We start from the raw sequence: 57,269 nt of genomic DNA, 5'->3' as shown, positions 1-57,269 counted from the left end.
AGTTGAAGTGTAGTAGTGGTACAGTTCTTGGGTTGAAACAGATAAGTCAAATGTGATGCCAATTGTGATTTCGCCATGTCCGCCGTAAATGTTTGAAAATGGTTGTGAAGCATATCTTGCTTATGTGTTGAATACAAAAGTGTCTCAAACAAAGATCGAATCGATGCAGTGGTATGTGAATATTTAGATGTGTTCCCGGAAGAGTTGCGTGTTTGCCTCCGATTAGAGAAGTAGAGTTTGGTATTGAAGTAATGCAGTCTCGCTCCAATATCGATTGCTCCTTCATGAATGGCACCAACTGAATTAAAAGAATTAAAAGTGCAATTGCAAGAGTTGACGGATAAAGGATTCGCTGGACCAAGTTATTCTCCGTGGGTGCTCCGTGCTATTTGTGAAGAAAAAGGATGGGACATTGAGATTGTGTATTGATTATCGTCAACTTAATAAAGTGACAGTAAAGAATAAATATCCATTGCCCCGAATAGATGACTTGTTTGATCAGTTAAAGGATGCCACAGTGTTTTCCAAAATTGATTTGAGATCCGGATATTACCAATTGAGGGTTAAAGAGTCAGATGTGCCAAAGACTGCTTTCAGAACCCGGTATGGTCACTATGAGTTTCTTGTAATGCCTTTTGGTCTGACTAATGCTCCAGCTATTTTTATGGATTTGATGAATCGAATTTTCCGGCCCTATTTGGATAAATTTGTTGTGGTGTTTATAGATGATATTCTTATTTATTCCCGAAGTGAAGTCGAGCATGCTGAACATTTAAGAATTGTGCTACAAACGCTGCGAGAAAAGAAATTGTTTGCTAAATTTAGCAAAAGTGAATTTTGGCTTAGTGAAGTTGGATTTTTGGGACATGTTGTCTCGGGAGATGGCATTCGAGTGGATCCGAATAAGATATCGGCAATAGTTGAATGGAAGCCTCCAAGAAATGTATCTGAAGTTAGGAGTTTTCTGGGCTTAGCCGGATATTATCGTCGATTTGTAGAAGGTTTTTCGATGATAGCTTCACCGATGACAAAATTGTTGCAAAAAGATGTTAAGTTCGAATGGACCGAGGAGTGTCAACAAAGTTTTGAGAAATTAAAGAAGTGTTTAAGCGAGGCACCGGTGTTAGTGCAACTTTGAGTCGGAAAGGAATTTGTTGTTTATAGTGACGCGTCATTAAATGGGCTTGGATGTGTATTGATGCAAGAAGGAAAAGTGATAGCGTATGCTTCTCGACAATTGAAACCGCATGAACGAAATTATCCTACCCATGATTTAGAGTTGGCTGCTATTGTCTTTGCTTTGAAGATTTGGCGTCATTATTTATATGGTGAGAAATGTCATGTTTTTACAGATCATAAAAGTTTGAAATATGTTATGACACAAAAAGATCTGAATTTGCGGCAGCGAAGATGGTTGGAATTGATGAAAGATTATGAACTTGTAATAGATTATCATCCGGGAAAAGCCAATATAGTTGCTGATGCTTTGAGCAGAAAGTCTCTCTTTGCTTTGAGAGCTTTGAATACAAGATTAACATTGACTGAAGATGGATCATTGCTTGCAGAGTTAAAAGCTAGTCCATTGTTTCTTCAAGAAATTTATGAGGCTCAGAAAGTGGATAATGAATTACAAAGAAAAAGACTCGATTAATGCAGCAAAGGCGATAATTCGATTTTGGATTGATTCGGATGGATGTTTAATGTTTCATGACGTAATATGTGTTCAAAATGTTGATTTAATTCGAAAATTTTGCGGAAGCACATGATAGTCGCTAGCGATTCACCCGGTAGTGTAAAATGTACAATGATTTAAAGAAATTATATTGGTGGTAGGGTATGAAACGGGATATCTCGAGTATGTGACAAAGTGTTTTGTGTGCCAACAAGTAAAAGTTGGACACCAAGTACCTTGTGGTTACTTCAACCTATTATGGTGCCCGAGTGGAAGTGGGATAGAATTACTATGGATTTTGTTTCCGGATTGCCATTGTCACCGAAAAAGAAAGACTCAATTTGGGTAATAGTTGATCGATTGACTAAGTCACTCATTTCATTCTGCATTGAATGAGTTTTCACTTGACAAGTTAGTGAATTGTATATTCTTTGAGATAGTTCGATTACATGGTGTGCTGCGTCTATTATATCGATAGAGATTCACGGTTTACTTCAAGGTTTTGGAAGAAATTACAAGAGGCATTGGGTACTAAATTGAATTTTAGTACAAGATTTTACCCCAAACCGATGGACGATTCGAAAGAGTAATTCAAGTGCTCAAGATATGTTGAGATGTTGTGTATTGGAATTTGAAGGTAATTGGGAAAGATATCTACCTTTGGCGGAGTTTGCATATAATAATAGTTATCAATCCAGCATAAAAATGGCACCTTATGAAGCGTTGTATGGACGAAAGTGTCGGACTCCATTATATTGGACTGAACTTAATGAAAATCAGTTACATGGAGTCGATTTGGTAAAAGAAACTTAAGAAAAAGTGAAGATAATCCGTGATTGTTTGAAAGTCGATCGGATCGATGAAGTCGATGCGGATTTGAAAAGAAAAGAGATTGAGTTTCAAGTGGGTGATAAAGTATTTCGAAAGTGTCTCCATGGAAGAAAATTCTGAGATTTGGCCGTAAAGGTAAATTAAGTCCAAGATTTATTGGTCCGTATGAAGTGATAGAAAGAATTGGTCCAGTGGCTTATCGATTGTCTTTACCCCCGGAATTGGAAAGAATTCATAATGTGTTTCATGTTTCTATGTTGAGGCGATATCGATCGGACCCATCACATGTGATTTCACCGACTGAAGTGGAAATTCGATCGGATATGACATACGAAGAAGAACCGATTCGAATCTTGGCACGAGAAGTGAAACAGTTGAGAAACAAAGAAATTGCTTTAGTGAAAGTGTTATGGCAACGGCATGGGATGGAAGAGGCAACATGGGAAACCGAGGAGGCTATGAGGAAACAGATCCCAACTTATTCATTTGGTAAGATTTTCGGGGACGAAAATCCCTAAGGGGGAGAATTGTGATAGCAGAAATAGGCCTAATCGAATAGTGGTTTCGTAACCACAAACCAAGTGAAATAGTTTAATTTTATAAATTTTATTAGTTACTGATTGATTGAAATATTGTGTGAAAATATGGATAGGAAATTTTAATGCTTTAGTGCTTAATTGAATTTTTAGGACTAAATTGAAAAAATGCAAAGTGTGTCTAATTAGTGATTAAATGACTTAATTGAATTATTGCATGAAATTGGAAGTGTTTATGTGGCAATTAGACCATAAATTAGTGTTATGGACACAAAAGGGTATTTCTAGAAAAATATCTAAGTAATGGGTCAAGGGCATTTTGTCCAAATTGAATAAAGACAAAATAAAGATGAAAACAAGTGTTCATCTTCTTAAAATCAGACGTTTGCTGCCAAAAAAATTCATGTCACCATAGCTAGGGTTCTTGAACTTCCTAAGCTCAATTGTAAGTGATTTCTTGCCCGCTTTTAATTATTTTCGTATTTTATGCTTATTGAAGCTTGAATTTCATGTTTCTACTATTTAATTTAAATGAAATTAAAGTTTGAAAATTTACCCATTCATGATATAATTATAAATTGATTAGTGATGTTAGATAATGAATGTTTGAAGTGTTAATTACAAGTTTTACTAGATGAATTTTGATGAAAATGTTGAAAAGGGCTAAATTGTGAAAGATGGTAAAGTGTGCATAAAGTTGTGATTTTGTGAAATTGAGGGCTGTTATGAGCATGAAATATGATTTAGTGAAGTTTGAAATTTAAAAATTTAGTGAATTTTATTTTTACGAGCTTAGGGACAAAAGTGGAATTTTTGAAAAGTTTCGGGGAAAAATGTAAATTTGCCAAAATGTTGTGTATGAATTGTATTTGAATGAAATGTTGATAAAATGTATTAAATTGTGTTAATATAGATCAAGAAAGAAGAAATAGTGGAAGTGATCGGGGAAAAGAGAAAGTTATCGACTAAATTACAAAAAATAGTCGTTTTGCATCCGAGGTAAGTTATATGTAAATAATAGTTATATTTGTATAAATTGTGAATTATATTTGATATGTGAATTAATATTGAATGTGGAAGGAAAATTGTTCATGAATTATTCAAGTAATAAAGTGTTAAGTGTAAATTCCCGGTTGAACTTAGGAATAGAATTGGATACAAGTGACATGTCACTAGAGACCAGTGTTACAAGTTGTTACAAATGTTACAGTGAGTCCCGGTCTGGGTGATCTAGCATGTGTTGCGACACTGACGACTTGTGTGAGCAGGCCCGTGGACATTTCCAGTGTTATTGATCGCTGGTAGCTTGGCTACATTTCGATGGTAGCCGGCTACATATCGCTGGTAGCCGGCTACATATCGATTGTGGCACTTATGTGCTAAATCTCTACGTATCCGTGTATATTCCAACTGCTCAACGGGATTAATAATGAATTAAAGTGAATATGAAATGTTAAGTGTGAAAATGTATATGCAAGTGAATTGGTAAGATTGTGCATGTGTAAGTGATTGAAATTGCTAAGAAATGTTTTGATTAGTTATATGTTAAAAGTGTTAATTATTAAATGAGTAATTATTGTTTACATGTAACTTACTAAGCTATTTATAGCTTACACATCTCTTTCTTTCCTTTGTTTTATAGTGATTTGAACTTGATCGAATAGTGGACCGTCGGAGCTCAGATCACACTATCATAGCCATCTCGGTATTATGTGCTTTTCAAAATGTTTGAACTATGGCATGTATAGAGTCTTAATCATTTTGAGCATGTTCAAATGATATGGCTAAGATTAGCTATTGAAATGGCTAGTAAAGATTATGTTTTGGTATTATGTATGTGTAAATGGTAACTAATTCAAAGAAGCAGTTTCTTTGACAGCAGCAGTGACGTGAATGTAAAATTCACCATAAATAGTAGAAATGGAATTAGAGAGTGAATTATATATGGAATTAAAGCTTATCAAGTCTATTTTTATATGAAAGAAACGATGTAGGAAAAGGAATTCTGTATTTTGAGATATTTGAATTTTAGTGAGACAGGATCAGAATGGTTTTTGAAGTCCCCTGTTCTGACTTTAGAAAATCATTATAAATTGTACAGAAAGAATTATGGGTCATAATTTATATGTGTAGATTTCTTAGTGAGTCTATTTTCAAAATAAAAAAACGATAACCTTATATGTATTCTGTACAAAGAGATAATTGATTTTTAGTGCCGAGAGGTCAGATCTGTCGAGCTGTGAAATAGGGGATACTTTAATGAATAAACTGTACTAATTGGCCAAGTCAAAAATTCTGAAAATTTTATGGTAAGTAGTAATATGAGTCTAGTTTCAGGGAAAATTTACGGATTTAAATTTTGAGTTCTGTAACTCGAGTTATAATTAAATTAGTGAAAGTCACGCAGGTAGATAGTTTTGTTGTGAACAGTGAATTTAATTTTAAAAGCAATTTTTTTTATGCTCCGAATTGGTAAGTTAAATTGGATAACATCTCGTACTAGATTCCGGTGACGGTCTCGGGTAAGGGGTGTTACAACATCATTATTATTTTTATACTCAACCTGTCCCTCTTCACCTGCCCCACCATTGCCTTTCTCCTTGGCCTTGAAAAGTTCAAACTTGTCTTTCCTTAGAACAAGCTCGATTAAGGACTCTACTATGATCATGGCTTTGGAAAGTTCTTGGAGCCCTTAATGTTCCAATTCCTACTTAACCCATGATTACAACCTATTCATGAAAAAGAAGAATGTCTCATTCTCACTCAAATAGGTGGTTTGGAGCATCAGGTCATTGAATCCATTCACATACTCCCTAATTATGCCTTGTTGCGAGAATCAATGTAACTTAGCCCAAGCCTTCTTCTGACATATTATGGGTAAAATTGCTACTTGAACTCTTTCTGGAACTTCTCCCAAGTCCCAATTTCGGTCCCACCTCACTTTTTATTTTGGACCTACGATGCCACCAATAAAAGAGCGACATTAGTAAAATACATAGAAGTAGTATTTACCTTAGCATCATCATCATCCTTGATACTCACGGAACGGAAGTATTGCTCTATTTCCCAGAAAAAGTTGTCCACGAGGGATGTGGATCTTGCCCTATTAAATTTCTTTGGTTAAGGGACATCAATCTTATGGCTCAGTTGTAACACCCCAAACACGGTCTACACGTTATGGTCGAATTCGGGAGAGTTACGATGTAGGGTTTTGAAACTGACAATACTTCGATAAAATTATGTTTAGTTATTTGATAAATCGTCCAGGTATTATAAATTATTCATTTATACATATACATTACTAAAACTGATTTAAGTTGTTCTTTAAAATTAACCGTTTATTTCGTAGCGAAAGTTTAGAAATTGTTTTAAACAAAACCAAGTTCATTTTTCCAAAAACCATTTGTTAAAACTATTTGTTTGCGTAATGTTTTTGTCAACGTTGCGGAAAAGAATACAAAACGGAATCCAAATCTAAAAGTTAAAATCATACAGTTTAGAGAGTCCTAAAAATTAAAAAATCTCAAGAAAACTAGATTTTAAAATAAAACCATTATTACTAAACAAAAATAGTCGCACCGACCCACCTAAGTCTGTGGGTTACCGAATGTAATGCAGAAAGCAGATGTGAGTTTTCAGAACTCGATGTGTAACCCACGACGAAATAGTCATGCAACATACACAGAATTTCATATACAGCCAGATACATATTCAGACCTAAGTCCATGACAAATATAGATAGCAGAATCATATAAGCAGAACAAATATACAGAATCCTACCCCTATCCTCTACACACTATCTCCCGCCATTTCATCATACCATGTGGGGTTAAAAATACTCACCTATCCCTGCACACCATATAGTCTCGATGCGACACATAACAAAATAAGAAAAAAAAGAAAGAAGAAACTTTTGATGGGGAATAGACACAGAAATAACGTTAGAAAGTAATGGAAGGAGAGAGAAAACTATTTTTTTAAAAACCCCAAAAATAAAAAAATCAGATAAATCCCATCTTCCCACTAACAACTCAATCTCAACTACCCACTCATTCAGACTTTCAATCCCATCTAAACTCTCTCTTAGTTAACCGAAACAAAAATATCACCCAAGCTCACGCTGGGATTCGAACACCAGACCTCCAGCAAGCTAACTCCTTACAACCGAAACTAATAGGCTCATTTTGATATGAGTTTACAAACAATGTTACAAAAGTCTACCCAGCAGGGATGAGGCTAGGATTAAAAGTAACAGAATTTGCTAAAAGTGGGACTTGAACCCAAGACCTCTCAAACACACCCAAAACACTTAACCACTGAAGCAAATACACGTTTATGTCAAGATTTCATAAAAACAGACTTAAATTATTCAGAGCGTTACAACTCTACCCCCTAAAAGAAATTTTGACCTCAAAATTTACCCAATCTGAACAGATGAGGATATTACTGACGCATCGAGTCCTCAGGTTCCCACATGGCTTCCTCAAAACCATGATTTTGCCACATAACCTTAACCAACAGAATGGACTACCTCCTCATAACGTTAATATATTGATCTAAAATCTGAACTGTATCCTCCTAAAAAGTCAAGTCCGGTCTAACCTCGATCTTCTCAACAGTGACAACGTGAGATAGGTCAGACCGATATTGCCTCAACATCGAGATGTGAAACATATCATGGATACGGTCTAAATCTGGAGGTAACTCTAATTGATAAGTAACCGATCTAATGCGTCTCAGAATCTGATACGGCCCAATGAACCTAAGGCTTAACTTGCCCTTACGATCGAACCTCAGAACTTTCTTCCATGGAGATACCTTAAGAAATACGAAGTCACCCACAAAATACTCGATACCTCTCCTTTTCAGATCCACATGAGACTTCTATCTATCAGAAGCCACCTTCAAATGATCTCGAATCAGTCTAACATTTTCTTCAATCTCGGAAACCAACTCAAAACCTAAAATTTGTTTCTCACTCAACACAGTCTAACATAGCGGAGTATGACACTTACGACCATACAAAGCCTCATAAGGTGTTATCTAGATGCTAGACTGAAAATTGTTATTGTAGGCGAACTCAGCTAACGGCAGAAAATCCTTCCAACTACCTCAGAAATCAATCACACAGTTTCAAAGCATATCCTCCAGTATCTGAATCACCCTTTCAGATTAACCATCGGTCTGAGGATGGAACGCAGTACTAAGTCCAATCTCGAACCCAGAGCTTCGTTAAGTTTCTTCCAAAACCGAGAATTGAAGCGAGGATCCCTATTAGAAATTATCGAAACTAGAACCCCATACAATTTTACAATCTCAGAGATGTGGAGCTTCGCTAACTTCTACAGAGAATAGTCCATCCAGACCGGAATGAAATGGACGAACTTGGTCAATCGATCCATAATAACCCAAACAAAATCCTTCTTAATGGGTGTTAAAGGTAACCCACTAATGAAGTCTATCGTCACTCGTTCCCATTTCTATAAGGGAATTTTAACAGGTTGTAACGAACCCGAAGGTAACTGGTGCTCAACTTTAACTTGCTAGGACGTCAGAAAATGAGTAGCAAAATTCGTTACCTCTCGTTTCAAACCCGAACACCAATACAACTCACAAAGATTCAATACATCTTATTACCACCGAAATGCATTGCATAAAGGCTACTATGTGCCTTCCTCAGAATCAACTACCTCAAATCAAAATCATTTGGTACATAAACCCAACCTCGAAAACACAGAATACCATATTTATTCAGTCTAAAATTAGATGTACTGTCACTCTTAACCTGACGGAATCGCAAAACCAGAGAATCATCCCCTAACAACTTTTCTCGAATTTGCCCAATCCAAGTTGGCTTAACTTGTAACTTGGCTAATATACCCCCATCATCGAATAGACTAATACGAGCGAATATCGCTCTCAAATCAGTCATCGTTCTACAACTGAGAGCATCAGCCACCATATTGGCCTTACCAAGATGATACTCTATCGTACAGTCATAGTTCTTGAGCAGCTCAATCCAGCGACGCTGTCTAAGATTCAACTCCTTTTGAGTAAGGAGGTACTTGAGGCTCTTGTGATCGGTGTAGATGATACACCTCTCACTATACAAATAGTGCCTCCAAATATTTAAAGCGAACACCACAGCAGCTAACTCGAGATCGTGCGTCGAATAATTCCCCTTGTGTGACTTAAGCTGATGAGACGCATAAGCCACAACCTTACCATCTTGCATTAGTACACATCCCAAATCGACATGCGATGCATCACTGTACACCACAAACTTCCTACCAGATTCAGGCTATATCAAAACAGGAGCCTGAGTCAGAACAGACTTGAGTTTCTCGAAACTCGATTTTTACGAATCAGACCAGACAAAAGGAACATTCTTGCGTAGAAGCTTAGTCGGATGAGCTGCAATCAGGGAAACCCCTAAACAAACCGTCGATAATAACCCACAAGACCCAGAAAACTGTGGATCTAAGAAACATTCTTAGCCTGTTTTTAATTAAGCACAACCTCAATCTTTCTAGGATCAACTTAGATTCCCTCAGCAGAAGCCACGTACCCTAGAAAAGTTACCTCTCACAACTAGAACTCACACTTGCTCAACTTAGCGTAGAGCTGTTTCTCTCGAAGTATTTGAAGTACTACTCTAAGATGCTCATCATGCTCATCCTCAGTCTTCGAGTACACTAGAATAACGTCAATGAAGACTACGACGAACTATTCCAGATACGGCTAAAAAACTCAGTTTATTAGATCCATAAATACAGTCAGAGTATTCGTTAAACCAAAGGGCATAACTAGGAACTTATAGTGCCCGTAACGAGTCCTAAATGCTGTCTTGTGAATATCAACTTCCCTAACTCTAAGCTGATGATACCCAGAACGAAGATCTATTTTCAAGAATATCGTAACACCACGAAATTGATCAAACAGATCGTCGATCCTCAGAAGTGGGTACTTATTCTTCACACTCATTTTATTCAACTGCTGGTTGTCAATGCACATCCTCATGGTACCATCCTTTTTCTTCTCAAACAGAACCGGTGTCCCCTACGAAGACACACTAGGATGGATGACACCACGATCCATAAGCTCTTGAAGTTGAACCTTAAGCTTTGTACGCTCATTTGGTACCATCCGATATGAAGCGATGGATATCGAAGCTGTACCCTGTAAAAGCTCAATGCCAAACTCAACTTCCCGATTCGGAGGTAAACCTGGTAACTCCTCAGAAAAAACATTCAGAAATTCTCTCACTGTTCTGGTATCCCCAACAGAAGAGTCCCTAGAAACTGAAACACTAACGTAGGCTAAATACGCCCCACACCCTTTTCGAACCAATTTCTTAGTTACTAGTGTGGAGATTACATTAGACAAGTCATCTCGACGCTCACTAATCACAACCACCTCCTTATCATCTTCGATCCTCAAACTGACCCTCTTAGTCGCACAGTCTAAACTAACTCTGTGCTCAACTAACCAGTTCATGCCCAATATTAAGTCAAACTCCCTAAATGGTAGCTCTACCAGATTTGCCGGAAACACAACCCCTTGTACTTCCAATGAAACATTCTTATAACGTCTATTTACCCGAATAGACTGTCTCAACGGACTCAGTATAATAATCTCACTAGAAGTACACTCAACAAAAATCCCTAAGTTCTCAGAAACCGAACTTGTTACATAGGAGTGTGTAGAACCTATGTGTATAAAAGCAGTATATGAAGTATCAAAAATTAAAAACGTACTCGTGATCACATTAAGGGCGTATCTTTCCTCTCGACGTCGAGTAGCATAAACTAGTGCAGACTACCCCACCTCAGTCTGATTAGCACCTCTGCCTGATGCTCTCTGTCCTCGGCCCATACAGTTACCATCCATTGCTAGTCCACGACCCCTAAGTGGCTGTTGTACTGCCCTCTTAGGCTGAACGAAACCAGGTTTCGAAGCTTACATCTGATCAGCACAATGTGAACACTCTCTAATCCGATACTCTAAAGACCCGCACTGCAGACAAGCCCGTAATCTCCTTCAACACTCGCCTGGATGGCGCATACCACAGTCACCATAAGGCTGAATCCCAGTAGAAGCAACAGGAACTCCCACTTTAACAGCCCCATCAGGTTTGGCCCATTTCTTAGGCCTCTGAGCAGAACCAGAGGGCTCCGAATCCCTCTTATTCTTACCTCTCTCTCGCTCTCTATTCTGGCGCTCCACGCGCTTAACCTCTTCGGCCATCTTCGCTTTATCTACCAAAATAGCAAACTCAAGCTCCCTATGGAGAAATCAGAGCCCTCACACTATCCCTTAAATTGTCCTCAAAATAGACACATTTTTCATACTTAGATGCCACTATGCCTCGAGCGTAGTAGCTCAATCTTAGAAAATCGACCTCATACTCGGCCACAGACTTATCACCTTGCGTGAGATTCATGAACTCACGTCTACGAGCACCAACATAACTCGGGCCTACATATTTTCCCATGAAAATAGTCTTAAAGTAGTCCCAGTTCAGATGATCCGGTTGAGTACCCTCCTCAACTGACAACCACCACTAATAAGCTTCGTCGCGAAGCAAAGAGACTATACCGTTCAATTTCTACTCAGGAGTGCAATCAATATCGTTCATAATCCTCTCAGTGGCCTTTAACCAATACTCGACCACAGTAGGGGCGACTCTAGTGACGCCTCTAAACAACTCAGCTTCATTGGATCGGAGTCGTTCAGTTATCGACCCACGACCCCTAGATCTAGAATGGGGTCTAGCTACTCTCTCCAATACTCTCAACATGGCTCGAGACAGTGCGTTGTTCCTCGTCGAGCGGCTTTGAGACCCAGTCCCAGCAGTAGGTGAAATCGGTGTTTCACTCGTGTCTAAATTTGGCATATTACCTAGAGAGGAAGACTCAGCTTGAGCCCCCCTACGGTGCCCGCCGCACCCACGAATACCACGATCACGAGTTCCACGAGCACTCATCTTATTTTCAGTTTTATCTACATTATAAAATTTTATGCATCAGTTTCAGTATTTATTAGCAAATATTTTATGCTTAAACTATCAGAAGTTCAGAAGTATTTAATAGGTTTTAGTCTCTAACACTAGCTCAGTATAGTTTCAGAAAGTATTAACTACAGTGTTTTTAGAAAATTCTATGTAAGTTCAAAAATACTTACAAGATCGACGCCGGAGACTGGATGTACCACATACTTATTCAAAATGATCTAATTTATTTAAAAACCAGTTCTTTTTCAAAAAACAATTTGAAACCCAAAATTTACAGCCCAAGTTTTACAACCTGACACTGATACCACTAAATATAACACCCCAAACACGGTCTAGATGTTATGGTCGAATCTGGGAGTGTTACGATGTAGAGTTTTGAAACTGAATAAAATCATGTTTAGTTATTTGATAAATCGTTCAGGTATTATAACCTATTCGTTTATACATATACATTAATAAAACTGATTTAAGTTGTTCTGTAACATTAACTGTTTATTTAGCAGTAGAAGTTTGGAAATCGTTTTAAACAAAATCAAGCTCATTTTTCCAAAAATCATTTGTTAAAACCATTTGTTTGCGTAATGTTTTGTCAACGTTGCGAAAAAGAATGCAAAACAAAATCTAAATCCAAAAGCTAAAACCATACAGTCTAGAGAGTCCCAAAAATTACAAACTCTCAAGAAAACCATATTTTAAAATAAAACCATTATTACTAAACAAAAATAGATCTCGGTCAAGTGGTCACCGCTGAGCCTTTATCGCACTGACCCATCTAAGTTTGTGGGTTACCTAAATAGAATAGACAAATAGATGTGAATTTTCATAAACTCAGTGTGTAACCCGACAGAAATAGTTATGCAACATACACATAATTTCATATACAGCCAGATACAGATTCGAACCTAAGTCCATGTCAGATACAGATAACAAAATTAGATAAGCAGAACAGATATATAGAATCCTATCCCTATCTTCTGTATACCGTCTCTCGTCATCCCATCACATCATGTGGGGTTAAAAACACCCACCTATCCCTACACACCATATTGTGTCGATTTGACACATAACATAATAATATGCATTCAAGCTGCCAGAATATAGGCGAAAGATCGCTATATAGATCACTTCCTCCACATATACAAATCCCACCCCAAACACAAATACAGAATTAACAAATTTAACATGCTTTAACATGCTCGTATATAGATAACATACATACCTAAACAGTACGGTAAGATATATATATCAATTTTCTAATCAAATCAGACGTCAGAATATCGATCACATGAAAAATGGTTGGATTAGCCCTTATTGACCCTAAGGTAGCCCTACAGTCGAGCAAAATGACCCGTGCGACCTTACGAAAATTTTTAGAATTTTGGGCCCACACGCCCAAATTGGCCTTATTCGTGTGGCTCACATGGCCTGGCCCAAAACCTACACACCTAATTTGACCTAGCTCGTGTGGCCCATACGACCACACTCATACCATCACACGGTCGTGTCTCGCACACGGCCAACCACACAGTCAGCCACACGCCCATGTGGTGTCGATAGACTTTATTTTTGGCTTTTGCCGAAGCTCAATTTTTCATGTTAGGAGTACACACCTGGTTCGATTTTGATGCGAAAACACTCCCGAGACCACCAGAACCTAAAATCGACATAACAAACTCTTAAAATCAGTTTTAATTCTCAATTAAACCGAACCAACGAAATCGACAATGGTTTAATTCAAGTGTTCATCACTTACCCACTACCCTGAACGATTTCGACTACGATTCCGCGAGAAGTGAGTCTCGTTCTTCACGATTCACTGCTGCCAAAACCCAAATATCAAACTATGAACAGTAACATCAACAAAGATTATCACAAACTGTTGCCACTTAAAATAGTAAGAAATCACTTCATTCACTTACCTAAACACACGGAAAGGCCAAGGGTTCGTATCACAGCGATTTGGAACAAAAGATTGACAGAATAAGAAAAAAAAAAGAAATAAGAAACTTTTGATGGGGAAGAGACATAGAAAAGAGCGTTAGAGAGAAATGGGAGGAGTTAGAGAAAATAGTTTTTTTTTAAAACCCCAAAAATAAAAACAAAAACAGATAAATCTCATCTCCCCACTAACAACTCAATCTTAACTACCCACTTACTCAGACTTTCAATCCCATCCAAACTCTCTCTCAGCTAACTAAAACAAAAATATCACCCACACTCATGTTGGGATTCGAACATTAGACCTTCAGTAAGCTAACTCCTTACCACCTGAACCAACAACCTCATTCTAATATGAGTTTACAAACAATGTTACAAAAGCCTACCAAGCAGGGATGAGGCTAGGATGAAAAATAACATAATTTGCTAAAAGTGGGACTTGAACCAAAGACCTCTCAGACACATCCAAAACACTTAACCACTAAAGTAAATACACATTTATGTCATGATGTCACAAAAACATATTTATATTATTCAGGGCATTCTTTACCCACAACAACTCTGCACACAAAGAGCTCTCCCTAGAGCTCCTCAATTTTCATGTTCAAAGTCGTCACTATGGCTTCGTTTTCTTCCTTCATAGCTATCATCCCAGCTTCAAGAGCCTTATTCTTTTCCGCTAGCTTACCCACAACGGTATTGAGGAGCGCTTGCAACATGTCCATTTTGGAACTAAAGGCCTCCGCCACATATTTCTTGAGCCGCTCTTTCATCAGGTCCAACTCATCAGTGCGTCCCTCAACTACCTCGAGTGTTTCCTTCACTTCACCCATGGATTCCTCAAGGTTGCCTACTCAACCATCCAAAGCCGACAACATATCTCTTGATCTGCTATTTTCCCTACCTCTACCACCATGGGTCTCCGTCGAAACATTCTGCTCGTCTGGTCCTTTCATCATCTCAATTAACGCCTTTGAACAGTAGCTCAGATACCAAACACAAATTCTATGTCCCAATCCCAATTCCTAACTCAATATTTTTCGACAACTTTCCAAACCTCACCAACTTCACCAGCGGAAAGAGCACAACAACTTACTTGCAATTATGCAAAGAGACATCAAAGTTAAATTATTACATTGATGTGGTAAGGGAAATGATTAGCTACCAGCTAATTTCCTTAATCATCCACTTTTGATCAGCCAATAATTACATTTTGATGTAAAGAAGCTTGAGACTTGTTATTTTTAAAAAAAATCATCATTAATCTCAGCTTTTGAGCTAGTAATAATTTACTCGTGTCAAGACTCAAGATCAATGTAAATATAAAAGAAAATCACCACAACAGTGACGTGAAATATATATATATATATATTTTGGTGACTATTAATTTCTTTGCAAATGTTGCACTTTCTCTAACAAGCTTTTATGGTGACACTATTCATATCGCTAATTGTGATGCCTTATTTTCTCATTTGCTATTATATACTTTCTACATTAATTTGCAAGTAAATTGTTTGTTATGGTCCAAACATTTATATATTTGGAAAAATCAAGAAATTATTTGATCATAGAAATTTAGATACAATATATATATTTGATCATTATATATAAGGGCACAGTGAAGGGTAGGAAGTGGCTTTAGCTTAGGTTTTATTTATTCCTTTCAAATATTAAAATAAAAAATTAAGCGAATGAAAATTATCATTTTCAACTTCTCAAAAATTAATAATTTAACACAATTTTTAACTCTTAAAAATCAAGAATTTTATCTCAATCCTTATATAAATTCCTAGCTTTACCTCTTAATATATAACCCCACAACTGTTGATAAAGATATTTTAGATTATGGCATGTCTATTATGCGGGTGAAAAATTATATAACAAATTTATAAAAATTGATATGAAAGTTAAATGTGGTTTTGGCTGAAATAGTAAAGTTGATAGAAGAAAGTTTTGAGGTCTTAAGTTCGAATCTCATTATGTGCATATATTTTTAAAAATTGTATGTAAAAAGACAACAATACCCTCAAAATTATATTTTTTGTTTTATAAAAATATTAACTTTTTAATAGTTTCATAACTAAATTAGAATTCGGTTGAGAGTGACATTAACACAAGCAAAGTTTTAAATAATAGTCTACATATATATACTATTGAAGTCGCGACGTTAGCCTCCTGTTTTCGGAGTAGCGACACCTCTCTATTGAAGTCTGGACTCTGAGCTTCTGCCTTTGATGTTGCGACGCTAGCCCGATAGTTTTGAAAAATTTTACATTTTAGTCCTCAATCGGTCTCGGGTTATCGAAAGAGCTTTCGTAAGCTCGTTTAAATCCCAAATATGATTATATAACATGTTGATGTATTGAACTTAATAACTTGTACTAATTGATGAATTGAATTGTAAATAAGATCGTAGTTGCTTTGCTAACGAATGTGACGTCCCGTAACTCGGACATGATGATCGGATTGAATATGAGATGTCCATTTAGTGGTATCAGATATATTATTTGAAAGAAACATGAAGAATATTTTATAGAAAAAACTAAAAACAAGAAATTAAGAATATCTTAGCAGTATATATTTCTTAGGGAACATGCTTTTTAGTTTATACTTCGCCGGAAATTGTCGCAAAAAACAATAAAAGAATAAAACCGGTGGCCAACAAAACCCTAATAAAGCCATATAAGAAAATCTATTCTTTTCCAAGATTGTGTCTCTCTCTCTCTCTCTCTTTTTCTTGGATTTTAATTTTGATAAAAATAATGTCAAAAAAGATTCCATGCAGAAAGTAAGCAAAATCAAATCTTCTCATTTTGGATGAAAAAGCTGAAGCACAGTAATATGAAAAAGGCAAGTGGCCACCTTGCATGATAAGAAGCCATAATTTTGCCACTACTATAGATTGCCTTCGCATGCTTTTGGTATATAGAATATACTATTGATTTCATTTGTATACAATATAATATTGGTGGGGCACATCTTTAAAACTCCCACATAAAATCAAATGATTATGTAGTTATGGAATTTTAAAAAAATTATTTTGTGAATATGAAATAATACAATGATATATTGAAAAAAGAAGTTTGAACCTGCAGGATCAAATTACAAAATTTTAGGGAATTAAAATCTAAAAAAAAGTTGTGTTAAAAGAATTAAATTAAATTATTAATTTTTGAAACGATGGAAAATGTAAGTTTTTTTTTTTTAACAAAGGAACTAAAATGCTTAAATTAATTTTATAATTTTTAGAGGCCAGAAGATTTAATCAAGAGGTCATAGCCCCTGCTTGCTAGAGGTGTACATAACTTGAGTAGCTTGCTCAACTCAATTTGTTCCATTAGTTTTTGTTTGTGCTTTTACTTAAATTTTTCAATCTCGATCGAGTTTGGCTTGACCCATTTTATTGATTAAAAAAATTAAAATTAGTTATTTGGACAAACCGGTTGAGCTTAGACCTAGGCTTGAATTTTTTTTTAGAATCAACCCTTAGCACAACTCAATCCACGAACAATTTTATTGTCGACTTTGGCTTTGTCCCTAGATATGTTATGACTATATGTCGATTGAGTTTACTGACACTCTTGTTAGAACAAGAAAGTGGTTATTACTCCTTTATTTTCAAAAACTAGTATACATTGAAATTGAAGTATTATCCATTTGTAGATGGAGCTTCAATAGCAACTGGGTCTAGAGGGAAGTTATGAGCATTATGTTCATGCATAACTTCCATACCAAGGTTAGCTCGATTAATAATATCAACCCAAATATTAATTACACTACCTTGACTATCAACTACAAATTGGTTAAAATTGAAACTATTTAAATTGAAAGCTATAGTGTTAATACCTAAAGCGATGAACTAGATACCGACTACATGCCAAGCAACTAAGCCCAGTTGACACTATTATTATTGCAACCATTAAGAGGATGTGTGTTTGAGCGCGCTTAATTAGTTTTTTTCTCTAAATTAAGGGTTGAGAGGGGTTATGAGTAGAAGTAGACACTGTATAAAGGCATAATAACTTATCTGGCCTCCAAACTTCACAAAAAAAAAAGCCATTTTAGCCATTCGCTTTTTTTGCCTTTTCTAACTCTTAAACTAGCGCTTTTTGTCAACACACCCCGAAATGGATAAAACAAGTAATGATTGTTAACTTTGCTGCCATTAATTACATTTTTTTTAAAAATTTCCAAAATTTATAGAATATTATTAGAATTTTTATTATTAAATAAAATTTATAATTTTTATACTTTTTAATAATTTTTAATTTTTCATTATAAGTGACCGGTCACACCAAACAAAAAAACATCGATGATGACTCTCGTTTTCTTAATAAACCCCAATCTTTTAAAAATAAGAAGTCCCCATAACTTTGCAAATATCGTGGAGCTAATTTTTCAGTTAAAAAGGGTTTCGAAAAAGTGCATACTAAAAAATAATATGAAACCGAGATTTAAGCATGGTAACATATCATCAACAACAAATCAGGCATTACTAAGTACTTCTAATACCCAATCATTACATGCAACTTAATGCACTTCCATATATAAAACATAATTTAGGCATATATTCTCACATTAGACATAATCTTCAATATTCAATTCATTCTCATTCTTAAAACATCATTTAAAATAAAATTCGTATTAATCAAACAAAGAAATGTAAAATGGATACATGGATAATCCCAAATACCCAAAATTTGTACATTGTAACAATACTTTATTACGTGTTCCAATTAAACACATCAAGATTGTTCAAATTATAACAAAATTTCTCTCCAAACATCAACACTTCCACACACATCAAACTAACCCATCAATATCTTATGACATACTAATTATACTCGAACACATTTTAAATTATTTAATAAAGTTATTTACTCTTTAAAACATATCTTAATAACCATCTCAATGATATGTTAGAATCACCCAAAACATAAACATCAAGTATCACAAGAATAGTAATTCAAACTTTCAACATTAAATATTGGACCCAATTAATTTATAAGCAAAGTCAAATCCTCAAGCAAAATATTTATCTAAATAAACATAATATCCTAAGCAAATTGACTTAAATTAACATATAAAGTAAAATTGAAAATCTTAAGAGTAGAAACCGAAACCAAGTATGCTTCTGCTACTTTCTCCTTCCACTAGGCTTTTAGGTTTCACCATCTTTATTAGAAAAACATTAAAAGGTAAATTATAAAAATAATCACTTTTGTTTATTTCAGGTTATATATGTTTTAGTTACTTATGTTTTAAATTTTATGTTTTAGTCACTTACATTATCGCGTTACAACATTTTAGATACTAAGGGTGGGTTTCGATGGGTGGTGGGGTGCGGTACGGTGCGTTTAGCTTACTTTTTATCTCACGCTATAGTATTACTACAATATCTAATCTCATTGCCATTGCTGTTTTTCACTAATCGTATGTAAACGCACCGCCCATCCAAACTTACTCTAAGCTGTTAACAATGTAACTATAAGCTAACATGACACGCTAAATCATCATTTCAATTAAAATTTTAGGTTAATTTATACAATTAGTCCCCATATTTTTTTTTCCATTTTGGACAAGTTATTTATTTTTTCTTTTATGTGCTTTTAACTTTCCATTTTTTTCTTTATTTCCCATTCTCTTCTACTTCTCCCTATGTTTCCTCCCTTCTCCATTTCTTTTAACATAGTTTTTCCATGTTTTTCTTTTCTTAAAACTAGTCTCTATATTTTTATTTTTTTGAACAATTTAATATTTTCGAGTGAGACGAAAACCCAATTTCGCTTCTTAAAACCATCCATCTAAACTCTAATATAAGCCCTCCTAAACCAAAATCTAATGATCTAGCTCAAAAATATACAATCCCTCAAGAAACTTAAGATCGCTCAACATTCTTCTCTTTTTTAAATTCTTACTCTACCTCAAAATTCACAAAATCTTTAGAAAAGTTTATTTCTTATCCTATGATAATATAAACTCATAAGCATTAAAATCTAACTAGATCAAAACATCAAGAAATTAGCAAAATTCCAATTCAGTCTCTACCCAAAATCCAACAAAAATGGAGAAAGAGTTAGAAATATTTTTACTTTGCTGAACTCAATTGAATTTCATCAAGAATGAATGAAAAATTGCTTGTAGAAATTTGAGACAAAATGTGCAACTATAATGAAAATGGAACTAACTCAACCGTTCCCTTATTTGGTCTTTTTCAAATGGTCTATTTGCTCTTATACCCTTGGGCCAATCACCTAATAAGAACGTCACCTCTTCCTAATTATATATATATTTAGACATTTGCCCCAACAATTTTGATTCTCTTACAAAATAGTCCATATCTTAAAAATTCTAACTATCTAATTATAACTAATTTATGAACAATTATTAATTATCACCCACTAATTATGAATCATAAAATCAACCCGATACTCGTTCCCTGAAGCATTTCAATTTAACTCCCTGGAACATTTCGAATTACCAATTCCGACACCAAAATCAAACATTTTTTACATCAGAAAATTTTGGGTTGTTATATTTTGAGTAGTTTTGGAATAGTTTTTCTTGGCTTAGACTTTTCTTTTAATTTCCTTGCATTTTCCTTTTCGGTTTTTAAGAACTATATTAGTTTATAATAAAAAAATAGTTTTTTTTTAATTTCTTGCAACTTGCACTTGTTCTCAAAGAACTAGGGATTGATGAGGAAAATGCATGAGATTAAGCTTGTGCTTCACCAACCATGAGCCATTGTAACATTATTAAGTATCTCTTAACCTTGTTTTATTATTTTATGTTTCAAAGCGGATGAAGGAATCCGAGTCAATTTTGGACTATTATTCTAGGGTGTTGGCTATTTTTAATCAAATGAAGAGATATGGAGATACTTTAGAAAATGTTCCCGTTATTGAAAAGATCTTTCGTTCTTTGGTTTCAAAGTTTGATTATATGGTTTGTGTCATTGAGTTAAAAGATTTAAACTCTATTACTATTGAACAAGTAATGGGTGAGTTACAAGCACAAGAAGACAAATTCAAGAGGAGACAAGATGAGTCATTAGAATAAGCTCTCAAAACCAAGGTATCTTTGACAGATTGCCGAGAAGAAAAGAACTAAAGAGGTCAAGGTCGTGGACACGGGCGAGGACGAGGTTATAGCCAATGAGGACGTGGAAAAGGTGATCGTGAAAATAGCAACAATGATAATTGGATCCCATCAACTAGAAATCGTGGAAGAGCAAGGGGAAAAGGAAGAGATAATTATCGAAGATCGAATGGAATAAGGTATAACAAGTCTAGTTTTGAATGTTACAATTGTCATAAATTTGGCCATTTTTCTTGGGAATGCCAAAATGATTCTAACAAAAATGAAGAGAAGATCAATCCCAACAAAGATCAACAAGAAGTGGAAGAGCCAACTTTATTGCTAATAGTCAAGAATGAAGAAAGTAATGATGCAAGCATATGGTATCTTGACAATAGAGCAAGCAATCACATGTACGGATGCGAAGAGGCCATTGTGAAGCTTGATGAGAAGGTTAGAGGAAATGTTTCATTTGGAGACTCTTCAAAAGTCTAAATTCAAGGGAAATGTATCATTCTAATTTCTCTAAAGGATGGTGGTCATAGCCTTATTACCGATGTGTACTATAATAGCCCGATTTTGGGTCTAGTTGAAACAGTAGTTTCGGGACCACAAATTCGATGAGGAAAATTTTATTTTTATTATATTTTTATGGTCTAAAATTTTACAGAATTATTCTGTGAAAATTTCGTACGAAAATTTTGACGTTTGGGCACTCAATTTAGTCAAAATGACTAAATAGTAATAAGTGCAAAACTTGAGTTTTAGAAGCTATAGGTATTAAATAGCTATAGAATTTTTAGTGGAAGTCTTTATGTGATAATTAGCCCATTAATAAGTTAGTGGAAGATATTTTTTGGTATTTTTAAAATTAGTTTGAAAAGAAAAGGGCAATTTGGTAATTAAGTTAATAAAGGTATAATAAGACAAAATTTAAAAGCTATCATCTTTTTTTTCTTTCTTCTTCAACCGTTTATAAAGAAAATGGGCAGCCATGGATGAGCAAACATTCGGTCAAGCTTCTATGGCCCATCTAGATCAAGGAAGACGAGATTCGGACTTAGAACGGGGGAAAAACGAAGAATATGATGAATAAGTCCTTTTCACCGATTATGCTACCGAGGTAAGTTCGTATGAACTATATTCTGTACAATTTTGATTAAAGTGAATTCTATTTGGTGATGGATATTATATATATGTGTTCTATTGTTGGAGTTGAATTATTATTGAAAATATATTATTGAATTTAATACTCAGTTTAGATTGAACGCGGGATTGAGTACAATCATTCTATGCCAAAGGATGAATTGACGGATAAGACCATAACTAGGTTATGGCACTATGAACGTAAGACCATGGTTGGACCATGGCAGTGTTTATATGTAAGACCATAGTTGGGCTATGGCATTCTGATGATAAGACCATAACTGGGTTATGGCACTACAAATGTAAGACCATGGTAGGGCCATGGCAATGCATGTGTAAGACCATAGTTGGACTATGGCACAAAAAGAACGATGTACTCATATTCGTAAGCCGTTCTTCGATTCAGTAAGAAATGGTAAGAGACTTATGTGATTGAATTGAAAGATTTATAGATTATTATTGATTTTGATCTGAAAGAAGTGTATTTATTGATTATATTGTATTTGACAAAGAAATTATGTATGTTGAGATGAGTAATAAACTCAAATGTGACATGTTGAGAAAGTAAGTTTATCAATGTTGAATTTATAAGCAATATGTGCAAGTACGCTAACCAGTGTTGTTGCTTGATGCTTAAACAAATGTCAAGCTATTGGTTAAAATGGTAAGTATTTAAGTGAAAATATGCTAGTGCTCATGAAAGAATGGTAAGGTTAAATTATACAATTTCTTATGAAATGACTTATCAAGTGATTAATTCGAAAAATGCTTTGGTTATATGCACTAATTTGTGACCATGGTTGAATGATATGTTTATGAATTTTGTGTCATGTATATGGAATAAACGTGAAAAGTAAAGAAATGCAAATGAAAATAAGGAAATCATGAAAGAGTAAAATTTGCAATAAAATAGTTTTGGACAGCAGCAGTTGTATAACTTTGAAAAATCACCAAAAATTCTAGGAATTGCATTAGAGGTTGAATAAGACATGAAATTAAATCTTAATGAGTCTATTTTCAAGAGAAACAAACAGGAACATCATATGAGTCACGTATTAAGAGATAATTAATTTTTAGTGAAGAAGGGTTGAAAATGTCAGACAGCAGAACATGGACGACTTTGAAGAATTAACTGTACTTATTGGCTAAACCAAAAATTCTAAAAATTTTATGGTAAGAACATATGTTAGTCTAGTTTCGGAAAAATCAAGCAAATCTTAATTTGGAGTTCCATAGCACAAGATATAAATAATTTAGTGACTATGAATCGAGTAGACAGCTTGATATGAATATGAGTAAATAGTGGAACTATGTGCAATTATAATTGTATTATCTGGAGAACATATTGTGAGGATTGGTAAAAGCGTGTTAACAAATTTCTTATTATTTACATGCCAACTTACTAAGCTATATAGCTTACCCCCCTTTCTTTCTTTTTCCTATAGTGTCACAGATACTAGCTCAAGTTAGAGATCGTCGGAGATTCTATCACACTATCAAGCTATTGATCAGTATCAATGTATTCAAGCATTTTAAGTTTATGGCATGTATAGGGACTCAGTCATTTTTGTGTATAAGTTATTATGTTTTGGCCAAATGTTTTGATTTGTAATGGTTAAAGGTTTGATTTATGTGTAGCCATGTAACTTGGCTTATATTGGCTAATTGGTTGCAAGCCTATATATATATATATATAGATATATATATATATATTAATTATATGTCAATGTCTTGTGATGTGAGTTATGTTTGCATGATATATGATGAGTTATGGGTATGGCCTAAATTCCTAATAGTTGTATATGCTAGAAGTCTTGATGTCCAATGGCTAAGTTTTGCTTAATGGTAAGGTATATTAATTGGATATAATTATGCACGTATAAGAGTTGTTGATGATGCATATTGAATGTGACTAAGTGTGACTAAGTATATTGGTTTTAACTGACAAATCTAAAGCTGAATTGTTGATATTTTGGTAGCTTATTTATGCCATGAAATGTACCTTTGAAATTATGTTTAAGCATGTGCAAATGAGGGTAACAAATGGTTGGAAAAAATAACCAATTTCCCAGCCACACGGGCAGAGAAACGACCATGTGTCTCAGCCATATGGAGGACCCGACCTAGCATATGGGCGTGTGACCCTCTAAAACATGTAAATTTTTTTAGTGTCTCAGCCAATGTATGTTTAGGGCCCTGTAGGCCCTTATAAGGGGCGATATGCATGTACATAGATAGTTTTAAATTGAATGAAATTTTATGGCCCAGTTTTGTATGGTTACTTGTGTTTAAGACCGATAATGCCTCGTATCCTGTTCTGGCGTCGGACACGGGTAAAGAGTGTTACATGTACTGTGTTCCTCAGTTAAAAGGCAATATTTTAAGTTTAGGACAACTCCTTGAAATGGGTTATGAAATTCACATGAAAGATTATTTCCTTTGGCTAAGAGATCTATATGCCAACTTGGTTGTTAAAGTATCCATGTCGAAGAATAGAATGTTTATGTTGAACCTCAAGACAATTGAAGCAAAGTTCTTGAAGGCTAGTGTGAATGATAAAGCATGGTGTTGGCACATGAGATTTGGCCACTTGAATTTTGGAGAACTCAAAGTTCTCGGAGAAAAGAAGATGGTTAAAGGAATTCCAACCATTAGCTATCCTAATAAATTGTGTGAGGCATGTCTCCTAACCAAGCATGCAAGATCAAGCTTTTCGAAAGAAGTAACGTCAAGAGCAACCGAGCCTATTCAACTTGTTCATACAGATGTGTGTGGACCAATCAATCTTCCATCATTTGGTAAAAGTATTTTTTTTTTGTTTTTTATTGATAATTATAGTAGAAAGACTTGGGTTTACTTCTTGAAGCAAAAATCCGAAGCCTTTGTTGCATTTAAAAATTACAAAGCTCTTGTTGAAAAGGAGAGTGGCTATGAGACAAAATTTTTAAGGTCCGATAGAGGAGGCAAATTCACTTATAATGAATTCAATCATTTTTGCAAACTATATGAAATTCATCATCCTTTAACGGTGTATAGATAACCACAACAAAATGGTGTAGCGAAAAGAAAAAATAAAACTATTATTAACATGGCTAGATGTATGTTGAAGGAAAAAAAATATGCCTAAGGAATTTTAGGCCGAAGTTGTTTCTTGTGCAGTTTACTTGTCCAACCACTCGCCAAAAAAGAACGTAAATGGTCTAACACCTCAAGAAGCATGGAGTGGAAGAAAGCCAAGTGTTAGACATGTATGGATGTTTGGTAGCATTGCATATATGCATGTATCTGACCAAGATAGATTAGAGCTTAATGATAGAAATAAGTTTTCATTGGCTATGAGTCAAACTCCAAAGGCTACAAGTTGTATGACCCAAACAATGGAATGATTAGCATAAGCCGAGATGTTGAGTTCGATGAACAAGTAATTTGGATGAGGCACAGGAAGAACAAGCTTATGATTTTTTCTTTATTTTGAGGAAGAACAAGAAACTGTGGCATCAATGACTCCTCCATCTTTACCTGCTCCAATCCATGAAGCAACTTCCGAAGAAAGCTCAAGTGAAATACCTTGAAAAATGAGAAGTATCTATGACTTGTATGATGATACTGAAGTTATTTATAACTTGTTGTCTATTTGTAGATAGTGAGCCACTTAACTTCGATGATGTCGTGAAGGACGAAAGATGGAGACTAGCCATGGATGAAGAAATAAAATCTATTGAGAAAAACAACACTTGGGAGTTATTTGAAATTCCAAAAGGCCATGAAGCTATCGAGGTCAAGAGGATTTTCAAGAAAAAGAAGAATGCAAGTGGAGAAGTGGTGAGGTACAAAGCAAGGCTTGTTGTTAAAGGCTACAAGAAAAAGCATGGGATTGATTATGATGAAGTTTTTGCATCCGTTCCTGGTTTGAAACAATTCATTTGCTTATTTCCTTGGCGACTGAAATGAAGTGGAAAATACATCAACTTGATGTGACATCTGCATTTCTTAATGGTTTCTTAGAATAGGAAGTTCACATTGAGCAACTCATGGGATACAATGTCCAAGGACAAGAAGATAAATGCCTAAGGTTGAAAAAGGCACTATATAGGTTAAAACAAGAACCTCGTGCGTGGTATAGTCGCATTGACAAGTATTTTTGAGACAATGGATTTGTTAAGTGTCTTCATGAACATGCACTCTATGTCAAGATAAATGATGGTAGAGATATCTTGATAGTTTGTCTTTATGTGGATGATTTTATCTTTACAGAAGATAATATGAATTTAATTGAAGAATTCAAGAAGCACATGTCCCTTGATTTTGAGATGACTGATGTGAGGCTCATGTCTTATTATTTGGGCCTAGAAATGAAACAAACGGATGACAACATATTTTTCTCGCAAGAAGGTTATGCAAAACAAGTGTTGAAAAAATTCAAAATGCTTGATTGCAATCCTATTGAAACTCTAATGGAGTGTGGAGTAAAGTTGTCAAAGTTTGATGATGGAACAAAAGAAGATTCAATTCTTTTCAAAAGTCTTGTGGGAAGTTTAAGATACTTGACATGTATAAGGCTTAATATCCTATTAGCAGTTGGTGTAGTGAGTCACTACATGGAAGCTCCTACGTCAACTCACATGAAGGCTGCTAAAAGGATTGTTCGTTACCTAAAAGGTACAATTGAATTTGGGTTATTCTACTCATCTTATCATGACTTTCAACTCATGGGATTTTGTGATAGTGATTTTGTCGTTGACATTGATGATAGAAAAAGCAGTAGTGGATTTGTGTTTTTCTTGGGAGATTGTTACATCTCTCGGAGTTCTAAGAAACAACCTATTGTTACACTTTCAACTTGTGAAGCTGAATATGTGGCAGCAACTTCTTGTACTTTTCATGTTATCTAGCTTAGAGGATTGTTGAAAGAACTTCACTTTCCACAAGAAGGAGCAACCAAAATTTGCATTGATAACAAGTCTACTAGGGGTGTTCATTCGGTTAACCGACCCGAAATTACTATAACCGAATTAACCGACCTTCCAAAAATTTTAACAGTTAACCGAACCAATTTTTTTAAAAAAAAATTAACCGAACCGAAATTTTTTCGGTTAATAAGGTCGGTTAATCGAATTAACCGAAAATTATGTATTTTTTATTTTTGGTTAAAAATTACCTGAATTACCCGAATTAACCGAATTAACCGAATTACCGAAAAATACCCGAATTACCCGAATTTTTTATTTTTTATTTTTAAAATTTAAAAAATTTATAAATTATTAAAGTAAATTGGGTTTTAGACTTTAGTAAATTGGATTGTCTTTTAGTTTTAATTTTATTGGATTGGGTAATTGGGTAAACTTTAGTTTTAGTTTTATTGGGTTGGGTAATTGAGTTTGGGCTGGGTTGGATAATTTTATTTATTAAATTTTTCGGTTAACCGACCGGTTTCGAACCGAATTAACCGTTAACCGAAAAATCATAAAAAAATTAACCGACCCCCGATCGAAAAAATTCAGTTAACCGACCGATTAACCGAATTCGGTCGGTTAACCGAATTTTTTCGGTTTTACCCGAATTATGCACACCCCTAAAGTCTACACAAGCACTCGCGAAAAATCCTGTGTTCCATAATCAAAGCAAACATATAGACACAAGATATCAGTTTATCATGAAGCATATTGCCGAGAAGGAAGTGTAGCTTAAGTTTGTGAAGACTCAAGATCAAGTGGCAGATATTTTTACAAAACCTCTTAAGGTTGAAGATTTTCAAAAAATGCGTGGAAGAAAATTCAAATTAAAGGGAAGTGTTGGATATAATTTGTAACATTCTAGAATATACTTGCTCATAACTTGTTGCATGTACTTATATTTAATGAATGTATTAAAGTAGATGTATCTAGTAGTCATGCATGTACTTAACTAGGATACATGAATGTGTTGAAACTAATAGTCACTTACAACTACTATATAAATAGTTGTATGTGATGAAGCAAGGTAAGAGAGAATGAAAGAAAACAAAAGTTTAATACAAAGTGAGTTAATTTATTTCCTAAAAGCTATTTCTCTTTCACCTTCCTTCCAACACCCTCTAATAAAAAAATAGGAAAATTAATTTTGTTCGTTAAATTAAAGAACAAGTTGATATTCTTATTAAAAATTTTATTTATTTTTATTGTTAAAAATTAATCATGTACGTGAACATGAAATACATGTAATACGTCATGCGTCACTATCTTATTATTTTGTCAACGGCACCATTTTTACCTTATATATAAAGAGAGAAAGGAGTAAAAGTCTGCAATTTTTTTCAATAAAACCCGAAACGAAAACGAGTAAAAACTGTAGAACATAATCTCCCATACACAGTAAAATACAAACCTCAGTCGCCCCACTGTCATACATTAAATGCTAAACAGTCACATAGTTAACATGTTACATGCTTGAATAGCTTATTAAGTGTTTAAAGGTCAGACCAAGCTTCCTCCACCGGTAGCTCTTCCACCACAGACGCCAAGTACGACTTATTATCAGCATTCCTCACCGAGCAATTAGCACGAATTTCGCCATTGTTACCAGTCAACACACTCAGCTGTCCCATCTTTATCATCGACACCACAAACTTCTCGAAGAAGAGCGTCTCATTAATGGCAAAGCTAGTAACAATCCCCCTCGTCCTGCTATCAGTGTACAAGTCTTGATCCGAGGTAAACAGCCCTTGACGGTTCATCAGGTCCACGTAATACTTATTATCGAATTTGTTGGGGCTCCTTATGTCCATCACCGTCGTGTTGGTTGAATTTACCGTGGGACATATTACCTTGAGATTGTTGGCAAAGGTTTTGTCCATGGTAGGGTCTTGGGTAGGGTAGAGCCTGGTGGTGAAAGATGTGCAATGGCTGATGCCGACGGTGTGCCCGCCGGAGAGAGCTACAACGTCGGTGGGGTCGAAGTTTTTGGTGGCGAGCATGGAAAGGATGGTGGTGGCGTTGGCGAAGGGCGGTGGTAGGTTCTGCAATGTGGCGTTTACGGTGGCGAAAGTCAGTCCATCTCTTCTTCCCAATGGTATGCCATAGTCTGGTCCACCTGACTGTGAAACCAAAATGGGGGGGTGGGATTTTAAGTCAAAATTTCAAGCTCCATGACGATGACATAATAGCTTGACCTTTTAAAAAGAATAAAAAATTAAATATTATAGGAGTTGGTGAGCTTCAGGGAAATTTCATATGACACGTGCTTCCAACTTTGATGAAATATCTATTGGTGACAGTAAATTACCTTATTAACTTAATCAAACATACATCTAACAAATTCAGGTATAATATAATATAAAAGATAGTTAAAACATGATTCGGTAATTGTGGATCAAATCTTAATTTAATTGGTATAAATATTATTGTCAATGCAGAAGATTAATAGAGGTTATGAGTAGTCTTAGGATCATAAAATATATTTTTAATATTTAAAATTTATTGATAAAAATAAAATATTATTCTAATATTAATTTAATAATATAAAAAATTATTCTCATCCTATTGAAAAACTTATTTAAGTATAATATTTTTCTCAAAATTCATATTCATATTTATACTATGAATGAAAGGTCCCCATGTACAACTGCTTTCACCTAGGCTTTAATAAATTTAGGCTTTATGACACCAAGAAATTGACCATTAATGCACATTTGGTACAATTTAAGACCTTATGGCCCCATTGTGAGAAAAAAAAAAAGTTAGCTGAGGCGTATGCCACTCACCCACACACCGCGTTTTAATTTCCAACTACCCCTCCAACAAGTAGGCTAAGTTAATCGTCATTGTTTTCTATACATAGTTTAAACTCGAATCAAACGAATATTTAATAAGAGTTTTAATCATCACTTTATTTAAGTCTAAATAAATAAATTAATTTTGTTTGAAAATATTACTTTTTAACTTTTTATTAAATTATATATTTATATTTTTTTAATAATTTTTTATAGGTTCTGATCATATCTGCTTCTTTGGAGACAATGCTTAGAATTATCTGTAGCTCTTCCCCAATCCATAAATAAGAGAATAATACGCTTCAACGTACTTAAACACATATCCTCCTACATTAGCAACAATATCCATGCCAATCGAGTTGAAACTCAATTGACATTTATATTTGTAGTTTAAGTTATACCACAAATTTAGATGTGAACCATTGTTTTTCATTGATAAAAAAGAACCAAAATCTTAAATTAGAAGGCTAGAGGATCATTAGAAAATAATATCGTATGCTAACTATTTTAAATATTAAATCCAAGCATGTATTCAACAAAAATTCGTTAATTTTTTTTATAGTTTTTTAGATTGATTTTTGTGTTTTTGTTCATTAAATAATAAAAAAATTCGACTGAATGAAAATGACATAAAAAGTAACATTGATTGATGATACCAAGTAAACGGAGTCACGAGCAGCAAGCGCGACGATATCAGAACAAGAGACCACTCTTCCACATGCTTTCTCGACACGGTTGCGCAGGTCATTGATGATCTCGAAAGCCTTGGCCCTCAAGCTCAGGTTCGGCGGAGCCTGTTGCTCACCCGGCCCGCTCGCCGATCCGTCCAGCAACACAGATCCGTCGCATCCCTAGTAAACATCAATGACAAAACGAATCAAAACGACGCATCCATGTTTCAATCGCTGTTTCGGATGCTTACATGGTTTTATAACGTACCTGGACAAAGCAATCATGGAAATGAAGGCGGAGCAAGCCAGCAGCTTGGCCAATGTCGTTGTCGAACACCTTCTTCAGCTGAGTTCTAATAATGGATTCGAGCTTTGTACATGAAGTTTTGTAGAAAGTCCAGGAGAGGCCACTCACGATCGGGACCGAGTTGTCGGCGGCCTCGGAGATGGATAAGTAAGGAGCAAGTAAAAGAGAAGAGATCAAAAGGAGAGCAACGAAAAAGTTAGTAACTTTAGCCATGGATAGATTCTTGGTGTTTCTTTTGCGTCCTTGACGCTGCATGGCCTAGTCTTATTTATAGCCATTTTCAAGTCATTCATTAAGATTTAATTAATATTAGCCTTCCCCTTTTTTTAAGCTATTTCATTTTATTTATTCATTTATTTTATATTTTTCATATCGAATTTACTCTCTTTGGGCTTCATAGTGACTCTTCCAACAATGTTGGGATAATGTTTATTCGTTGGCAACATAGCAAAATAATTATTTTTATAATAGTTGAAAAATATTAATTTTATGAAAAGGATTTAATTGAATGCTGTAGCGTTAAATTAATAGTGTGTTTGGACATTACATAGTAATTGGATGAAACTGTAATTACTATTACTAGACGATACTCTTGTAATTATAAGAAATTTTGAACCCCATTAATGTGTTTAAGTGATAAAATGTAATTACATAATAATTATCTCGATAGTATAAATTGTAGTTACGCAATTACATAATTTTAATTTCAAAAGAAAATATTAATTATTATAAAATTGTGAATAATACTTGAGAGAAAAATTCTAAACAAATAACAAAATTCAAAATCAAATCATTGTATATAATATGTTAGTCTAGGAAAGTATTAGACAATGCATTAATTACTAATAAAATAAACATAAATGTAATTTTATCTAATTACTCTAACATTCCATATTTGTTAAGTTATTCTTTAACATTAAACATATACTCTTTGTTCTCATCAATTAGTCCTTGACCAAGTATAAATAATTAATAATTAATAATATGTAGTTTAGTTATATTTAGTAGGTAGGAAGTTATCTCTTGTTAATAAAGTTTTGTAAATTATTTAAACAAGATTAATAAAATAACATACAATTATATTTAAAATAATAATTATGTCCTAAAATTAAAATTATTGTTATTGTATAATTTTAATTACATACAATCATGTTTGGAAAGTCATACATTAATTGAATTTTAATGTAATTATTTGTAATTGTCCTCCTAATTAATTCAGTTCTCACTATCTTTCTAAAAATTGAAATGATGTAATTACACTCAATTAAGTGGAACACACTAATTATAATGGTTACGCAAAGCATGCCACAATTGAGTGGGACAAGAGCAGATTTTGCTAAATACACCACCACTCCATAGCATTTTCTAATCCACCACTTGCACTGCTCCACTATAGATATATAATCTTGAAAATCACTACCCCCACTCTGCTTCACTTCAATTTAATTTTTGCTACATCTTTTTAATATTTTTAATTTTTTTAAAGTTAAGTAAATATTTAAACATAATTCTTTAAAAAATATTTAAGTATAAAATATATGAATTTTCTATAATAATTAATTACATTTTACCCTTTAATAGTTATATAAATATAAGGATAGGTTGGTAATTTCATATAATAGAGCGGGGCGGGGTGGGGCAGTACAAGCAATTATCATAAGCGTTCCATACGGCCCACTATCTAAAAGAAAAAAAAAAGATCCACCCACCCTGTCTCATATCTACTTTTAAAAAAAATTCACTTCATTCAAAATGAATTGATTCGAAATTTATTGAGTAATTTGGATTTTATCATCCCTGCATAAATGTGTAATGACAAATATGATATGGGATGTTGAGTCGACACATTCTCACTCAAGCTGAACTATTAGGTTTAAGCAGACATGTTTCCATGTCTATTACCCCAAACATATTGCTGGGCATACCTATTCATGCTCTCATCTTTATATGACAAACGTGGATATCAATTTCCTTATGTTTTGTTTGGAAAGTATGATTTGGGTCAAAAATTTAGATTTGAATTTCTTTGTTTCGATCATAAATAAAAAAGGTTGTATTTGAATTTTATAAGAATTAAATTTTGGATTTTAAAATGTAAAACTGATTTAAAAAAACTCTTTTTTCGCATTTCCTTCCAAATTTAAACAATATATGATTAATTTTATTTAAAATATATCATCGAAGAAGCTTAAAATTTTTAGAATCTGACTGGTAGACTAACCAATCAAACCACCAATTTTCGGTTCAACCGATTCGATCGATCTAATCGGTTTGATTGAATAAATTATTAAAAATAAAAAAAATAATATTTAAAAATAGATAAAACCGGTTCAACCAACCTGACCCCTTATTCCAGACTAATATCCCAGCCGATTCCCAATCAAATCTGTTTGACCGTGTCGGTCGGATATAATTTTGAGAATAGTAACAAAACTTCATGCATTTAATTTAATACAATATAAATATTCAAAATTTTCATTTATACCATAATTTCCACAATTTTAATTTTAAGCCCTTGACTTTTAATTTATACTTAAGTAAGTCCACTTATGCCCGGTGCAATCGATCTGACCAACTGGTCCAATCCGATTTTGTAAATACTGTTGAAGCTTCATCTATTTAATTTAATACAACATAAATATTAAAAAATTTCATTCATACCATAATTTTCACAAATTTAATTTATAAACCCTTGACTTTTAATTTATACCTAAGTAAGGCCATTTATTTAAATACAAATCAATTCAACCGGTTCGATCGGTTTGATTGGTACAATCAGTTCGATCAGTCCACTCGGTTCTATTAAATAAATTATTATAAAATTCCTACAAAATAAAAAAAATGATTCACTCGGTTCAACAGCCCAATCAATCGGTCTAATGCCTTTCTCCAGACCAATACCCTAGCTACCTCCTAGCTACTTTGATTGATCCATCCAGTCCAGTTCAAATAACAATGTTCAAAATTCTCCTAAATAATTAATTTTTAATATATATGTATATATATACATATATATTAAAACTTAGAATTAATTAATATCCAAATCCAAAATTTAAAATTATCGAAACAATAAATTTAGATTAATTCAAAATCTTAAATTTCAAATATTTTAATTCCCAAACAAAAATTTAAAATAATAAATTTTAAATTAAAATTAAAATTCTCAAAATATATTTGGCCCTCAATCTAACTAAAATCACACCTTTTGACTAATGGATCACCATTGGTAAAAAAAAAAAGATACCATGCTACAAATAACTATGGTTAACTTCTATGTTAAGGAATTAAAAGATATAAATTGTCAACGTTTTAGACTTTTGAGTTTTGACTAATTCAATGAAATTAAAACACATTTGCTATGTTCACATCTCGCAAGTTGTTATATATGTGGTGGCATGCCTTATCTCAGTTTAAATTTATATATAAATTTTAATTTAATGTAATTATATACATGAAACTTGAATTGTGATTCGTATGTATATATGAAACTTTAATTTTGATTTAGTTGTACACATTTAATTAATGTTTGTATATGCAACATATTAATGTAAAATAGTACTAATTCGATAATATTTTAGTGACTTTTGAAAATTGAATTAAACTAAAATTTTATGTATAAAATCACACAAAACTAAAATTTATGTATCACATTACACATTAGATTAAGGTTGAAACACTATTCTTTCGCATATTGTCAAACTTGGTGCATAAATTTATGTAAGAAATATATATTTATTAAAATTATGTAAAAATAAATGAAAGTTTGGTTGAAAATGTAAAGTTAAATTATTTATTGAGTTCAAATCTCAATATGTATACTTTTTACTGATTTATATATAATAAAAAATAGACAAAACACATTCATGATAATAAGGTTTACTTTATAAAATAAATGGTTTTTTAGTAATTTCTCAATTGAGTTGTTGTTGACTTGACTATGATAGTAACTCAGTAAAAACTAAATATTAGTATACATATAAATATAGATATATACAAAAGATTTGTGTATTAAAACTACAGTTACTTAAATTTATGTTGATTGAGTTCTAATTTGACACGTTATTATTTCAACAATTGAGTTTATACATGTTTAAACTTGTAATATTTATCACTTTAAAAATTGAAGGTTATAATTAGTTTTGTATGATTTCAATTATATATAACTTATATCCATGCTATCGAGTAAGTTTTGAGTGTTTTGCCATTTGGATAAGAGGAGACTCATCTTTATCAAAGTCCGAGTAACATAACTATAATAATTAAGTAGAATCCATAAGAGACCAAAATTGCAAGGTTGTTTTACTAGCAAAAGTAGACCTGCTCATGGGTCGGGATATCCGCCCAAGCCTGAAGTCTCTTCTAAAATATGGGAGGGTTTGGACAAAAATACGAAACCCAAAAATAAGCTTGGTAAAATTTAAGTCTTGTTTTTTATATGGGTAAGGTCTTGGACGAGATTTTTTGATTCGAAGGCCTAACCTAGTCCGAATATATTAAACTTATAAAAATATTATATTAATTATATATATTTATATTAAACCACTAGTCCAATAACAATTAAATTCATTACTCAAAACTAAAAAGAAAAAAGAAACTTACCCACCTAAATAACCCAACCCAAAATATAAAATTTTAAAATTATATTTAATACAATAAAATATTTATGATGTTTATGATAGTGTTTTTTAATATAAATATGTTTTAATGTGTTAAAAAGGTTTTATTTTAGTATTTTTTTAGTGTATTATATTTTTAAAAAACTTAGTTTTGAAATAAAAACTAATTTAATAAAAATCAAATATGGATTGGTTCGGATTCAGATTTATGTTTCTTAAATTGGGCTGAACTTAGGTAAAAATAAATAAACTCATTTTCTGAACTGAATCAACTCGAACTTGAAAAATTAATCTAAATTGAGCTGGTCCCAAACCTAATCCGAGCACCTTTAAGCAAAAGGCAGTGCAGGTTATATATATGCTGTTGTTTTTTTGGTTAATTCTTGCATGATTAAACTACTGTCGAATAATGTTTGACATAGCTAACCATCTGATCCCATCTTCTATATCCAACTTAACTCCAACCTAAGGACCCGAATATGAACTTTTTGGATATAGCTTGTTCTAATTCAATGATGAAGAACCAAAGAAAACAGTAAACTACTTGGTCAAGTTAACCAAAAAAACAACATTGGATCATAAAAAAAATGTACATAAATAGCATTTAAAGTTACAAGGAAAAGAGTTTCAATCCAAATCGATAATCCCGAAATTCGAGAGCATGATCTTTACTTGATCGACAAAGTTCGACCCGGTCGCGTACTCCGTTAGCATCCCGACAGCAAAACCGAACATTGCCCATCTACAAGTACACCAACACCGCCAAAAACCAGTCATCATATAGCAAGTTCTTTGCTTGGATGTTATTAATAGAAATAGGTTAAAATTTGCCTACGGTCCCTGTAGAATTTAGTCCGGTATTTGAGAAGAGCTATTTGGTGGTATCAATTGACATCGTGTTAAACAAGAAGAAAAGAATGAAGGGGATATTGCGTTAAATACCTTCCATTACCAATCTCATTCTTTCCAATGAAGCCAAGGAAAGGCCCTTGATTTGATTCCTCAAGCTTCTTCTGCTTAAAGTAGTCTTGCAGTTCCTTTGCCTTTTGCCTCTGAAACTCCAAACTGATCGCATTCTGGTCTCCCACAGGTGCAGGCGAAGAAGAAGACTGAGGAGGAGGAGTGGTTGGTGGTGGCGGTGAAGGAGGAAATGGCTTGACAGGAGACGGCGGGGAAGGTGCCGTAGGTCTTCTCAAAGGACCTTCAGACTGAGAACTCCTTATAGTCACAATATAAGGCTTGGCTGTGGTACACAGTCTGCAACAAGTAGAAGATGCTGCTGCTGATGATGATGATGAAGTGTTTGGGATTTTGATATAGGGGATTGAGGATGCCATAGACATTGCTGTTTTTTCTCTTTCCAAGAGAATTCTGTGTGATGGGTTTGTTGTTAATGTTCTTAAGATTGTGTCTGGAAATGGGGGAGTGTGTGGATAAGGCGTGGCCAAGTTTCAACTCAAAATTTATACAGTTTGGGTCAGTGGGTCGTTGGTTGCCAATGGTGCCCACTGGATTCTGAAGCGCGTGATAAACATTTCATCCCCCCCAACTTGGCTTTTCTACCATTACTCGCGCTTCCTGTGGTTTTCTTTTTCCTATTTTCCTAATCTGACAGCTGCAAAGTGAAAATGAGGTAAAACTAACATGATACTAAATCAGGAATTTGATTATTTCTGTTAAAAACTTAATCCATTTGTACGGTTAAAAATTAGTGTGATTGACAGAATAACAAGAGAGTAACATGTGACATTCGATATATATCTCATGTTGATGTACAATGATTAATTTTTAATAGTAGAAATGAATTTAATTTTTAACAAAAGGACCAAGTTACTCTTTGATCTAATATATAATGATTAATTTACTCATTTTTAATAAAAGAGATAAAATAAAATCGGACTCCAAATACAAAGACCTTTATTATACTTTTACCATGAAAATCAACATTTGGAAAATGGAGATGAATTATGATTATGGTTTTCTAACTTTATTTGATAAATTAAAATTTTAAATGTTAAATTATTTTTATAAGTATTAAAAATTATTTGATACATTAATAAAATTAAGTAGTGAGAAAAATAATTCTCATTTTAAAATTATTTTCTTAAGTTTAATCTTATTAATATTTTTATTTTATTTTGTACAGTTTTGTTTGGATATCTCATTTTTTCAAAAAATTAAAAAGAAATAATTTATTTCAAATATATCTTTAAATAAAATTAACTTAATATTTTCAACATTTAAGTGATAAATATTAAATAGATATCTTTACCTATTTTTAACACTTTTTGGTGAATCTTTTATTAATTAAAAACTAATAAAATTATTAAACATACTAAAAAATTAAATGTTTAATAATTTGAAATTTGAAATAAATGCAATAATGCATTAATATTATTTAAAACTTAATTATAAAAACGAGACGCTTTTTAAATATAACTAAAAAATATTTTGAAACCCAACTAACTAACCTAAAACTCAATATCTTCCGTTCATTTTTTATATTATATATTATTTATAATTTAATTTAACAATTATTAAAATATTTTATAAATAATTAGATTTTTATTATTTTAATTAAAAGATGTTGAATATAAAATTGAAGACACTAAAACTAAATAAAATAATAAGTAATTAATAAAATATAAAGTTATCATTTTTATTTAAAATGTATTTAATAAGTAAAACTTAAGAAGGGTAGTGTAATTTTTCCTTATCAAACCGGAAGAGTATTGGTGAAAGATCTTAAAATTTTGGAGATTTTAAAATGTGAGTATTTCGAATTTATAGTCGTTTGGATAAAGAATTGTTTTAATTATAAAATAAAATTAATGATATTAAAACAAATAATATAGAAATTATTTAATAGGAGATCATTATATTTGTAAACTTTTATAAATATTTTTAATAAATAAAATTTTAAAATATATATTAAAATAAAGTGAAAAGATTTTTTGATTTTTTTATTTTATAGTGGGACTATGTGTATTAAAATTAAAATAACGAGGAATTTGAAAAGGTATAATAACTTATTTGACCTTTAACTTTAAAAACAAAATCATTTTAACCTTTCATTTAGTTTTTACCTCTTAAACTTATGTTGTTTGTCAAATCACCCCGAAATTGATAGAAAAGTTAATTTTTTTTAACTTTGCTGATATGGCATACACACATGTGAATGCCAAGTCAGTAATTAATTATATTTTAAAAGTTAAAAATTTAAAAAATAATTATTAAAATCACTAAATGTATTTTTTTAACTTTTAAAAAATTAATTAATTGCTAATGTGGGGTATACATGTGGACTGTCACATGGATGCCACGTTAGCAAAGTTAACAAACGTTAATTTTTTATCCATTTTGAGGTGATTTGACAAATAATGCAAATTCAAGGGCTAAAAGAAACAAAATATTAAATGGAGGACTAAAATGACTTTTTTTTAAAACCATTTGTTTAGGTGAGATTTGAAAAAGAAAATTGAGCCACTTAAATCTCTTAAAATTCCTCCTAAATTATTTAATTTCTCCACTTGTTTAGGCGGTGAGAACTTTAATATCTCAAGTTCGAATCTCACTCGATGTAAATTATATATAGGAACTTGAGTGATGAATTCAAGTTTATATCCTAGGACACTTGAATCCTGCATATATTTATTTTGGTCTAGGTTTGGACCTAGTTTGGTTATTAGTCCAACCGTATTTTAGAATTATCAATTCTATTTATTGTTATTCGAATCTATTCTTTGTAATTGTAATACGCTATATTTAACATATGATTAGATTTTTATTATTTTTAAATATAAAGATTAAAGGTAATAAAAGTAAATAGAATAATAAGAAAAGAAAAGGTGAGATAATCTTAGTCAGTAGGGAATTTTCTATCGACCATCAAAACTCTTAATAAAATTACTATTGCTTGTCTATTTATTTTATGTATTAATATTTATTATATATTTGATACATTAAATTATATTTAATAAAATTTCAAGTTTGGTTAAAGAAATAAACATTTTCACACTATTGGTTTTATAATTATTTTATTTAATCCAGTTAAAAAAATCATTGGTACTAAATAGAATAATAACTCTGATGTTTTAATTATTCATGAAAATCTATTCAATGATCTTCACCCAACATTGCGGTCACAAGCGCAGCACAATATTTATAACCCACCCTTTTCAACTAACCATGATTGAACTGAATATATATTGTACATATATATAGAACACATTAATTACCCAGGAATAATGGACAACAGTGTCGTGCAACAAGAATAATAATAATAATCATGATATAAGAAAATGAAAGCGAAGCCCAGGGCAGGATGGCAAAATTGAACTCTCAAATTCAATATATATTTATATAGACACAATATGAAAATCCAACAAAGGTGGCCCAGAAAGAAAGCTCCTCTCTAATGGTTGCATTCTGATTTCCATGTAGAATCAACAAAAACAACACTTTGCTTCTTCCCTTGCCCACAAATCAACTGACCATTTTCCAACATATAAGATTGAAGCTCTGTTAGAAAGCAATTTTACCGGATGGCATCATCAAACTCCGACATAATGGCCCAACTACATGATTGTACATGCACAAGTTTTTTCACTTCCATTACTGAATTCATCGTCTGATCCACCTGTTTCACTGACATTAAGATGAAGGTACAATATCAGCAACGGGGAAGTGAAGAAAGACTGAACCGGCCAAACACAGATAAAACTATATGAAAGCACTGCTGTGTTCATAACCTATTAGCAAAGATGCCATATGTATCACCTCCTATCAGACATCAATGTGCAGAATACATGGAGATTAAAAAAATTTGTAGGCACAAGAAATTTGCACCTACTAATACCTAATTTCAGCTAAAATACACCAGAAGCATTAGAAAGGGTGAACCTAAGACATTGCATACTATTTGTGCAGCAAGTTTCTTGTAAAGACAGCCACCACACAAATTAGTATCAAAGAAAGTTCACAAACACCTTACAAAATCCAAAGATGTATGCTAATTATGCAGACATGTTTACACCATAACTTCTTACATTTCAACAGACAGATCACATATATAGATACGTCTAATGTATGAGATCTTGATAGCCAATGCTCTAAGATCAGATCTATGCATGTTGTCTGGTAACATCTACCTACATTTCTGTAGGCGATAACAAAACCAAAAAGAAATATTGGCTTATATCCTGAGTTCGTGTGAAGGTTGCCATAGCAATGTAATCAGCATAACTTGCAGAAAAACTTCAGTGCTTGCCCAAACAAAGAAACACATTTTTGAATAATCAGAATATATTTACAATCTATGTGGCACGAGTGTCTAGATTTGTTATGGATGCTGTTGAATAATGCGAAATCATCATAATATATCTTTAGGAAAACAAGAAAGAATCAAGGGGCACATTAACTAAGGCAGAAATAGCATGAAGAAATTAAATATGTTAGAAAATTGTACTGCATTGCTTATACAACTTTAATTAGAGCAGAAAATTCATGTACCTGGGTTCGAATTCTCTGATTTCAGCAAGCTCACTACCATGAGCATCAGTCCACTGCACCTTTCTTCGTACTGTATGACTCGGGATATCACCATCCTTTTCCCCTGATACCTCACGGTCATTACCATCCTCAAGAGGAACTTGAGTAGTATGTGATTGCTTCTTCAAACTACTTTTGAAAACAACCTTTCTTGCATCGCTATTGCCATCATCAAGCTGAGTTGCTTGATCATTACTCTTATCTGAAGCAAAGGACCCTGGCAAGACATCCTGCTGTTGAACAGGGCCAACTTTCAAAGGCGACGGTGTGTCAAGCCCGGCGGAAGTGCGACCAAAGCAGACAAAAGAGGCGCACCCGCGGGAAAGCCGGTTCTTGATGGAAGCCAGTTGGAGGTCAGGATCAGGATCAGGTTCTTGGTCTACCAACTGGTAATGATTCCACGGCGAAACTCTCATGGACTTGTCCTCGTGCTTCTGACCCAACAGAAGAAGGGCCAAGCCCTTGCTATACCCGGACGCTGAAGAAGAGAAGAACCCTCCTCCTTCTACTGTCAATAACATCAGTTCTCATCTGGAGAACCCAGACAACTCCATTTTCTTCTCTTTTTTTCTTTTCAGTCACAACAAACTGAACCAAACTACCCCCAACTCCTTCATCCAGCCATATATCAGAGTCAGTGAAGTTATCAAACTTACCAAATGATGAAAAAGATTTATTAAAAATGGATCAGGGAAAGGATTGTCCAGGTTTGAACAGCTAAACCGAGAAGCAGAGCAAATTATTTGCCACTACGCCAGTTGACACCAAATAATGAAATTTAACATCAATGAAAAATCTTAAATCCCATTTATAGTTACTAATGGAGTAAATCCTAAGTAACTAAAACTCATTGCAGACATAATAACTACTTAGTTCCCCAAAACTGCAATAATTATCAACATGGTCACCCCCCTCATTAAACCGCACATAATTAAGATCTATAAATCTATTAAATCTAAATAAAATTCAATAACATTAATTTTGTTTTTACACTCAAATCAAGAAAGAGAGTAACATTATTGAATAAATATAAAGAAAATATTAACAACATCAACGTCAAAATAAAAATTAAATTCATTTAAAAGAATGATTTAAGATCTGTTTACAGTTAAAAGTAATAAGTACCAGCTCAAAGCAATGCTATCTATTTGATTGAAGTGAAAGCAATAAAAAGATGGAACAGAGAAATGTTGACAGTGACCAGTTCAAAATAAAAACCTTTTCCTTTCTTGCTTTATTTGTTCTCCTTTTATTTTCTGGGGAAACAAACAGGAAATCAGATGAAAGAACAGGCGTGTGAGAGCTTACCTGATGGCGATTAAGCGGATCTGGAGAGTAGAAAGAAAACAAAAAAAGCCCAGGAAACTAAACCGGCGGCGCCGGCATGTTCGACCCCGACTTGCGTACGAATTAATCGGCGAGGAATTGGAATATTTGAGAGAAATTATAAATAAAAAGGGTGGAAAAAAGAAAAGAAAAGAAAAAAGAAATATTATGGGGTAAGGAAGAATAAAAAGAATTGAGTTTATTTCTGGTTGGAATTATTTAAAGTGAAGGATAGGGACGGTGACTTCCGCGGCGCATGATAGCGATTCTTCTTCTTCTTTTTTTTTTTTTTAGATTTTGAATATATAAAAACTTTTTTATTATTAAGTAAAAAAGGAAAAGTAAGATGTGTTATGAAATTGTGTGTTAGTAAAGTGTCTTTTTAACGAGGGGATATGATATGAATTGAAAATTTATTATATTTTTTAATTACGTAAATTTTAAACTCAATCAATTAAATTAGTACACATTATAAAATGAGTTGAAGTTGAAGTTTATAGTAGTGGTTCACATCGTATTGGATGCAGAAAGTCTCTAAGAATAGAAGTATAGTTAATCATTTTGTTTGTGTGCCTTTTGATCTTGAAAGATGAGGTATTTATAAGAATGATAGGTATAGTTAGGGTAATTTAAACCCAAGTTAGGGTATAGTCAGGGTAAAGTGTTAAATCGATAGAAAATATGTTGTAATTGATTGAAGTTGCTCCGACAAGGAATGTGGCATCATTTAGCTTGAACTTAGTGATCAGGTCAGGCAAGGGGTGTTACATTTAGTGACATCAGAGCTACAGTTTAGCTGATCCTAGGACTAAATCGTAATATGTGTCAAGTCTAAACATACATGCTACAATAGTCCGTGATAGTGTGATGTATCGTTGATCTAAATTAGCTTTGGTTTCCTATATGGATTATCCATGTCAGCTAACTCAAATCAAGTCGTAAATTATGAGGTGGAAAGTAATGCCCTAGCCTTTATCAGCGAGCTCAAAGTTTACCCGTTCTACAAGGGTTAAGATGTGAGGCCAGAGATACCTTTATACAAATGATGAACCAATGGTTCAATCAGTTTACGATAGCTACTCCTTTAGCTTCCCAATAGCAAATGCTACCTCCTCCAACTGAAGTGCACTTGATTGCACAACCCCAACCTCAAGGTCCTACACTGGTACCTATTACTCGCCCTTCGATTGAAAAAATTCGCAAGTGTGATTTTAAAACAATCTCAATTGAACATATAATAAGAATTGTATTGGAAATATTATTGATGAGATTGAAAAGTGTTGTAGTAGTGCCAAAATGTAGAAATTGCATAAATAGAAGGGATGTGCAAAGAAATTAAAAAGGAGGTGAGAAGAGTAACATATTACGCCAAAAAATGTATAAGCTATCACTTTACAACAATGTAGCTTCTAGGTAGTCTTGTGCCAAAATTGTTAGGCCTTTGCTGATTTGATGTCCATCACATGGTCAACATACTTTCTAAAAGGATTCTTTTAGCATAGTCTTCTTCTTACACTTTGTTAATCAATACAATTTATTGCATGAGCCTTTCCATTAATCACAATAATACCCCATCGTCAGAATAAGCCTTGTTTGTGAGGTTCCAATTAGAAAATTTCTAGAAAAGTTACTATTTTGTCCTTATAAGTGGCGTCACTTATAGGAAAAACCTTCTATTGAAAAACCATTGTTCTACCATGTGTCTAGAACGTTGAACCATGATTTTATCAAGCACCATATATGTTTTCAAATTAGAATGGCAATAGAATCGACCAAATTTAATGGCTTAACTTGATGGTCTAGGGTACTGACACATTTTCGCAACAAAGAAACATGAAAAACAAGATGAATTTTAGTCGACTTTGAAAATCCAACTTAAACTCGACCTCACCAATATATTTAAGCACCTTATAAGGAAAAAATATATTTATCCTAACTTTTGATAATGTTACACTTGAATTGAATTTTGGAGAAAAGGTTGAAGTTTAACATAAACCCAATCCTCTTCCACAAAGTAAACTTCACGTTGCTCTTGATCAACCAACAACTTCATTCTAGTGTTAGGGTGTAACAGCCTGAAATTGGGCCTAGTCGGAACAGTGGTTTTGGGACCACAAATGTAATATTTTAAAATTTTCTACAGTAAGATATTATCCTTGGTATAGTAAAATAAGGAAATAAAGTGATAAAAAGGGTACTATTGAGTTATGTCAACATTGGGAAGTATATTATGACATATTAATTTAAGAAAGGATTAAATCGCAAAAGTGAGAAAAGTTTTGTGGGTCAAGAGTAAATATTCAAAATTTGAGGGGTTAAAGTGTAAATACAAAAAATTGAAAGACCAAAGGTGTAAATATTTTAAGGGTGGAATGATCAAGAAACTAAGAAAAATGGATGGATTAGGACCAAATTGAAAAAGGAAAAGAATTTTGAGGACTAAATCGTAATTTTACCAAATTAAGTGATGACTCAATGATAGAATTTTAAAAGATCATAAAGGGCAAAATGGTCATTTAGAAGAGAGAGAAATCTAGAAGATAATGATGATGTTGGAGATATTTTAGATTAAATAAATAAATATTAGTTTATTAATATTTTAATTTGATTTTTAAATATTATTTTATTATTTTATTATTTTATTGTTTAGTATATATATGTGGAAAGAAAAATGAAAAAAAAACCAACTAACCCATCATCTTCCATGCATCCAACGTGAGGAGAAGAGAGAAAGAAAGAAAGTTTTGCTTTCTTTACAATTTGGTCCTTCATTCAAAAAAATTACCATTTTCACCTAATAATCAAAAGAATTTCCATATCCATCAAGAGAGAAATATAACAAGGAGACTATGGGGAGCTAGAATATCAAGTTAGATTCAAGAAATAGAGGCTGGAGGAGAGAGAAAATCAAGTTAAAGATTGAAATCAATTGAGCAAGGTAAGAGCATCAAGATTTCAATATATTTTGAGTTTTACATTATTGAAAAGTATGAAATTGATGTTAATGTAGGGTTTTATTATATACGGTTTTATGTTCTTGATATGTTAGTGAAGAGAAAATAAGAGAAAGTGATGAGAGATAGTGTAGAGAAGGAAAATAAGAGTGTTATAAACTTAGTAATCAATATTTTGCACTAAAACAGCTTTTGGACAAGAGTAGAGGTTAACTTTGAAAAATCACCATAAATTGTGGAAATCTAATTATAGGATGAAAAAATATGAAATTAAATCTTATTGAGTTTAGTTTCTTATAGAATAAATTGTGTAAGCAATAGAATTGTAAATCATGAGATATAATAAATTTTGTGAGACAAGGTCAGAATGATTTAGGGTTCCCCTGTACTGACTTTGGAAAATCATCAAAAAATTGGATAAAAATAATTAGAGGCTTAAATTTATATTTTTAAATCCTTAATGAGTCTATTTTCAATATAAACAAACGGAAACATCATTAGAATTCTGTACGAGGAGATAGTTAATTTTTAGTGAAGAAGGGTCGGAACTGTTAGACAGCAGAATAGGGATGACTTTAAATAATAAAATGTACTTATTGGCTAAGCCAAAAAATTTTAAAATTTTATAGTAAGAACATATGTGAGTCTAGTTTCAGATAAAATTTACGGATCTTAATTTGGAGTACTTTATCTCAAGATATAAATAATTTAGTGACTACAACTCAAGTGGACAGCTTTGAATGAATTTATATAAGTAAATGGTGAAATTATAGATAATGTTACTTATAAGCATGTTATATACATTAAGGATGTGGAATGGAGAGGAGGAGGAGGAAAATATATGATTATTTAAATAGCATGAGTTTTCATTAAAAATGACCAATTTACATGTTGTAGGTCCAGGGACTAAATTGAACAAATGTGAAACTTTAAGGGTAAATTTGTAAAAATGTCAAAAAGTGACCAAATTGCATGAAATGGATTGGTTATTTATCTAAATTACAAAATTGAATGAAATTTAGAACAATATTGGGTGGAAATATGAGAAAAATAGAAAATTTCTAAAATGTCCCTGAATTTTGGTATTTCTGCAATTTAATCTGGTGAGCTCGTATGAGCTATATTCTATATAATTTTAATTGAAGTGAATGATGTTTGGTAATGAATATTATATATATGTGTGTTTTATTATTGGAATCGAATTATTATTAGTAATATGTATAATTATTTGATGCATTTAAATGATTATCGGAAGCTCGATTGGGTTGGAAGCTTGTTGAAGATATATCACATTATCCATTGGTTCTATTGGTAATTTTGGATGATTTGATTCTGGTTATAATGACTTGTATAAGTTAAATTGGTTAATGTTAGCTCACAAATGTTTTGATTTTAATTGGTCATAAATATGAATGCTTGATGAAATGAAATGTCTGAAAATTAATTTGTAAACTCCGGTAATGCTCTATAACCTTATTCTGGAGAAAGATACGGGTTAGGGGTGTTACATAAGGGGCTAGAACAATTGCGCCCCACGACACTACCCTAAGCTTTCCTCAAATTATGCTTAAGAAAGGCTAATACCTTGTCATGATCAAGCATACAACTCTCAATCAACGAATAACCCACCAAGTCTCAAATATATTGAGTGATAATATGTGGTGATCAACTATATATAAAACTTAGAGCAAAGTCATTCGAGCAAAAGTTAGAGAAGATGTATTATACCAATATTCATTCCTTGGTAACAAGTTTGCGACTCGGGTTTGCATAAAATTTCAAGTAATACCCCCATCCAACTGCACCTAGACAAGTTTGCCACAAACATACCTTATAAGCTGAAGCACTATGATTGAAAAACCCCTTGCTAAAGCATTGTAAGAGATAACTAATTGAGGGTTAATTTTTAAATAGTAATAGATTCACACAAACCCTGTCAAGATCTAATTGTGGCAATGAAGAATCTATAATAGGTGAATTGATATCATCTTCAAGAAATAAAAGTCGAGGTTTAGATTTACACTTATGGTAATAGAGGTCATGGCTCGTGATTTTGTAGCTCCAGACAGTGTTAATTAGTAGAATATAACCTTACTGCCACTGAAAAGTATAGTCATGGTAGAGGAAGCTAAGGAAACAATTGTAAAACCAAGGAGAGGAAGTTTGGGTGTTAGCAAGGTACGTTTGGAGATACCCAAAGTGAGCTTAACAAGCCCCTTCTCAAAAACAATACATTACTCATGTAATTGGGACAAAATCGTAGCATTTTCAATATAGGTGGGCTTATGAATAAAAACCAAATGTTTAATATCGGATTGAAGGCTCAAAGTAAAATAATGAACCAAGATTTTTTTTTGGGGGGGAATACATGGAACAATTGATTTTTGCTTCAAATTGAGAATGATGATCACTTACCATGGAAACTTGTTGAAGTTTATCTAATAACCCATTTGATTTCTTCAAGATCACTAGGTTAGAAATGCTTAAATAATAGCATAGGTGAAGGTGGTCCAACCAATCATTTAATTTGTTTTTGAGCATCCAATCTTACCACTCACTCGCATCATCATCATCATTAAGATAGAAAGAAGAAATAATCAATCTAATTTCTTCTTTGATTTTGTTAAAATCGAAGTAACATTTAACTTGCAAAACCCACCATTTGGACTGGAACTTGAGAACCGAGACATCTAAACTGGAGCAAGATTATGTCAACCCAAGGATCCAACCGTAAAGGAATTAAAAAATGAGGAAGAAGTCAACTTATGATCCACTACAACTACTATATGTTTCTGGGCTGAAACAACATATAAATGACCAAGAACTTCTTGCACCATTTCTTCTAATCATCAACAAAAGAAGTTAGGGTATCTAGATATTGTCAAAGCGAAGAATGATATTCTTGAATCGCTTTGAAATTATAGTTACAATGACTTAATAAGGCACCAATAAAGTAGATCCTAAAATAATTTCAACTAAATATAATATAGGAATTGTATTGGAAATATATTATTGTGATTTGAAAGATATTCTGTAACGCCCTTAGCCGGTCCCAATTGTCGGGACTGAGCTACAGAATGCTTGTAAACCCCAAACTTGTATTTGTCGTTAAAATAGGGTTACGAAGTATTACCAACTAAAACGTAACCTAAATCATTCATTTATAAACATTTCAATAAACATAGCATAATCCAATATTATACATGCATATCGTCCCTTGCTTGAGCCCTCAAGGCCTTAGAATCACTTTATAAATGATTCAGGATTAAATCGAGAACATTTGAAACATTGAAGAAAAAGTTAGAAAATTTCAACTTCAAGGGTTACACGGCTGTGTTTCAGCCCGTGTCCTTGCCCATGTAACTCTCTGACTTGGGTTACACGACCAAGCCACACGCCCGTGTTTCAGGCCATGTAACTCTCGAAATGGCCTCACACACCCGTGAGTCAGGTCGTATTCTAGCTAACTTGTTCCCTAAGCACTCAATAGATGACACACGGCCGTGTCGCCCAACCGTGCCTCTAGCCGTGTGGACCTAAAATGTACCTTAAACATTAAGTTTACCATTTCCTACTTGCTTAGACAATAAGCAACTAAAAAACCTATCATTTAACCTATTCAAAATACGATCAAACATACTCGAAACAAGCCAAAACAATCATCTTAGGTGCCTAACCAATGTACCCTCATTGGTACCACAATTTATATCATCAAAACATATCATCAATGCATCATTCAAATCAAGATTTTAAGCATACCAAATCAGTAAATTTATTCTAACTTATAACTACCTAAAACATCAAGCTTAAGTTCACATACACCTAACAAGCCTTAGTTCAAAACAACATGCCAAATTATGGCTTCAAACATAAACATATGTTTATATACCAAACCAACATTATACTTAAAACTCAATTTACATCCCATACACAAAATCACTAACAACCAACACATCCTAAGTACTTGCCATTACAAAAGGTAAACATCATCACGTTTGAGGTCGGGATCGTTGTTGGATAATGAGTTAGCAATTAAAAGAGAAGAACCTAACTTGTGCACAGGAAGCAAAACCGTACGCTGAGTAAAACTCAGTGATATTTCTATAATTCGAACAATTAAAGACATAATGATACATAAATGCTCAAATTGAATTATACAATCATATTATTGTCTAAGCTTACAAATACAATATATCATCATTTCAAATTCATGCATATCATTACGTTATTTTATACAATGCTCAATCTTTACATGTTTTCATACTTGATTGTTTATAACAAATATCTCAATTCACATCACTTGCTATATAAATAGCTTTTCACATATCAATCCACATTTCTTTATACAATGGTATTATCCATTCCATATTCAATTCATGAGTACATAACTCATATATTTCATTTGATCACAACATATTCATATTTCATTTCTCAATCTACTATCTGATTTCCATTTCACATACCATGCCATTTCAATATCAATTATAGAACTTTATTATTTAATTACCCCTATTAACACGACTTAGACTCGGACAAATACACGGATCCAACCAACACACCAATTTGGCACCCAGTGCTTTATCGGATAAGTTTGAAGTAATAACTGCGCTCAGCGCTTTATAAATTGACACCCAGTGTCTCATCAGTTAAACTGAAGCAAATTGGCACCCAGTGCCTCATCGACTCAAAGTCGAAGAAATCCCTAAAATTTTCCTATCCTATGGCATGTCATCTATATCCGACTTAGCCCGAAATAGTTAATAAGGTTCCATTTCACTTTCAATATATCCAATGTCAAATTTCCATATAATCATATTCTCACATATACACATACATTCAATTCAATCTTTATAAGTTCAATAAATTCATAACATACCAAATCAATCCATTTCAATTTACTATGAATTCAATTCAATTGTAAAACACAATAGTTCTTACCTCCAATGCTTACCATATGCAATAAATCAAAATGCAATAATTTATAACTTAGTTCGGATTATAGAAACACAAACCGTGGATTCTGAACTATTCGACGTCGATTTTATCCTTCCCCTTTTTAGGTGAGGATTCTGGTACGACGTTAGCTATGAAATTAAAATAATTAAAATACATTAATACAACACAATTCAATTCCACCTTGAATATTTCAATTTTTACTCAATATTTGCTTAAATTTCTATTTACCCCTTAAACCGAGACTAATTTTTAAATCTTCACATTAGATTCTATATTTTCATACTCATTTCATTTTAAACTAAATTTAGCTCCCTATTTTCAATTATAACCCTAAATTTCAAAATTTTCACAATTTAGTCCCTATACTCAAAATCAAGAATTAACTTCACTATTTAGTCCTTTTTTACTTTATACATTGAAATCTATCAATTTAATCCCTAGTATTTGAAATATTCAACAATATTAACATCCAAAATTCTAAGCAATACCAAAAATTACAACATGGGTCAGCTAGCCCTAAGTACCGAGATTCCAAAAATATAAAAATTACAAGAAAATGGACTAAATCGACTAACCAATTGAAGTTGAAAAGTTTGAAACCCTTAGGTTTGTCGTCCCACTCTTCCCTTCTTTCTTTTATTTCTTTATTTTATTTTCTAATTTTTTTTGCATGTTTTCATTCCTTTCCACTATCTTTTATTATTTCTTTTTCTTTTATTATAAAATAACATACATATATGCTTATTTCATATTATTATACAACTTAATTATATATTAAGATAACATATAAATATGAAATGTAAACCATCAATGCCGTCCACTACTGATAATAAATGTATATTTACTATTTTAGTACCTTTAATTAAATTAAATTTATAATTCAACTTTTAACCTTTACGCGATTTAGTCCTTATACCTTAACAACTCTTAATTCATGCAAATTCACTTAGCCAAAATCTAATTAACTACACAACTAACTTTGTAAATAATTTTAATAAATATTTACGAGTCTTATTTAAAGGAATGAAGTCCCGGGAATGCACTTTTCGACACCCCTAACTATAGGGTCGTTACAATGCTAAAGTACAAAACGAAACAATTATAAACCTTTAACAGATAATTCAAGTAAAAAATCGTCAATTTCTATTATATAAGCCATTCAGAACAAATTTAAACCTTTCCCGAGTTTAATACGAGCTTATGTAAGCTTTAAAGTTAACTTGGGATAGAACAATGACCAAATTGCAGAGTTTGAAAAGTACAGGGCCGACGTTGTGACGATATTTTCTCCACATTGTGACGTCGCTAAACAGTATGTCACGTCACGGTGTCAGACCACTTGACGTCGGGACGTCACAAACTGTTGGTCGACACTGCAACAAGGGAAGATTGACATCGGGATAAGGAACCTATTTTTGGTAAATTTTGGCCATTTGGTACTTGCCTCAAACCAACCTTACAAATAGGTCATAAGAATGCACTTGACATCATTTAAACATGTTCAAAACATACCAATTCCACTCCAAAGCATAACATATAATCATCTAATCAATCCAGAAAACCAATATGCCATATTTGGCACCAATTCACAACAAGGATACATGAATCAATACAAGCCATTCAACCTATTTTTATCGTTACATATCACTTATCCATTCCATACACAAGTTGATTCATGCATACCTAACTCATTATAATTGCCCATCCATATATCTATAGCAAAATACCAAAACTATGAACATAAGCAAGTTAACATTACCATAAGTGTTCATAATCAACTATGTCTCAAAACATGCTTAACATTACAAACAACTTGACACTCCTAAGTACATGCCATATATAACCAAGTTCGAACGACCAAAAGTCTATCGAATCAGGAGATGGATAGTATAAGCTCCTCGAGGATCTTATCAACACGTTTCACAAGTCAAAATCTACAAGAAAAGGAAAACAATGGGGTAAGCATTACAAAATGCTTAGTAAGTTCATATGTATACGAACAGTTAACTTACCTCATATTTCAAGTACATATATCAAACTAATGCATATAACTAAATTTACTTAACATATCAAAACACGAGCACAACAATGTGAGCTTGATTTATACTCGATCATATAACATTTCAAATGCAAGCATAATATTTCATATCCTCTATGTTCAACTTAACCATAATTTAATGTAAATATACTCAAATCTTGTCCTTAAATCCTCCATTTCACTACATTTGATCAATAGGCACATTACAACTTGTTCAATTTCCACATTTTGTATATTATAAATGACCTAATGAAACATCGTAAAAGAACTCAAATACACTGGTACCAATCACATCTGATGCTCATTCAAGATTAACATATCCACTTGTGCTAGGTTACTCGTCCGTGCTAAACCTATAAAATGACATCAAGTTACTTATCTGAGCTAAACTAGTGTCACATGTATATTTAAGTCCACAAAAAATGTTGGATCTTAGAGTCATCAAAAATCAAATTGTAACCATATGTAAGATACATTTACAAAGTTTCATTGGGGTAACTCCTATCATGTAAGTTCATGTTTATTCCATTTCAATTTAATCCATTCTCACCCTTTAGTACTAAATTGTAAACAATCCAAAGTTCACTAAAACTTATATACATTCTCAAAATGTAAGATACACAAAAATCAAAGCATAATTACACCATATGAACCTACCTGGAAGAAACAACAACTGATAAGGTGCCAGGGACTAATCTGCAATTTTTTCTTTTTCGCGAATATCCTCTAATTAGTTTAAATTTTGATCTAAATCATAATTTAATTAAATTATCAACTCCAAACATAATTTAAAAACATGGTTTACCTATAAATCATTTCAATTTCATTTATTTGATATTCTTTCAAGTTTTGCATTTTATTCAATTCAGTCCCTAAAATCAAAATTGCCATAACTTTCAAATTTGAGTTTTAATTTCAAAATTGATCTCAATTTCATCCTTATACAGCCCTATAATATCTATAATTATAGAAAATTCATAACAATTTCAAATAATTTACACTTTAGTCCCTAAGCTCAAAATTAACAATTTTCACTTTACAAACTAGTCCTTTTTCATATCTAAGCTCAAAACCTATCAATTTAGTATCAAAATCTTCAAGATACAACAATGAAAACTTTTATAAACTTAAACAATTTTTCAAAATAGTCCCAGGGCTAGCTAAATCAAGCTCTCGAGATCTCAAAAACATAATTACAAGAGAATGACTAAATTAAGGTTACCAATCAAGGACTGAAAGTTTTTGAAGCCAAACCTAATCTCCCCCCTTTTTTGTGAGAAAAAAGATGATGGATGAAGAAGAATAAAATTTTAAGCTTTTGTTTCTCTTATTTTTATCCATTATCCATTATAATAATATAATTATAATTTAACATATTTTAGTTAAAAGAATCATCACCTATTGTCCACCACCATTAATAATGGCCTAATTGTCACTTTGATCCTTGACTTAATACTATTTATCCCTTTTAAAAATAAAATCAATAGCAATAAACTTTTACCACTTTTAGATTTAGTCCTTATACCTTAATTAACTATCTATTCAATAAAATTATTGAACCAAAATTCAATATAATACTATAATAGACACTTAAATATTAAATAATAATATTTACTAACTCAATCATTGAAAAACGAGATTTCGAAACCACCATTTTCGACATCACTGAAAAATAAGTTGTTACATATTCACAAAAGTGCCAAAGTGTAGAAACTGTACAAATAGAAAAGAGGAGAAAAGAAAGTAGAAAGGAAGTGAGAAAAGTAATAGAGTACACCAGATAATGCATAACCTATCACTCTACAACATTCTCCCTATATGTGGCTCTTAGCTAATCTCATGCCAAAATCGTTAGGCCTCTATTGATGTGCTAATGTGGCACCCATCGCATAGTCTGCATACTTTCTAAAAGGATTCTTCTGACTTAGGCTTCTTCTTAAGCCTTGCTAATCAATACAATTAGTTGCTAAGCCTTTCATTAATCCCAAAACTCCGCGTATTAAACACTTTTACCCCACTAAAAAAATATCAAAAACATTTTATTTGTAAATTATGTATTTAAATATTTTGCGAGTATGATATTAAGCTTATCCTAAAGCTTGAACTTGATTTGATAATCATATGATATAAAAATTAATATTTTGTGATTGAACGTTTTATTGTGGAAAAAACTTACAAAAGGGTATTCTTAATTTATAAATTTAAATCAAACATAATGATAAATTAAACCCTTAATATTTTAATTTTTATCAATTTGGCCCTTTTTTAGCTAATTTTGACCTCAATCTTGTAAAAGAATCAAACTTGATCATCAACCTTTAAAAAGAATTCAAATGTTGTTTTTAATGGAAATATTGACTAAAATATTAAAATTTTAAACATGGCAACTGCATGACAATCCACATATACTTCATGCTTTTTTGAATTTTTATGAACATTTTATATTTTTAAAATTTGAATTTATTTTAATTTTGAATATTTTTATAATTTTTAAATTATTTATTGATGCGACACATAAGGCAAATAATGTCATATTAGGATGAAGCACACATGACTGTCATGCATATTACCATACCAAAATTGTTAAAAGAATTAATGTTTTAGTCAATATTTTCGTTAAAAAATGTGATTTGACTCTTTTTTGGATCATTACCGGCCAAATTTAGCTACAAAAATGAAAAACCAAATTGAAAAAAAGATATAAACGTCGATAGTTAAATTTAGGGTAAACTACAAAAATGTCGCTAAACTATTGCCTTCATTCTATTTTGATCACTAAACTATTAATTTTTCTGGTTTAGTCATTAAACTTTTCGAAATCAAATATTTTAGTCAATCTCTTGTTAGTTGTTGTTGGATGATATGGGTTTTTTTATTGGTCTAATTACAAATTTAGCCCTCCAATATTTACATGTTCTATCAATTTGACCCTAAATATAAAATATTCAACGAATTTAGCCCTCAATGTTTACAAAATTTGTCATTTTATTTCGATTTTTAAAAATTCAACAAGATGAAGCCCGATATATCGAGTTCATTATTCAACAAATTTATTGAACATTTAGGGCTACATTTATTGAATTTTTTAGAATTTGAACTAAAATGACAAATTTTATAAATATTGAGGGCTAAATTTGTTGAATATTTTATATTTAGAATCAAATTGATAGAATGTGCAAAAATTAGAGGGCTAAATCTTTTATTAGACTAATAAAAAAAAGCTCACATCAACTTCTCGTCACTCATCTAACAAGAGGCGAAGAGAGTGATCATAATATTTGATTTTGAAAAGTTTAATGACTAAATCGAAAAAATTAACAGTCCAATGACCAAAATAAAACGAAAATAATAATTTAGTGACCACTTTTATAATTTACCCTCAAATTTATCATGCCTTTAAATAATTCAAAATTAGAGTTAAGATAATGGGTTATGTAGGGCACAAAATAGTAATACAAGACAATAGAATTGATTTGATTTTGCCTTTAAATGTCATGATTCATTGCACTAACTCATATGTTGCACCGCAGTCATAACACTTTGTTTTGTGTTTCAAAAGGAAAGCACCTACTTCTCAATTTCTATTTATTGGCCGCAATTAAATGACCTAATGTTGCCTTTTTCAAAAATTAAAATATTTTTCAAGTGTAAATTAAAATACTTGATTAGCATCAGTATTGTTGTCAATATAGGAGGATGTAAGTTTGAGTGGCTGAAGCATAGTGTCCTTCCATTTATGGGTTGGAGTGGGGTTATTGGTGGTTTTAGGCATTGTATCCAAAAGATCATATATAATCAAAACTTATAATAAAAAATTTTCGGATATTATAGTTTGCTTTGATTTTGATTGAGATGAGGTTTATTTTTATATAGATATTGAATTAAGATATTTATATATTAGGATTAAATTATAATTTAAAATTTAAAATTTTCAAAAATAGAAATAACTTTTTCAAATTTTATTAACATTATTTGTTGTTTTTTTAATATGTTATATATAAATTGTTCATGTTGCAGGTTAGAGTTTAATTTTTGCGTTTAAACATTTAACACTTAAATTGACAACTAAATTAATAGAAAGAGTTGATTAATACAATAATAATGTTTTAAGGACTCAATTAAAATATTTTAAAATTTAAGAATTAATTTGAAAACATTTGCTTAGACTAACCCTAATTATTATATTATATTATATTATATTGAGCGAATAATGAAGAAGTTCAAATATCATTAAAAAATCCAAACTATTTTAAATATAGTATTAATTGCCAAATTAATTATTGTGGAGCGAGAAAAACATGTCGTATAGAGCATAAAAATAAGAAGTGAGGATTCATGTGGGCAGAAAATGCCTGGTTGGTGGGGTCACAAACACATGCAATAAATGTAGTATGATGATACATTCTTAAAAGAAATGATTTGGCCCCTTGCCTCATCTTAATACCTTTTAACCATATGTTTATTATGGGTAGAGTGAAATAAATTTTTTTAATAAATTGGATGCGACTATCGATGTTGGTTGAGTCATGTGAAAGAAGTTTGAATGAATGAATTTAGGTTCATGTTCATTTATTTACTTTTAAATTTGTTTGTGTTCGGTTCATGTTAGTCAAGAATTTCAAAATTTTTGTTCTTGTTAGTTTATTTAAAATTATGTGCGTTCATATTCGTTCGCTTAACTTAAACGAGCAATGTTCATGAATAATAAACAAACAATAAAGAATCATATTTATAAATATTAATGATTATATTATAAATAAATAAAACATATAAACTATAATAATTTTATTAATATATACTAATGGAATAATAAATAATCTTTAAATAATTTACTAAATGAATTTTAAACAAACAAAAACGGACTTGTTGATGAACATAAATTAACTGA

At 32.4% G+C, this 57,269-nt stretch overlaps 3 protein-coding genes across 4 annotated transcripts; all 3 read right to left on the bottom strand.

Annotated features, from left to right (window-relative positions):
- Positions 1-28,486: 28,486 nt before the first annotated feature.
- LOC105797026 (peroxidase 12) lies at positions 28,487-31,211 on the bottom strand. Its single transcript, XM_012626949.2, has 3 exons — positions 30,903-31,211; positions 30,620-30,814; positions 28,487-29,288 (listed from the first exon to the last, which is right to left on the bottom strand). Exons 1-3 carry the CDS (start codon positions 31,194-31,196, stop codon positions 28,662-28,664), a joined length of 1,116 nt encoding a protein of 371 aa, XP_012482403.1. The 5' UTR covers positions 31,197-31,211; the 3' UTR covers positions 28,487-28,661.
- Positions 31,212-36,110: 4,899 nt separating this feature from the next.
- On the bottom strand, positions 36,111-37,005 carry LOC105797027 (light-harvesting complex-like protein OHP2, chloroplastic). Of its 2 annotated transcripts, none has more exons than XM_052628093.1 (2): positions 36,500-37,005; positions 36,111-36,397 (listed from the first exon to the last, which is right to left on the bottom strand). In XM_052628093.1, exons 1-2 carry the CDS (start codon positions 36,898-36,900, stop codon positions 36,364-36,366), a joined length of 435 nt encoding a protein of 144 aa, XP_052484053.1. In that variant the 5' UTR covers positions 36,901-37,005; the 3' UTR covers positions 36,111-36,363. The 2 variants fall into 2 exon arrangements, with proteins under 2 accessions (XP_052484053.1, XP_012482404.1); XM_012626950.2 differs by having other exon boundaries at positions 36,111-36,299; positions 36,500-37,003.
- A 2,713-nt stretch (positions 37,006-39,718) lies between these two features.
- Positions 39,719-42,615, bottom strand: LOC105797025 (uncharacterized). Its single transcript, XM_012626948.2, has 3 exons — positions 42,416-42,615; positions 41,069-41,718; positions 39,719-40,204 (listed from the first exon to the last, which is right to left on the bottom strand). Exons 2-3 carry the CDS (start codon positions 41,626-41,628, stop codon positions 40,135-40,137), a joined length of 630 nt encoding a protein of 209 aa, XP_012482402.1. The 5' UTR covers positions 41,629-41,718; positions 42,416-42,615; the 3' UTR covers positions 39,719-40,134.
- Between the last annotated feature and the right edge of the window lie 14,654 nt (positions 42,616-57,269).

Source organism: Gossypium raimondii, chromosome 3 (genome assembly GCF_025698545.1).
Source record: "Gossypium raimondii isolate GPD5lz chromosome 3, ASM2569854v1, whole genome shotgun sequence".
Lineage (NCBI taxonomy): Eukaryota > Viridiplantae > Streptophyta > Magnoliopsida > Malvales > Malvaceae > Gossypium > Gossypium raimondii.
This window is presented reverse-complemented; position numbering and strand designations above follow the sequence as displayed.

Excerpts from the sequence above, each read along its gene's own strand:
- LOC105797026 (XM_012626949.2), bottom strand. The coding sequence starts at position 31,196 with ATGCAGCGTCAAGGACGCAAAAGAAACACCAAGAATCTATCCATGGCT. Across the intron at positions 30,815-30,902 it reads TCCATGATTGCTTTGTCCAG|GGATGCGACGGATCTGTGTT; the intron begins GTACGTTATAAA and ends GATGTTTACTAG. Across the intron at positions 29,289-30,619 it reads CTCGTGACTCCGTTTACTTG|TCAGGTGGACCAGACTATGG; the intron begins GTATCATCAATC and ends TTGGTTTCACAG.
- LOC105797027 (XM_012626950.2), bottom strand. The coding sequence starts at position 36,900 with ATGTCTATGGCATCCTCAATCCCCTATATCAAAATCCCAAACACTTCA. Across the intron at positions 36,300-36,499 it reads AATGAGATTGGTAATGGAAG|ATGGGCAATGTTCGGTTTTG; the intron begins GTATTTAACGCA and ends GTGTACTTGTAG.
- LOC105797025 (XM_012626948.2), bottom strand. The coding sequence starts at position 41,628 with ATGTTATTGACAGTAGAAGGAGGAGGGTTCTTCTCTTCTTCAGCGTCC. Across the intron at positions 40,205-41,068 it reads ATCAGAGAATTCGAACCCAG|TGAAACAGGTGGATCAGACG; the intron begins GTACATGAATTT and ends TCTTAATGTCAG.